The sequence below is a fragment of the Magnolia sinica genome, chromosome 19 (assembly GCF_029962835.1).
Source record: "Magnolia sinica isolate HGM2019 chromosome 19, MsV1, whole genome shotgun sequence".
Taxonomy (NCBI): Eukaryota; Viridiplantae; Streptophyta; class Magnoliopsida; order Magnoliales; family Magnoliaceae; genus Magnolia; species Magnolia sinica.
In genome coordinates, this window is record NC_080591.1 from 1723147 (window position 1) to 1795235 (window position 72089).

General features: G+C 40.4%; 4 protein-coding genes across 15 annotated transcripts; 2 read left to right on the forward strand and 2 right to left on the reverse strand.

Annotated features, from left to right (window-relative positions):
• The first annotated feature begins 1625 nt into the window (after window positions 1–1625).
• Window positions 1626–3925, forward strand: LOC131235305 (putative pentatricopeptide repeat-containing protein At1g64310). Its single transcript, XM_058232447.1, has one exon. The coding sequence runs from the start codon at window positions 1816–1818 to the stop codon at window positions 3481–3483; it is 1668 nt and encodes a 555-aa protein (XP_058088430.1). The 5' UTR covers window positions 1626–1815; the 3' UTR covers window positions 3484–3925.
• A 3778-nt stretch (window positions 3926–7703) lies between these two features.
• Window positions 7704–26335, forward strand: LOC131235104 (protein POOR HOMOLOGOUS SYNAPSIS 1-like). 4 transcript variants are annotated; one of them, XM_058232231.1, is made up of 8 exons: window positions 7704–7959; window positions 11817–11933; window positions 12043–12108; window positions 12878–12975; window positions 13081–13271; window positions 13702–13745; window positions 13845–13872; window positions 25559–26335. In XM_058232231.1, exons 1-8 carry the CDS (start codon window positions 7714–7716, stop codon window positions 25564–25566), a joined length of 798 nt encoding a protein of 265 aa, XP_058088214.1. In that variant the 5' UTR covers window positions 7704–7713; the 3' UTR covers window positions 25567–26335. The 4 variants fall into 4 exon arrangements, with proteins under 4 accessions (XP_058088214.1, XP_058088213.1, XP_058088211.1 ...); XM_058232230.1 differs by lacking the exon at window positions 25559–26335 and adding an exon at window positions 15493–15629; XM_058232228.1 differs by lacking the exon at window positions 25559–26335 and adding an exon at window positions 14496–14854.
• LOC131235103 (peroxidase 5-like) lies at window positions 15359–18162 on the reverse strand. Its single transcript, XM_058232227.1, has 2 exons — window positions 17876–18162; window positions 15359–16218 (listed from the first exon to the last, which is right to left on the reverse strand). Exons 1-2 carry the CDS (start codon window positions 18092–18094, stop codon window positions 15439–15441), a joined length of 999 nt encoding a protein of 332 aa, XP_058088210.1. The 5' UTR covers window positions 18095–18162; the 3' UTR covers window positions 15359–15438.
• LOC131235102 (mitogen-activated protein kinase kinase 3) lies at window positions 21134–48912 on the reverse strand. 9 transcript variants are annotated; one of them, XR_009165937.1, is made up of 11 exons: window positions 48783–48912; window positions 45390–45581; window positions 45059–45313; window positions 44683–44901; window positions 44403–44540; window positions 44092–44259; window positions 31444–31557; window positions 29971–30078; window positions 28062–28153; window positions 27036–27208; window positions 21134–21447 (listed from the first exon to the last, which is right to left on the reverse strand). XR_009165937.1 is itself a non-coding variant. In XM_058232220.1 (11 exons), the coding sequence occupies exons 2-10, from the start codon at window positions 45489–45491 to the stop codon at window positions 27062–27064; spliced, it is 1557 nt and encodes a 518-aa protein (XP_058088203.1). In that variant the 5' UTR covers window positions 45492–45581; window positions 48783–48912; the 3' UTR covers window positions 21134–21447; window positions 27036–27061. The 9 variants fall into 9 exon arrangements, 6 of the variants coding, with proteins under 6 accessions (XP_058088203.1, XP_058088206.1, XP_058088205.1 ...); XR_009165939.1 differs by having other exon boundaries at window positions 21134–21455; XR_009165938.1 differs by having other exon boundaries at window positions 21134–22204.
• Between the last annotated feature and the right edge of the window lie 23177 nt (window positions 48913–72089).

Genomic DNA, 72089 nt, shown 5'->3' on the forward strand with positions numbered 1-72089 from the left:
GAAGGACATGATCTCTAATACATAATTATGATGAACTAAAATGAGGTGAAGTCATTTTTAGGTGCCTACCAAACAGGCCTAACAGAGTTTTCTTTGATTGAAGTGCTCAAGGACTTGTTTGGATGTCTCACATGTAGATTTCTTGTTATTTGCAGCAATTTCTGGATCATAAGATTTTAGTTGGCTGGTTGATGGCAGGCTAGTCACTGACAAAACTAGTTCAAGTTTATATCAACCACTGATCTCATGGGGTCCACTGAGGGTGGACCAAATGTCCAATTGGAAATTATACACCATACAAATGGCCCTAAATGTACTTGAAACCACAAGTTTTGGTGATTTGGACTAAGATCTGATGGTCCCGATTATGGATGGGACAGGCCCAAAAATAGATCCCTTGTAGGAAGACTTTTTTATTTCCCCTCTAGTGAGGACTGTTGCTGCATGTTTTACTTAACCGTCTATTTGAAGATTGAAGGGTCAGGATGGTCCTGTATGAATTTTTGGGGGCTCTGTTGTCCCTCTGCAGTGAGCCCTCTGGTTGAATGGTCTTGATCATTAAGCCATGGGCCCCCTTTCTACAAACTCAGGACCTGAGAATAATATACATTTCCTTGGGACAGGGATCATATAATTCCTTGGAAATGTTTTCTGCAAGACATTGATAGGTTGGAAAGAATTCCAAATAGTTTCAGAAGCAATCTTATGGGAATGATCACGTGCTTTTAAGATGTGTCGGGCCCACCCATGATGTGTATGAAGAATCCAAACCGTGCATCGGGTTAGACTCCTTGTTCTAGCCATACATCCCAAGAATCATCCCTATCAAGAACTTAGTGGGACACCGCAGGGAGCAAAGTACAATCACGCCTACAGTCTATGTATTCACTCGCTGTGCCCCACCTAAAATTTGGAATGCTTATGAGTTTTGACGTCCTTTTAATCCTGGTGGGGCCCATCTAATGATTGGGTTGGATGGCATACTGACTGCGTGGTGGGCCCCATATTCCATCTGGAAGTTCCTATGGTAGGGATCTACTCCCTATGTCCACCATTGTTCCCATAGCACACCTAAGTTACGGTTTAGGCTGGATTATGGATCTTGCCATAACACTGGGGGACACATCTAATTGATGGGTCAGATGACATTCACGTTCATGGTGGGCCCCACATAGCTCGGTTCACATAATGCATGTGATTATTTCCCATGCATGTACTTGACTAACTATCACTGCCTTTTCTGTTGTGGCTACCAAACCCAGTAATTATGTTGAGGCACGTGACCATGGTACACAAGCCATACTTGTCAATCCAGACCATCCAAAATAAGGGCCCACCTTGGATGAAAAAAACCTGAAAATCACACTGATTGAGTAATCCTAACAATCCAATCAAAAGAATTTTACCCAATGAATATGGGCCGTGGCTAGAGATGGCCATCCATCAGACATGATTTTTCTACCCATGTGATTTTTGGCCTTTGTTCGCATCCACAGTCGTGCCCAAAATTTGTATGGCCTGGATTGATGTACAAGCCTGCCAACATTACGCGAGAGTACGATCCATTATACACTCGCAGAGCACCACGTACAGGCGGTGGCTTTTCTTTTCCCGAACGAACAACGAACGAAACGAACCCTTCAAAATGACCAAACCACCCTCATTTCATTTGATTTCTCCCAGTTCAGCACCCAAATTTCGAGAGCTTTTGGGCCAATTTCTGTAGAATCAGGGACACATTCGTACTTTTTGTCTCATAAAAGGACAGATTGGGAATTCCTGTTTCCCTCTCGAACTCAATTCCAAAACATTTTGATGGGCGTCGCCTTATTTCCATCCCTTCTCTCCGAACTTTCGCAGTCTCATCAGACCCTTCTCAAAACCAAACAATTACATTCCATCATTGTTAAATCCAACCTCTCCAATGACCCTTTTTTCGTAACAAAAATCCTGCGCTTTTATGCCATCAACAACAATCTCCTCTCTGCTCGCCGTCTGTTCGATAAAACTCCCCACAGAACAGTTTATCTATGGAATTCCATGATAAGAGCTTATGCCTGGGCCCATGAATTCGTCCGCTCATTCACTCTCTTTACTCACATGCGGAGTTCCGAAACAAAGCCTGATAACTTCACCTTTGCATGTATCTTGCGTGCGTCATCAGATCAATCTGATCGGGCAGGCATGAAAATGGTCCATGGATGCACAATCGTGTCTGGTTTAGAATCTGATTCTGTTATTGGCAGTGCCCTTGTGAGTGCGTATTCGAAACTTGGGCTCGTTGATGATGCTTGTTCGGTTTTTGAAGGGATGCTTGAACCCGATTTAGTCTTGTGGAATTCAATGGTGTCGGGGTATGGGCACAATGGGTTTTGGCACCAAGGCCTTAGATTGTTGAGTAGAATGCGGAATTTGGGTAAGATGCCAGACGGGTATACATTGGTTGGATTGATTTCGTGTTTTTATAATCCATGCTTGGTTGAAATAGGTCAAGGAATCCATGGCCTCTGTTTGAAAACTGGGTTCGATTCGAATGCACATGTGGGGAGTGCACTTGTAAGTATGTATGCAAGGTGTGATTGCTTGAATTCGGCTTATAGAGTTTTCAATAGATTAGCAAATCGTGATTTGGTTTCATGGTCTGCTCTGATAACTGGGTTTTCAAATTCGGGGAAGTGCGTAGAAGCCATGGTCTTGTTCACAGAGATGAATATTACTGGTCAAAGAGCGGATCCTATCTTAATTGCTAGTTTGCTATCTGCTTGTGCCTGGTTGGTGATGGTGGGGCCTGGTAAGGAGGTCCATGCTCATGTTTTCCGTCGTGGATTTGAGTTTGATGTCATGGTTTCATCTGCTCTCATAGACATGTATGCGAAGTGCGGCTTTCCTGATTTGGGCTTGCAGGTTTTTAAAATGGCACCAAAAAGGAATGTCGTTTCTTATAATTCAGTCATTACAGGTCTTGGGGCACATGGGTTTGGGCGACAGGCTATTGAAGTTTTTGAGGAGATGTTGCAGAAGGGGTTTAAGCCCGACCAATCAACGTTTTCAGCTCTTCTCTCTGCTTGCTGCCATGGTGGGCTTGTCAGGAATGGGAAGGAATTTTTCAGAAGAATGGAATGTGAGTTTGGTATTACACCAGGAAATGAGCACTATGTATATATGGTGAAGCTTCTTGGGACGGCAGGAGAGCTGGAAGATGCTTACAATCTTATCAGGCACATGCCCATATCGCCAGATTCAGGCGTTTTGGGTGCATTGCTATCAGGTTGCAGCATTCATGGCAACTCCAAGATGGGTGAAATCGTAGCTCATCAGCTTTTCAAGATCAAACCAGAAAAAGCCGCTTACAGAGTCATGCTCTCTAACATGTATGCTGTGGATGGGAGGTGGAATGATGTAAGGATTTTGAGAGATAAGATGTTAGAAGGAGGATTGAGGAAAATACCTGGGCTTAGCTGGATTGAAAAGAGCAATGTCTAAGGTAGTGTTTTGGAACTACCTACTATTCGACATTTTGTTCCAATACATAGGCATGGTGGCGAATTCATCTTGAAGTTACCGAGCATTTGGGACAGTGGCGAAGATGAACCCGAGCGGGCAGATTTATCAGTTCTTTTTCGGTTTTCTGGACCTAAAATGATTACTCATTTGTTTCAGTTCAAACTTGAATGAATGAAATTTTATCTAGGCGGAGAAGCATTCCACCAAACACAATCTCCCAAGGCACTTCTGAACTCTGTAATTCCGAAACTGCAATATCGGCATCAGAAATCTTGAAAATAGGAAAAGAAGGCTGCAGAAGGACGATTTTGAAACTAGTGTAAACTTGGATTGCTGTACTGATTGCTTGAAGATTTGGGTGGAAAACCATGTAATTATCAGATGGAATTCACTGTTTTGTATACTATCTATTACTGCTGGACGTCTTTTACTCAATTGAAAGAAAATCTTCCATACAAACTAGTACTGTTCTTTGTGCTAAGAGGAATGCTAAGCTGATTCACATGACTATGAGAATCTCGCATAGCTGCACGATGATTGATCAGGTGTCCAGGCTTGCGGTTTGGGGAAATGGGAATGTTAGAAATGGGCCTCAGGTGGGCATCGGACCGATCATGACATGACTGGGTGAGATTTTCCTAGGCGAGTAAATCAGCTTAGGGCCCGTTTAGGTGCCAGTTAAAAATGAGAAGAACTCATTTTAGCTAATCATAATTATGTATCAGAGATCATGAATTCATGATTGTAATTCATGAATTCATCACTTCTTTTGATTATTTTGGTAAGGATTAACGATAGTCTTGATAACCTACGATCATGAATTCTTGATCTCTAATACATAATTATGATTAAATAAAATGAGATAAAATCATATTTAAGTGGCACCCAAACATGCCCGTAGTATTCCTCTTGCGAAATTTATAGCAGAAGGGAAGAGCTAATTACTGAGCATTTGAGCCAAGTCATCACCTCTAGCATTGGGCGATCGGGGTTGTCCATCTAGAGCCCCTGCCATAGATGGACCACAATTCAGAAGCAACTCACGTTCCTAACCGTCTCTCTCCTCCTTCCCCCCTCTTGTTTTTGAGAATCATCTGAAGCAGGCCAATCAGACAAAGTCTAGCCATTTCATTATTTCTGCAATAAGAGAACACAGACTACCAACAATGTGGTACGTCTGTGTGAGATCTGATCAATCTTCAGGTGGGCCATGCGTACAGAGAAAATAGACAGTTACAGGGAACTGAAAAGATTATATTCAACTTGTGGCCCATGTTATGAACTGATGACCAGACTGACCTGGTTTTTGTTGTGACAGCATGTCGCAGTATGGCCCACTCAATGAACAGATTGGTGCTTGCACCAACGGCGAGACTATCATGCATGGAGTAGGATTCAAGAGAGAGAGAGAGAGAACAAAAATAAAATAAAATAAAATAAAATAAAATGCCGCTGGTCAGCTTAGCAGGCTACACAGCGATGCATGGATGATATCCTATAGGTCTTGTAACATATGGGCCATAGATTAAAAATCACAATGTGATGGCCGCTCCCTTTAATTGGCCGCATTCAAATGGACACCAAAAGGCAGGAATCCTATGCCCCAACAAGATCAAATAGAGTGAATTGTGCAGAGATTCCAGGGCAGGAAAAAGAGGAGCCCATCGTGAGTCCCGGGAATGTGAGGTGGGGCCCGCCAAAAACATGCCCTAGCGCGAAAGTAGTGTTGATCCACTATCAGGTGGCCCACTTGTGTATGAGAGAAATGAATGGTTAGAAAAAAAAAATCACCAATGATCCATATTCAAGGTGTACATGTGGCACACCTAATGGGAAGATTACCCTAATTTCTGGCCGGGGCATGTTAATGGGGGGCCCCCCCAGTTTGATGGCCTGATTTTTCAGTAAGTGTGATGCCTAGCACACATGCTGCAGTTTATCTTCTTCAGTCCTTTCAGTGAGTCTCTTCTCTATTGTTGATATCTTAAATCTGAAAAAATTCTAGTTGATTGCTAGACAATTTTAAAGTTATTACTCAATGGCATTAAAGGTAGCTTAGATGTCATTGACTAATCTTTGATGGCTGTCGATGCCACTGAAGGTCTAATCAAAAGCGCATACAAAATTGTGTAAGTGTGCGATTTGTTTCCTATTTTAGTTATGGTATTATATATATCAAGTGTAATCGAAATTAGGGTAAAGTTAGAGTTCTCTAAGACGTTTTTAAGGGTTTAAGATCATTACTATGGTTTTCAATGAAGTTTTTGGGGTTGTTCGGATCAGTAAATCTATCCGTCTCTTGTAATATTGCTTTCATAATAAATTACTTGTCATTTTATGTCGTGATTTTTTTCTCACGAGGGTTTTTACCATGTAAAACTTATGTGTTCTCTATATGTTTTGCTTTCGTCTGATTTTATTTTGTTAGTTTGAATTTTGGTTTGCTTCTGTGCGATCCCTAACAAGTGTTATCAGAGTTAACATTGGAGTTTCGAGTTCTAATTCGAAACACGTTGATGAAATGATTTAATGTAAAGTACGAAGCGGATCAGTTCATCTATAAAAATATTTTTGAACTATAGAAGATGAAGATGAGAAGCCTTTTAGTTCAACGAGAATTGCAGTATGTTCTCCTTGGCAACGTGAAGCGTCTTGCATATATGAATCATCAAGAGTGGTTTGAACTCGATGAGAGGACTATAACCTCAATTTAATTGTGTCTAGCGGACAATGTTCTCTATAATATCCTTGATCAAAAGGTTGTCGTAGAGGTATGGACAAAACTTGACAATTTATGCATGAATAAATTCATGGACAATCATTTATATTTTAAGAAACAATTCTATAATCTTAAGATGACAGAGGATTTTGATATCAACGAACACATGAGCGCTTTCAGTAAATTGCTTTGTAAACTAACGAATGTGTAGGTAAAGATCGAAGAGGATAATCAAGTATTGATTCTCTTGAATTTGCTTCTATCGTCTTTAAGAATTTGGTAGACACGCTGATCTATGATAGGGATATTATCGATGTTGAAATTGTCATCTCGATCCTTCATAAGAAGCAACTAACAAAGAAATACGGTAGCGATTGTACTTCCACATGTGTTGATTGCCATGGGAAAAATTTCTAATTGTGAGAAGGACAATTCTTGATTGCGGTCTAAATTGAAAGGGAATGGTAAGATTAAGTGTTGGAATTATGGGATGACAAAACACATAAACAAGGATTATCAGAATTCTAAGGTTACAGGGGAAAAAAGTTTGATAATGTGATGAAACAAGCCAATATATCACAATATAGTGAAGAAGTGGATGGTGGTGATGTCTTGACCATATCCAAATCTGGTTACCTCAGTAATGACTGAATTTTAGATTTAAGAGCCTCATACTACGTGACTTCTCGTAGCGATTGGTTCATTAATTATAACAATAACGATGGTTAACAGGTTTTTATGGGTAATGACATTGCCTATGATTAGTATAATTTCAACACTGAGGTCTTGGTATCGATTTCCTAGTGGGGGTGGCTAACAGTGAAGTGTGAACTGACGGTGGGTGTACTAACAAGCTAATATAAAAAAGTGATTAGTATCAGTTTGGTGCGCATTAGGATGTTTCATGGGATGGATGACCTCATGAATAATCTTATCTCTCTTGGGGCACTAGATGTGCTTGGGTGAAAATTCGCTGGTTTTGATTAGGTCTTTAAAGTTTCTAAATGAGCTCTTGTACTGATAAAATCACAATGGAATATCAATCTTTACAAGTTGATCAAGAATACTGTATTGAGTGGAGTTGCAACGTTTGTAGCGTAGTCCACGTCGGCACGTCTGTGGCTTGCTTGTCTGGGCCATATGAGCGAGCGCAGCATGAATATATTTTATAATCGTATCTTGATTCATGTTTTTAAAAGGGTTGATTTTTATATACATGAAAATTGTATATGAAAATAGTGAGGCTTATACATCCCACACGTGTTACATTGGGACACATGCTCCCGCACGTGGATGTGTACGGCTTTCCACACGCGCGTAGAATTATCAACTCCTCTAATTGCATTATTCGGACCAAAACGGCCATGCTGTTTATTAAATGACCAAAAAACCGTTACCGATCAAATTTCCTTCGCGTCTTCTCCTCACACCCAACTATAAATACCCCTTTGGAGCCAAAATCCCTCTTCATTTCATCGAAACAGAGAGAGATGGCGGGAGCTCTCACTGTCAAACTCGGCGGGAATCCTGACGCATCCCTCAAAGACCAATGGGAAGTGGATTTCTCTCGATTCTTCGAGAACCCTCGTATCTCGCTCTCCTTTTCTTCTCTCAATCTCAAACCTGGCAAGAACCGATCCGGCGGCACCTGGATCTCCTCGTCTTCCGCCGCTCTCCTCCATCTACTCCCCAAACCACCGGCTATTCTCACCGTCTCGATTCGTGGAAAGATCCCTGTGAGTTCGATCGAAAATTCGCATGCAGTTCCCCTCAGTTTATAGGAATTTTGCGGTGTTTGCTGTGATTATTTTTTAATTGTGTAGCGTATTCGATGAATTTTTAGATAGATTCCTCTTCCGGTTGCGTTTTTGGAGCTCTTGTGATCTTTTACTTGCCTGTTTCTGAATGATGTAATGCATGTGAGTTCGATTGAAAGATGTCATGTCAGTTTGTAGGAATTTCGATTTTCGATGGCGTCTTCCATGAAGGTTCGAATATATTCCTCTTCTGATAGCATTTGTGAAGTTATCGCGATCTTTTACTTCCCTGTTTTCAACTTTTAGAAATTTTTTTTTCCCCCTTTTCTGTGGGATTTCTCACTGTTGCATCTTTCTTCGGGAGTTGTGTGACGTTTTGGTCTATTTCTGATAGATTCTTCAATTGAAGATCTGAATACAGAATTCCAAAAGAATTTTCTCTGATCCCATTTTCGGAGTTCTTGTTATTGTTTTCTGCTGTTTGTCTTTGAACTTTTGGAGTTTCCGAGTTCTGGTTTTGATATTTCCAGTTTTGTGGCCTTTTCTTTAGGATATTGTAAAGGATATGGAGATTTTAGATTCTTATTATTGTTTGAATTTCTATGGATGCATTTGACTAAGATTTGAAGTGTTTGTTTGTTTGTTTTTTATTATTTTTTATTATTTTATTATTTTAATTTTCTGTCTAGGGAAAGATTTGCATGAGGTGAAATTTGAGGATTCGGTGGTATTTGTTTTGGATTCTGTTAGTTATCGTGATGATTTTAGATGTTCAAGTAGTTGTTTGAAGGAGGGATTTTCATACCTAACCTTCAGAAGCTTTGAGCTCTAGTTTGATATCTTTTTATTCAGAGTTCTTCTGATCCTTACATTGTTTTAGGAATTTTGTTGAAATTCTTTAAACTGGTAATCTTACAGAACAAAGCCCCAATATACGTTTTTGGTAGGTTAACCAAGGAGCATTATATTGCTACTTACTTGTTTGTAATGACACTTGACTTCGGGCCACTTGATTATGCAATATCATGCATGTAACATAATATTATGCATTCGGGATCTATAATAATTAACAATCATTATTTCATATATGAATTACATTGTCAATTCTTATATAAAACAATATTGCATTTACTTAGAGGGTGTTGCAAACACTCACTTGAACCCGGTGTGAAAATGCACCTACATTAATCACCCCCGGTGAGGAGTCTAGAACACGAGATCTCCTGCTCTGATACCACTTTGATGCAGGACAATTAACTACTTGCTCTAAAAGCTCGAATTGATAGGGCATGACGAATCAATCCCTTTATCTTATAGCCCAGCTCCCATATCACATGGGTTAGGACCTCGGCCGAACCTCTCTCGTGGACCCCACATCACATGGGTTTTGCCTCACACGAGCCACCCGCCTCACATGGGCCACCCACCCGAATGTGCCCCTGCATCCCACGGGCCACCCCATTGGAGCCCGGTGTGAAAATGCTCTTGCATTAGCTGATATTTGTGCATTCCCTTCATCTGTGTCTGTGTGACCTTATTAACAGGTTGGATGGTAGATACACATCCTTGTGGGCTCTAGGAAGGTTTCAGCTTTCAACGATGGGCGTCATTTTGCACCCTATTTCCTATTGTGTGGTCCACTTGAGCTTAGAAGCTGCCTCATTTTTGGGCTCATGCCCTAAATGAGCTGGTAAAATGGATGGACAGCGTGGATCAGATACATACATCATGTTAGGTCCCACAGAAGTGATGTGTACACAATACTTGTTAGATTTCTTGTATGCAATCAAGTTTTGCGAGGCATAATTACATGGGTATTTCACTCTCTACCAAACATGGGTACAATGTCATAATGGTTTATTTACTACCATTTACAGGTGGAAATGAAAAATAAAGCACCTCCTTAGTGTATGTACCAAAGTGATGCACATAATCCTACTCTTAGGGGTTGTTTTTTCAATTGCATATGTCAATACGGGTAAGCCGTTAATTAAGTTTGAAGAGTGTTTGTTTAAGAGGGAAATCCGTCGGTAATTATGCTTGGAAAATAGCGCTATAAAGCATGAAATCAAACATGGCTTCGGTATTGTCAAAATTTGTGGCTCCCACAGTGATGTATATATGTGATCTACACCGTCCATCCATTTTATCATCTCGTTATAGGGCATGAGCCCAAAAATGAGGCAGATTGGAAGCTCAAGTGGACCACACCACAGGAAACAAGGGGATTAATGATGTCCACCATTCAAAATTGAAACCTTCGTAAGGCCCATAGGAATGTGTATCTACCATTTAATCCGTTCATAAGATCACATTGACATGTATGAAGGGTATCCACAAATATCGACTTGATCCGAAGCTTCTGTGGCCCCCAAGAAGTTTTTAACATTAGGTGTTCAATTCCCCCCATTTCCTATGGTGTGGTTCACATTAGCTTCAGTTTTGCTTCATTTTTATGCTCATGCACTAAAATGAGCTGGCAGAACAGATGGACGGTGTGGATAAGATATGGACATCATGGTGGGCCCCATGATTTTTATGTGTGGAAATTGTACGAATTCAATGCTCTAGAATGGGAAGCTTTCAAACAAGCTCACTGTCAACGTCAACCTTGAGATTGATGCCGTAATTACATTGGTAAATAATCATTACCTATTTATCGGTAATTATGTGTAAATGAAAAAACAAACACCTCCTTAGTGTGCCACTCATTGGAGGTTGTAGGTTAACTGGTCTTGCATGATGTACCAGAGCTGCCCGTGATATTGACAAGGCATGGTCCTCCATAACAGAGCTGAGGGAGAACATCAAAAGCACACTAAAGCAATGGATTATACCCTAAACCCACACCTTTTAGAATAAATAAAACACCACAAAAAAGCACTCTAAAAAAACCCCTCACACTACACCCCACGTGAGACTTGTTACAAGATCAAGCTTTCCACTAAAGTTGAAAACTTGAAATACTACTTTCTCACATAAAGCAACCCGGAACATTTCTGGAAAGTTTGAAAAACAATGAATCTCTTTGAAACTCTCACAAAGTCTAATATTCACCTAATTAGGATAAAACTCCCACATTCCTACATAAGGGGATCAAAACCAAACATTTACCATATTTGTATTTTAAAAAAATCAGTTTTATTATCATTTCTAAACACTAGTTTAAGGAATTAGACAACCAGATATCCCTACCTTGAGATTCGAGGAAGTCCTGGAATATGGGTGTCCGATCCTTATGGTCTGATTGAAATCGTCAGAACACTTATACATCCATCTAAACCGACCGACTTGCGCAATTTTGCGCAATTGTGGGTTTTATTTCTTAATTCGGTTTTAATCCTATTTAAGAGTTTGTAATTGGGGATTAGGGTATTGGAAACGTGCTTAGGGCTTTTGGTGAGTGAAGGGAGATCAAAGCTAGGTTTTTTTGTATGGTTTTCAGAGTGTATTTTCAAATTGGTAAGCTCTTCCATCTTTTGTAACATTGATCATCATAGTGGATTTGCTGTCGCTTTGTGCCGTGGTTTTTTCTTGCGAGGGTTTTTCCACATAAAACCTTGTGTTCTCTGTGTGCTTGGCTTATTTGATCTCTTATTGTTTGATTCTAACTCAGATTGCTTCCACACGGCCCCCCAACAGTCTTATACTTAGGTCTTGTAATTTACATTCAGCTTTTTACTGCTTCTGGCTATATTTTGATCAAATTGATCATCTTTGGAGTAACAACATTATGGAGAAAACTCTTAAAGAAATGACTATATGGAGAAAGAACTGAAATCTCCAAATTGAGAATGTACTTACCATGTTTTTATCCCTCTAATTTTGTCATGCAGGAAGAACACTTTGTTTCCAATCTCCGTTTCTCCTGGCCACAGGTGTCATGTGGCGCTCATTGCCCTGTCCGGGGGAGCAGGGTTGTATTTGCCAGCTATAGAGATTGTGATAGCCAGGCAAGATTCCCAACTCTATCAGTGTTTCTGGTTTTCTGTCATAATATTTTTGGGTTTTGATATTTCTTTGGTGCTGCTACCATGGAAAATGCTTGTTGGGGAACTGCAGATCCAGAAATTTGCATTGAGGTTTTCTGTGCCTCGCGAAGCACAAACCTTCTTAGATGCTGTGAAGGTACAACCTTCACTTCAACTTAAAATCATACTAGAAGTTACATTCTTGTTATTGTTCAAAAAATTGTGGTGCTTGTTAACGAATGGGACCCTTGCATTCACTATAGAATTTCACTTGCAGAAAATATTGGTGGGTGTTTTGGTAGATGATCTGATAGCTAGCAAGAGTTCTCGGTCTTCTGACGATGAAGTTATTTTCATTAACTTCATTTCTCAGTCATCTGTTTATCTACTAAACTGTAAGAATATGATGCTTATTTTGAAATGGGATCATCTTATCTTTCACTCATTTTTTCCCTCCAAAAAGGAAAATTCGCTTCATTTTCTTGGACTCCTATGTCTATTCAAAATCCCAACAGTTCCCTATGTTCCATGAAATAATCATGTGATGGGTATCTCCAGCAAGTATCTAGAAATACTAAATCTTGTAAAAGTGTAGGATCTTATGTGCAATTGTCATATGTTATCATAACTCTGACATGGCTTACTGAAATAATGAATATGCAGCAGCGGGGCCTATATAACCATGAAAAGGGACTCTGTAAGTCCCTGTAAGCATATGACATGAGAAAAAGATTGTTCTGTTGACTAAAATTTTGAATAAGATGATGCTTATGTTTAATATTTGTATGTGGACCAACATGTCGAATTCGTTTGACAATATACCATGAAACAAAACCGATCCATCAACCAAACTGTAGTAGCAAAATATCTGTTTTTTTTTTTTTTCCCTCCCTTGTACTTGTCTTTCTAATGCTTTTCCATTTCAGGAAACTTCGAAGAACATATTGGAAATTGGATATCCAAGAGATGACACTGGATATGAAAATTCAACTCAATTAGAGTATATTGCCCTCCCCGAGTACAGGTGAAAAAGATATGCAATTGCTTTTCTAAAACATTCTGACTTATGTGAAGAGAGGGGGGGAGATGATACCTAAAGCATTGCCACACATGGATCTTATATTTGCAGAGCTGAGGAATTGGGCTTCACAAATGCGAATGCTAGTTATCACCCAGAGATGCCAGTTTTGAACTTTCAAGGCGAGCAACATATTTGTTCCCAGCAACCGGTACTCACCAACAACTTTGATTCTGTTCTCTCATCTTTACCTCCTAGCTTTGCCACACTATTGACAAGCTGTTCAGTGGAAAAATTGAAAGGTATCATATGCAAACAAGAAGTGTTGTAGTTCTGGCATATTGCTGTGTAGATTTTCTTTTGTACACTGTTCAAAAAATTTGTGGCCTGACAGAAAGCTTGACTGAGTTGACCTGTTCAAAAAGCTGGCAAAACATTCCAAGTTGATGATTTACTTGGAGTATTGGTAGTTTCAACCCAGCTAGCTTCTCGCTTGATGAAACTGAAGTGAAACTTTCAGTTTCTTCTGGGAATTGCTGGCATTTTGTTTGATATCATCTTTTTGTTGATTCCATTCCAACACAAGGAAAACCCAGTTGAAATTGGTGAACTTTTGGTTTGTTTTATTGGTTTTTGCTGGCTTGTAATTGAAAAGTCTCCTTCTTGGTTACACTTGTAATTTTCTCTCCTTCCCTACCAATTTATTCTGACTGAGGTGTACGAATGTTGCAGAGGCACCCGAACCAATGGAAACAGATTTCATGTCCCAAATCATGGTATTGTTTTTGTTCTTGACCCGTTCAATTTCTTTGATATGATGTTCCTGCTGCTCCAATATGTTTATTTATTTATTTATATTTTGTTTTTGGTTGCAGAGATACTTGTCGGATTCTTCATTTCATGGTATGTATCTTTGCTTTTCTAATTTATTTATTTATTTTCCTTTCGACATAGGTCAATCTTCTTTTCATGCACTAGCTTATTATATTAGGGATTTTGACATACAAACCCCTATCTTTGTATCCATTGCCATAAAAATTATTAGTATTCTCAAATAGCCCTATCTTTTATGCCATTGGCAGAAAAAGCCTCTACCGTCAGTTCACCACACCAACCATTACTGTATTTTGTACATGGACCCAAATGGCAGAATTAGTGTGGGTCCAATAAAAGCTCCGTGGAGTCCAGCACATCCTCGGTGTGACATTCACTTAGTCCATCGGTTTTGCCAACTCACCTTAGGTTGTGAACTGAAACATGAGGCAGATACAAGACTCAAGTGGGCTACACAATGGAAACAGTGGGCATGTAAATGCTTACCATTGAAACTTTCCTGGGGCCCACCATTGCGTTTGTATGAGATCCAACCTATTCACAAGGTTATTCCCACCAGATGAAGGAAAATATAAGGACTAGCCTGATCCAAAACTTCCATGGCCCCAATTACCCCTAGTTGCAAGGCTTAGTTGGACCCCAATTGGCACACTTCAATACAATGCATGTCATTCCCACTAACTAGTTCTCAGCTGTTCACGATTCATGTTCTTATCAGATATGGTGGCCAAGGTGGAGAAAGTTATCGGTGATTTGGGAGGCAATTTATTGCTGTAGCGCACCCCGGATTGCTTCTGGCACGTCACAGATCTCTCTGTCTCTCCCTTTCGGCATTGCACAGTCCTTGGCCTAAACATGGTCCCACCCTTGATTCTTTTTCAGTCTGGTGTAAAAGAGGATCCTTGAAGCCGATTTAGGCTGCTTCTTGCTGTCTGTACATTGGAATGCACAATGCATAGATCTGACGAATGATTGATATGACTTGGTCTAGTCTTTTAGTTGGGCCATCTGATGAATGGTGATGATGGTAAGGCACCCTGCTCGCTCTGTACTTTTTGGGGGGAATCATTTGGGGGTCCTGCTTCCCTTTACCTTAAGATCTTGATTGGACGCTGATAAGTGATTCACCCACTGGGTGCTCTCCAGTGGTACCAGTACTAGTACCATAATGAGCTTTCGTGGCATGGGGTAGATGTGGGGTCCATGTGATGTACGCAGCACATCTACCCATTCTATCTGATGCGCGGCCTCATGTTACCCCCAGGTCCCAAAAATCAGATTGATCCAAAACTCAGGGGGGCCGCTGCACGGGGAACAAGTTGGGAGGGAGCGGCCACCTTGATTTTCACCGAGGCCCATCTTAGTTGCAAATCATGCCAGATGAAGGGTCTGAATGCCCTGGAGTCCAGATAAAACAACAGTGCCCCCGGGGTTGTTAGTATGCTGGGACAGGTATTAATAGGTTTTCCAATTTTACGTTAGCTCACACCAGTTAAGAAGAATGTAATTACCAAAAAATGATGTAAATTCCATATAATGAAGAGATAGAGGGAAGGTAAAGCTACGAATTCAAAGGGCTTTATGTAAAAATGTTTTCTTCACCTCACGGTCCACACCAGACCTTAAATTCCCGGGCTAGTTGATGAACCGACAGTTCGTCCTCACCTCCCCTTTGTGTGAATCTGTCAGCACATCGAGGGTGCTGATCTTTGCCATCGCCTTCCCAAACTGATTCGCCCAGCTATGTGGATTCCTTGCGAAGTACTTCACCATCTTCCTTGTCCTTGAGTCGGTCATCAGTGCCTGGTCGCTCTGGAGCAGTCCCCGCCCCATCTGCACGCCCACATAGTAGGCATTGTCGAGTGTCATGCTGGTGATGGAGTCGAGTGGCATCGACCTGCTGCTGTTCGGGAGAGTTTCTGATGGCGTGCACATGAGCTTTAGGTAGTAGGCGTAGGTTGGGTCCAGGCTTGGGTCTGTCGGATTGTCAGCACTGAAATTAAGCATCCGGTGCTCAAAATTGCGGCACCCTGCCTTGCCAATGGAGTGTGCTCCGGAGAGTATGACCATCTCATTGGCACTGAAGCCCTTCTTACCAAACATGTCGATGAGCTGGGTTACGTTGTGGTAGGGCGAAGGGAGGTTGTCGCCTACTTCAGATGCGAGGGATGTGCGCCCATCGCGGCGGCCAGACTGGACTCTGTAGTGTGGGAGGCCTGCGAGGACGGCGGCATCACGGGCGGCAAATGCGAGGATGTCAGCGCAGGAGACTCTGCCAGGGCACTCGTCCTCAAGGCGTGCCTTGGCCTTGTCAATGACCTCGAGGCCTCGGAGGGTACCGGCATTGGCTGGACTGTCCTTCTCGATGGCCTCGTTCGTCGGTGTGGTGTCGAGCAAGATGGAAGCGTCGCAGCCCTGTTTCCATTACGGGGGAGAATTTTATTATGACGTAGCATTGCAGGTATGCCTCTGTGCGTGCATATGGGGTTCACTACTTCCCCAGTGCAAAGATTATGCTTAAAGACGGTTTCTGCATGGCGACATATCAAGAGGCAATTCGTGAAAGATATCTGGGTCATTTGCAGGGCCCATCATCAACTCACTCTGGCCTGGAATTCAGACAGGCTCACCCGCTCATCAGGTGGGGCCATGTGTATAACTTCGAACGTGACTGTTCTTTATCCTTTTCCTATCCGCCGGGTGTTCGCATGCACGTGGACCCACTTGATGAGTGGTCCTGCTGATATTTGGCTAGGGCAAGTTTGTATAAGGCCATCCTATGAATGCTCGGATCATGTTGGCATCGTTTTGGCACGTGTGCCAAAATGATTCGTGTTCTGCAAATCTCTTGAGCCTATCTACCAACCACATAAACAAGGAGTCGTTAGGCCCCCCTTGACTCTTAAAAGGAGTTCTGAATCTGTTTCTGGAGAATACATTTTCGGTGAAGGAGATTTTATCTTTGGTGTTGGGCTCTCAAAATTCAGTTTTTATATTTGTAGCCAGGTGACGGTGAGGAGAGGAGAACCCTTTCTCTATATCATTTTCAAAAAACACAATGGCAGAATCAAATCCATTTTTCAAAATTTTGCTTTTTTAAAGATGGCAATCATTAAAAGTGCAAATTTTAGAATTGAATTTTTATGAGAATTCATTTGCCACCCTTTCTCAAAACCCAAACACATGCAGCCGTATACAGAACTCAGGTGTGCCATACCATCTAAAACCAGGTGAAGACATGCCTAGAACATCTAAAACTACTTGGTGGGGCCCACCTAAGTTTTGGATGCAGCTGAAACTTGGTCTGACCCCTCATCCAAGTGGGACACACACAATAGACGTGCTAGATTTGTGAACCACATCTCGGTATGCCCAATAAACGATCGTGAAGGTAACCCTTCTCAACTGTTATCTGTGGTGTGGCCCACCTAAGTCAGGGATTGACCTGATATTTAATTCCGTGGCCTATCATGGAATGATGCATCTAAATAATGGTGTTTATGTCCTATCCACATCACAGTGGGGCCCAAACAGCCCCACCCAGCATCCTTGCGCAGGAACTCCATGCGAAAGGCTTTCGCAGGAAATCAGCTGCGCTGGAAACCTAGGTGGAGGCCAACTCGCTGTTTGTGAGAAATTTATCCATCCGTTTTTTTAGCTCATTTTAGGACTTGAGACAAAGATTGAAGAGGATCCAAGGCTAAAGTGGGCCGCACAAATGGAAAAGGTGGTTAGGGAAATTTCAACCGTTGAAACCTCCCTGGGCTCGACAGTGATTTATCGGCCATACCTACCGTTCATAACGTCATTCCTACTGTGATGAACTGAAAAAACAAATATTATCCTCATTCAAAGCTTATTTGTCCCCACAAAATATTTCATCTATGGACGTTCAATCCTCACGTTTTCGGATCACCTGAGTCTCGTATCAGGTTCTTTTTTGGTCCTATATCCTAAAATGAGCTTTAAAAATGAATGGACGAGGTAGATTTATCACAAACATCACGGTGGGCCCCACCTAAGTTTCCAGTGCAGGAAATCCGCGTCCAAAGAGAAGATGTGAAAATCATACTCGGACAAAACAGTCGTGGAAGGACAGCCGGATGAGGCCGGCGGGCAGGCCTGCATCTGCATGGACGGCAGCGCGGACGACATCGGCCACAATATGTTCGGCATTCGGGCAGGTAAAGTAGTAGAACCGGTGGCGGAGAGGATGAGCTGCGGCCGATTGGGCTAGGATAGAGGAGATGAGGAGGCCCCACACAAAGAGTGGGCCATTACCAATCTCCATGGTGTTGTATGCTGGATGCTTTCGTGAGGTCTTCTGGTGGGGGACGGACGCGCCTCAGCTAGGGAACCTTGGCGAGCCGCTTTTGGCATATAGGAAGAGTGCTTTTTATATATAGATATCTGGTGGTGGGGCACGCTTTGAAAGAGTCTTTGACGGTTTTGTTCGTTATTGTTAAGGCTTTGGCTCCGGGTCCATAGGGAGCTGTGCTGAAACGGGAAGCCTGCCCAGTGTAATTCAATCCATCCTTTTCATGTCGTGTGGAGTTAATTAATACTCTGCTATATTGTGATACTGTTTCCTGTGGTTGGGTCCACCGGATTTGCTTACCTTTTAGGATCATGACCTAAAATGAACTTTCAAAATGGATGGACGGTATGGATGTAAGGCACATACATCACAGTGTGCCTCACAGTTAGGAGCAGTGATCTTTCATTGAATACTAGATTGTAAGGGAGAACTTTTCATTAGTAGCATAAATTTCTTTTCAAATTGCCGAACCAAGGAAAACTTAAATTTAGAGCTTTGCTATCCATGTTACATATGCTTGATTGCCAATGAATGTTACTGTAAGTTTTTATTTTCATTTTAATTTAATACAATTGAATTCCTTTCACTCTTAAATGCTCGTACTTAATAAATGTGAGCATGACCTAAACACAAAAGAAAATAACAAAACCAAAATAAAAGATAAAATGCACGTAAATATACATGGTTTGTTAATATGCTACTACATGGGCAACAATACAGAGATTTCTTCTTCACTACAAATAGATAGATTGAAATACAAGATTTAACTTTCTATCACTCGTATAAGGAATCCCAAATCAAGAAATACCCCAGAAAATGAATATAGTGAAATTTTAGTACCTCTCTCTATCATGATCACCTATACGGACTACTACCTAAGAGAGCAAGTGGCAAAGTCCCACCTAAAACTACACCATATGTGGTTATTAAGGTTGTATGAGAGAGATGTGGTTATTAAGGTTGTATGAGAGAGAGAGATAGAGATAGAGAGAGAGCATCTCTCACCTCGGCTATTACAGTGAGAAAAAGTCTTTTCAACTGGAAGGTAAAAAGAATCGCAAATTACCTGATTTCATTTACAGGTGGCTGAATAGACAGCTGAATTGCCTCAATTTTCAATCATAAACGATAGCTCATAATCTCTCTATATATCTCAAAACCGAGGTGAGAGAGAGAGAGAGAGAGAGAGAGAGAGAGCATCTCTCACCTCGGCTATTATGGTGAGAAAAAGTCTTTTCGACTGGAAGGAAAAAAGAATCACAAATTACCTGATTTCACTCACAGGTGGCTGAATAAACAGCTGAATTGCCTCAATTTTCAATCATAAACGATAGCTCAAAATCTCTCTATATATCTCAATGCGTGGGGTTGTAGGTGTTTGGTTCAAATGGAGCTGTGAAATGCTTTGGCACATTTGATACCATTTGGTACCATACACATGAACCAACGACCAAAATTTGAACCAAACAATGCAACATGCCATTATCCATCTTTGAGTATATCACACGTGCCAGTGTACAACATGTGCTAATATTCAAAGTAGGTGTGTCTCCTTACATCTTCAAATAAAATATTCACAAAAACTTCACTTTTTTTTTTTACCAAATAACAAATTTTGATAATAAAGATATTTTTTTTTCAAGAAAATCTAATTGGAAGACAGCAAAGAGAACACCTTCAATCAGATATGACTTCTGCTATTTTTAATATGATGCTCCACCTGTTGGGTGGCGCAACTTGCTATAACTGCTCTACAAGCTGGATTGTGATGACCCAGATGAAGATGCCGGTGTGCTTAGACAGGCGGTTACAGTTTAACATATGGTGACATGCACACACCACAGTCAACCATTGATTCACTAAGGGTGCGTTTGGCTGCACCAAATATAATTAGGTTTCATGATTAATCAGTCTAATGTGAGGGAAAATATCATGAAATTTTATGATATTTGGTGCAACCAAACGCATGGAAAAATATAAATACTCCTCTATTTCGTGACTCAATACTGTGGGTCACCCCTTTGGGCCCACATGTAGATATAACATGGTAGATGGGAGACCGTCCACATTCTAGGTGCTGAGGTATTGCATCAACACATGACTCATTTCGATCCATTACCTTAGGAGTCCCGCTGCTTAAAAGTTGTATATGCCGTCATTTTGCAATGATCGAAACCGTTTATGTGATGGAAGGCTGCCGTATAGATGGTTTACATAATAATATAAAAAAAAGTTCTCTAAGATTGGAAGATCATATCAATGGCCTACAAAACAACAGTTAAAAGGAGAGCTCATCCTTGAAACAACCCTATCTAAGAGTTTTTTGAGCTTAGCCATCTATATATGACCCCTTTGGATCAATTGAGAATGACCCAAGATCCAACAGCTGCATCCTCACATGATATATCACACTCCCTAGCGATGGTTTTACCTCAAATGGGCCACAACAACAAAGTTAACTCTTGATGTGATTATACAGCTCCAGCGAACTGTACAGTGAGTTCAGTTTGTACATGTGGGGCCCATTATCGTGAACAATTCAAGTGATCCGAGGCGTTGATATGATGGTCCTCAATCCTTATTTGAAGATCCCAGCTATAGAATATTTTAGCTTTTAGAACGGTACCTGATATATGTAGCCATTTCTTTGTTGGCCACCCATTTCCATTAGGGGAATTTTCGGTGCTTTGGCCACTCACAGAGAGATCCAGGCCGTTGATCAGGCAGGACCACTCATTATGTGCTGCAGCTAGTCCTTGCAAGTGAATTAGAGAGAGAGAGAGAGAGAGAGAGAGAGAGAGAGAGAGAGAGAGAGAGAGATTGGATCACAGCAGATACCAATTTTCCTTACCTGCGGCTCACCTAATGAGCGGCCCAGCCTTACACATTGGACCACAGCAGATACAAATGGGCCCACCTGACGGACATCCTGAATCCAACACGTGCCAAGTAGCCTTACCAGGGTTCTCAGTTGAAGATCCAAATCCAATCTTAAGCTAGAAACAACTCCAATTACATGAAACAACAGTCGGCCATCTTTTCCTTATAAACAATTATCAGTTAGCTTTTCTAAATTCATATTAACTTGAAATCTCATAAATACAAGTTGAGCCCCGGGAAAAGAAAAATAAAAACACACTATGAATCCGACTTGAAAGAGGAGGCAACAGCTGACGGTTCTCTTGGCAGAGTTGCAAAGCCCTACGACGTGTATGGTCAACTGTTGATGCAGTGCCTTTTAATGTAAATTAGCAGCCAATCCATTAATGCTTCAAGGTCCAATCTCTACAACGTTTGTGGAATAAGCTTATTTAGGCCGATCCAACCTGAAAATCTCGATGACAATGGTAAAGGTTTGGAATATTTTATTAAGAAAAGACCGACAATACAAGACCATTGAACTGATTATATACAAGACTAGAGGTACAGAGAGATAAAATAAAATAAAGTAATATGCCTAATATAGCTACATGTACAACTTCTTTTTTTTTTTTTTTTAACACACTCACCCCACAATGGGTACACAAACCCATGACCTCTCTCTTGAAACTCTTGTGAGTCTACCACTGAGCCGTGAGTAAGGACCCGGCTACATGTACAACTAATATTTACTACATACATGAGATGTACTATAACATCCGTCCTCAAACTCAAGATGGTATAAAAGAAAACATCCGGAGTTTAGATAACAGGTAATGGAACGTCACAGAAGGATGAGTTTTGGTAAGGAGATCTGCAACTTGATGCTCTGAGGAAACAAATGGGAGAGTGATGGTTCCTTGAAGAAAATGATGATGAACAAAATGGCAATCAAATCTCAATGTGTTTTGTGTGCTCATGGAACACATGTGAGAAATTTGAATTTCGCTTTTATTATCACAAAAGAGTGGAGTCGGCTCAGTTGAGGAACACCCATGTCTTGAAGAAGCCATACAGGTTCAGATGAGGTCTGGGCAAGAGCATCATACTCTATTTCAGCACTCAAGTGAGCAACAATTGGTTATTTCTTACTCTGCCATGATATATGAGAATCACCCAAGAAAATACCAAAGCCAGTAGTAGATCGCGGATTAGTATCATCACCTGCCAGATCAGCATCTGGATAAGAATGAAGCTCAAGTGCAGAAGACGAGGAGAAGAGTAACCCCCTGAACTAGAGAACTTCGAATGTATCTTAATATCCAAAGAACAGCAGCACTGTAAACAGAGTGAGGTGCAGCCATGAACCAACTCACCACATGTACAGCACAATTGATGTCAGGACGAGTAATGGTGGGATAGTTCAGACTGCCAACAAGCTGGCGATATGAGGCAGGGTCAGAAAGAAGCTTTCCATCCATAGGATGAAGCTTGACATTCACATCAAGTGTAGTATCCACAGATTTGTTATTAGATAATCTGCCTCAGGTAAGAATATCAGATTCATACTTCACTTGAAACAAAATGTATTCATGGGAAGAAGAATAATCTCCTTCAATACCAACAAAATAAGTCTACCTAGATCTTTCATCTCAAAGCATTTGCTTAAATGGATCTGGGTGTCATGAATGCCAATGGAATCATTGCCAGTAAGTACCATGCCATCAACATAAAAGAGAAGCAGGACAAGAGCTCGATCTGCTCATTGAACAAACTGTGGGTACTCTGTATGAACCCAAGAGTACTCTCAGCAAAGCAAAACTTCTCAAACCATGCACAAGGTGCCTGCTTGAGCCTATAGAGATCTTGACAGAGCTTGCATACCTGATGTGGTTGATGTGCCAGACCAGGAGGCAGTTACAAATAAACCTTTTAATGGAGATCACGATGAAGGCAGGCAATCCTTACATCCATTTGAAGAACTGCCACTTACAAGCCGAGGCAATGACAATCAATGTGCAATCAAAATTCATGCGAGCAACAGGGGAGAAGGGCTCTTCATAGTAAATTCCATAGTCTTGAGTACCCTCAGCTACCAGCCTAGCTTTGTTCCATTCAATGGACCCACCTGATTGAGTTTTAACAATGTAAATCCATTGACACCCAATTAAATATTTTCCAGGAGGATGATCGACAAGATCTCGGGTATGTGTAGGCATCGAGTTCTTCAGCCATATCTTGTTGCCAATGGGGATCAGAAGATGCCTCTCTGTCTCTAGCAGGCATATATGGTACAGGATCAGTATGAACAGAGAGATCTGGTTGATGACTCCTCAGAATATCTACTCTTGGGACTCACAGGTGGATTGATGGATAAACAGAAATCAGTGCCAACAGAGTCAGAGAAAGAATGAAGAAACCGAAGTGCTTCATGGCTAGAAACAGACGTGGTATGAAATCAAGGAAGAGAATAGAATCATATCTGTTCCTGGAAGGTCACATGCCAAGCAATCTAAGTTTCTATGAAACCAGATTGTAACAACGACATCACCCCTTCCCCCCGAATTGTATCTGTTCCCGGAAGGTCACTTGGCATTTCCATAGCCCAAACATACACAAAGAACAAACTGATTGGACCAACTTACTTCATTCATGTTTATGCAAGAGAATAAAACAAGTACACCCACATAAGTTAAGTGTAGAATAGTCTGGAGATACAGAGTAACGATGCTCATAGGGTGAGATTGCCATTAATGACAGCAGAGGGGATATTGTTAATGCTACAAACAGAAGTATATGCAGCTTCTCCCCAAAATTCTTTTGTTACAGAAGAGAGGCAAGTAACAAAGTACATGTGGTCTCAAGTATGTGATGTTGTTTTCTTTCAGGAACACGAACACCATTTTCTTGTGGTGTTTCTGGACATGATAATCAGGCCAAAGTGCCATGAGAGACGATGATCTTTAAAGATTTAGACATGCTTCTCCACAAGAGTCAGAGAGAGATTTTAATAGCTTTGGAAAATTGAGTATTTATCATGGTGGAAAATTCAATCCAAACCTGATAAAAATCGGGTTTGGAATGCAGAAGATATATCAAATTATAATGAGAAAAATTGTCAAATAAGATAACATAATACTGAACAACACCCATAGATGTCACTAGAGCAGGACCCCACAAGTAAAAAATGAATGATGCCAAAGGAGATGAGGCAGTTTCACTAGTTGGAAATGGCAATGCTGTATGTAATGCCAGTTTGCAGTCAATGAAATTGATGATATTTTCAGTTGGGAACTTACCTAGCTTACCAGTTGAAGCCATATACTTAAATCTAGGCAAGGAAACATGACCTAATCTGTTGTAAAAGAGTAAAAAAGGGGCAACCACGATTACACAGACGATTAATCGTGAGCGTTGACCGAGCTGAACTAGCAAGGAATGGGGGTTGTAGTCCTAACCTTAGACCCTGTCCCAACCTACTTTCCAGTTAAGCCTTCTCAAACAAAACAACCAGAGAATGAGAAGACAACATCAAACCCTTGACCACATAATTGTCCCACAGATATAAGGCTCATGCTTAACTTAGGAACATAGTCAGTAAGGGATATTTTGGCATCCGAGGTTTCAACAGAGCTAATTCCTTTCACTGTCATAGGAGAACCATTTGATGTATGAATAACAGGAGGATTAGGGGGTGTTTGGCGCATGGTATTGGGAAGGATTAGGTGGGATCGGATTCAAAAAACAAAATTATTACCAATGGCAGGGATTGTTCCTAATATCATGGGATAAGCTTAATTACATGCTATGTTTGTAATATGGTGGTACATTGAATGGATATACCCACCATCGTTTGAAACTATTGAGAATAACACGTGTTATATCCAAACTGTTTATCTGTTTTGTGACCTCATTTTATGGCATGGGCCTAAAAATGAGGCAGATCCAAAACCTATGTGGCCCCAGAGAAGTTTTCAACGATAGGTATTCAATCCCCACTGCTTTCTGTGGTGAGGTCCACTTCAGCTTAGATCTACCAGATTTTTTAGCCCATGCTCTAAAATGATCTCGAAAAATGGGTGGACGGTGTGGATATAGTCCACACATCATGGTGGGACCTACACAACTTGCTAACATTGAGTGAAATTGGCACGGACCCGATGCAATTCCATCTCATATAATTCCAAGCTTTTCTAGTATACCCAAACATTGAATGGAATTGGCACGGGACCAAATGCAATCCCATCCCACCTAATCCCATCTAATACCATGCGCCAAACGCCCCCTTAGGGTCTGTTTGGTTTTCCAATTACAACGGTAAATGGCTGTAAATGGGTAACGATTATTTACTCTTGTAATTGAGTGGTGACATCACTTACATTTGACTGCAATGATGGTGTGGCTACATCGTTTGTTTCACCCAGAAATCACTGTAAAGATGGTAGTTTTATAGTGTGAAAATGTAAAGATTACAATTTACTTTACCTACTTCCTTCACAAGTGTATACGAGCTATAAATCCTATTTAAACAAACACCTAGAAATAATACTGATGACACATTTACTTTGCATTTCATAGGAAATTAGAAAACCAAACAAGCCCTTCGGGACAGATGCAATGGATTTAAAGGCTTCAGGATGAAATGTCATATGATGTGAAGCACCTGAATCAATAAACCAACAGGGAAATCTGAGATAATGGATAGGACTGGGCCAATGGATGAGTTGCAAATACGAAGAAGAACTTGATCGATCATCTCCCGGATTTCTCCTATAGTGAAATGTCTAAGAGATGCCATTGCAGATAAGGTACCTGACAACATTTTTGCAGATCTGTCGATGGTAAAAGAACCATTTGTGAAGATTTATGCTGGTTGATAGATACTGACCAGGAGCGATTCAGCATGGACGAAAAATGGCTCGTAGACCCTTTTTTTTTTTTTGGGTACCTTGGAGGAACCACCTCCGAGGGGTCTGTAAGGAACGTAGACAGGGGGGCTTGAAGCATGGACCCCTATTGGGGATGTCTCTACCAACTTGTAGATTTGACAAACAGAATATCAAAACATGTGCACCCATGGACTGCCAAAATGTGCATCTGTGGACCACCAAAACAAGTCAAGCCCCTTTCTTCTACAAATGGATTCCCCTTCCAAAAAGGAGGGTAGACAAACTGAGCAGTTCTGGCGAGCTGAGGTGAGATGAGGCGGAGCAGGACAACCTGGTGCTTGTCCAACAAAGTTGCGACAATGGAAGTGGACAATACAGCAACTGTTGGTGAATAAAACGGAGGTGGTAGTTGATTGGAGCAGATGGAACAGGTTTTAGGAGAATCTCTCAATTTCAGGTGATGGAGAAGGGGCTACTCCAGATGGCGGGTGGTGGTTGTGCTACAACAACCTAAAACAACGGCTGTGGGCAACTGTGGATGGCTGGTACTGGATCTAGGGAACTGATGGCCCAGACCTACGGCTGAAGAACCAGATAGCCTGGATCTGGGTAGAAATCCAGGTAGATATCAACAGTTCTTGAATGCGATTGCAGATGATTCTACTGATGGCAGACGAAGAACTGCAGCAGGATGGTGGGCATAGACAACAGCAGACCTTGCATATCAGATGAACGAACATGACCACTAAGACGGAACTTAGTACTGAAGATAGGAACCAAAGCCTGAGATTAAAGGCCCAAGAAGGGCTCTAATACCATGAAAATCTGGATAACAATTGTAAAGGTTTGCGATATTTTATTAAGAAAAGACCGACTATATAAAACCATTGAGTACTGCTTATATACAAGATTAGAGATAAAAATGGATAAACGTAACAACAATGCAGGTCACTACGAGTGAATTTCTAGGTTTTTTTGGTGTTTATCCACTGTTTTCTATGGTGTGACCTATTTAATGATTGGATCTCATCATCTCGCACATGCGCATGTGTGTAAAGGTGCATGCACAGTTATCTAGTCTACTTCACTAAAGTCAGCACATTTCAACAGGAGATGGACATGCTCAACTGAAAGAAAAGAAAAAGAATGATTTTAAATCTGCCGACCTAGATAGGTGGCCCATTGGTATCATCTATTTGTGAATATATAGCTCTTGCTTCACCACAAAGAAGCATCCAATAACACTCCCAGGTTCCATGATGAACTGTTCTTGGAAGGTTCCCATCCGTTTGCTGGTGAGATCAATCGAAAGATCTTGGAAGCTCGGCATGCCCTCTGCCTGCACACCATTTCCGCAAATGAGAAAATGGGTCCCAATTATGAATGACCCTGACACACGGATGGCGACTCCATCTTGCCCATGTGCACGGCACTGCAGTTTCTCCACGACATGCACAAGCTTCTCATGGGGCCGGTCACCTGCTAATGTTCTTCGTACATTTGACAGGGTCGTGAAGATGTCGTTTGGACCCACGGAAAGTTTCTCTGAGAAACTGGCACATGGAAGGAAGGTTGGTGTTACGGAATAAATGAAAACTGAGGAAGTATATACTTAAACGCCTTGAAATTATAGGTGTCTTTCTAGAAAGGGCGCGCTCCAGTGGTACTGGTACCACCGTAAGCCACAATGGTACTGTTCAGATTTGGGGTCCACATGATGTGTTCACAACATTCGGCTCGTTCATAAGATGCTTCGCCTCACAACCAGGGCCCAAAAATCATACCAAACAGAAACTCGAGTGCGCCACAACACGGGACATTGAGAGGGGAAGCCTATCCTCGACTTGCGTGGGTGCCCAAAATATTGTATATATGAAATCCAGGCCGTCCAGACCCTTCATCTGCAACTCAGGTGGGCTGCGGTGAAAATAAAGGTGGGCATCCCCTCTCACCTTCTTCCCTGTTCTTTGGCTCACTACAGTTTTGGATGGAGCTGATTTTCAGACCCCTGGGTAACCTGAGGGGATGCATCGGATGGATGGGTTGGATGTAATACATACTCCATGTGGGCCCCTCTTCTGCCTGATACCACCATAAGCTTATGATGGTGCTGGTACCACAGGTATGCACCTCTTCCAGAAAATTTGCAACCCAAAAGATTGAAAGGGGGACACGGATGAAATGCTGCATACCTGAAGGTTGAACCTTGATTATACAAGGTTTTTGCATGATGCCAAAGTTCATCAGGTCCATCAAAAAGCATGTAGTAGTGTACTGTGAGCATCTGTCAGGCCGATAGAGTAGAGTTTTAAAAATTCCATATTAAATCCATGTTAGTTTTTAATGCTAAGCCCATATCAATACAGAAAGAACAACACATTTCAGATTTCTAGCCTTTTACATACATATGGATATAAGCATGCATGTTGACACACTTGTGGGCAGCTCTGGCCCCCATTTTTCTTAAATTGTGAAAAAAGGGAGTGATTGGCGAAACAGCAGTTGCGAAGCTGACTCCACATGGCTGGGACGGTTCTATGATGATGGTGATGTAAAATGAACTTTCATAATTTATACGTATGACATTTTTCCTTCTAGTTTTAGAAAAACATGAGTGATGGCATATTTTGAAGCCTACGCCTGGGTTCCTAGTCTGATTTGGTTGACTTCACGAGAAACCACAATTTTTTTTGAAGAGGTTTGCTAAGCATGTGTGCATAATGCAACCCATCCACATGCCGCAAAAAGTGCCAGGCGGAACACAGCTTGCCCATCAGGTGGATCTGATCATGTTGATGTGCTAGCCCAAAAATCAGGCTAGTCGACCCATCAAGTGGGTCATAATAGTAGAAACAGGCAGATGCCTTAGAAAATGTTGGCCAAAATTTCTTTCAGCTGCCCGTTTGTTTCAGAAATCTTGGCTGAGATGATGTGTGGACAGGCTTGATTTTTTGGGCCTGGTTATTCCCACAAGGGATATCTTGATGGAATGCTTGGGTCTTACACCCATATACCATGCTGGCACATGTAATAGCAATTGGGTGGCTTTTGTTGTGATAAGAAAGAAGAGGCTTCCTTATGCATGTGGACCATGTTCAAAAAACCAGACCAGACCAAACGGTTGACCAGTTTGGACCAGAAACAGCCACAAACTGCCAGGTCAATAGACACCCAGGTCAACTGTAGGTCACCTATTTTCATTTGCAATTGTGTAGTTATCTAGGTCAATGTGAGTACCAAATTTCGAAAGGCCTTACCCACCAGAACTAAGTATTTTGCTAGCTTATTATTTTTACTTCTTCTTCTTCTTCTTCTTCTTCTTTTTTGAAAGGCTTCTTCTTCTTCTTCTGATTTTTTTTAAAAAAATTTTTTTTAAATTTTTTTTTTTTTGTTTAATAAAAAAAGAAAAAAAAAAAAGAATTCATTTATGGTAATAAGCAAGATGTCCCAAGTAGGAACAGTTTGACCCGGCTGGACTGGTGGTTGGACCAAACTGCCCAAAAAAACTGGGTTGGTGATCATCTCAGTTTTAAACCACTGGTGTGGCTTGGGAAAGGTCAATATAGAAAAAAAAAAAAAAGAAAAAAAAGAAGAAGGAAATAAACAAAAAAGAGAGAAAAAATAAGAATACAGATCAGGGAAGAAAGATCAATGGAGATCCGATAATGTTAGGGTTATTGAAAGAAGACGGTGTGAGCAGAGGTTATTCTTTTGACTTTGAAGGGATCAAGGCATGTTTTCTTATTTTGGGGAGGAGCTTAATTCAAATCTAACATTATAAACACGAACTGTCTAAAAAACGTTGGGAAAAAAAAAACCAGGCAAATAAAAGCAGAAAAAAAGAAACCCTGGTTTCCTCCGATAAACTCTGGTGAGTAAATTGGCAAATTGATCGTCAATGCATCAATTTAGTTGATTTACCGAAAATCAGCCCAGAAAAAATAAAATTAAATTAAAATCCGAGTTTTTGGGACTCAGCTCCCTCGTCCTGACCAAGCTGTTAACTCATGGAGTCAAGATTGCTTCCCAATACCATCAACCACAGGATGTTAGTGCACAATTTGATGGAAGGCTGACAACAAAGAAGTACCAGGAACTCACATCTGCTAAATCCTTCAACCTTTGAGTTGGATCGAAGATGCTCCTGACAAATGCTGGTAGGTCCACGCTTGTGTTATCATACTTTGTAATAAATGGGTGTGATAAAAGCTGCAATATGTTCATCAAAATCCATTATGAAAATACACTAGGCAAGTAAAAAAGAATACCATCACAAGAAACATCTTATCATTCCAATCAAAACAGTAATGCAACTAACAGAGAAGTTTCCAAATGGATGGCTAAAAGACTCCATGACAGACTCTAGTTGCAGTTTCCCATTTCATTTCACAGAGGAAGGAGGTACATTTTGTTTTCATAGTCATATTGATACGCAAGATATTTTCAATTTCACAAGGACAATGCATTCTTTTTTCCTTTTCCTTTTCCTTCTTCTTTTTCCCAAGTGTCATATTGCGCAATCTTGTTGGCACACGCAACCACATCCTTCCAGAAAAACCTTAACTTTTTCCTTATTATTCACAATCATTTCTTGCCTTGAGTGCCCAATACTACAATTGCATCACATGTTACTTGTTAGTAACTTAGTATATTATTCAAAATAATCACTATAATGGTTAAAAGCTGCATAGTGACTTAAGAGAGCAACAGTGGCACTCATGGTATTAAAAAATGGTTACGTTGTAGTCATTATGTAAAAGAAATGGTCACCCTTGTTACACGATATGAGGGTCAATCAGTCTGTTATGAAAAAAGTGGGCTGTATCAGCCAATATGGGACGATACACCATGTATCGGCACCATTATGGAGCTGCTACAACCATAAAGGGCCAATTTTGAGAAATTTCTTTTCAAAAATTTCTCTTGTTTTTCTACTTTTTATTGATTTCATCTATGAAGGAATTTTAGAAACTAAGTTTAAACTAGATGTAGGACTATTTTTAGGATCAAAACACACAATTTGAGTGGAATTCAATGAACCAAAGTGGACTGGACTATTTTGGGAGATATAAAAGGGTAAACTATCATTTTTCATTTTTCCATCTTTTTGTTGTACTTGTATGTAACAGGCCCTAATCCACCAGGTCATGCTTAATTTGTGTCTGATTAGGGCTTGCTTGGTGAATTTTCAGTAGGACAAGTTGCATTGCACAACAAACAACATTCTTAACAAAGAATCGCCCATTACACCATCAAATACATGTCCAAAAAAAAAACATATTTGGGATCCTAACTGAAAAAAAAAAAAAAAAAAAAAAAAAAAAAAATTTTGGGATCCTTGCTTAAAAAAAATAAAAGAATTTTAACAATAAATTTGACATGTTTTTCTCAAAGGAAAAAGTTCTGGCCAATATGGCCTGTATCACATCGGCCAGCAAGTCGGCCGATAAGCCGGTCATTACCTTTACCTAATACCTTGGTGATACTACCAAACTAAATAAATAGATAGATAGTTGAAAAAAGTGTGCAAACTTCTTTAATATGCAAGAGTTACAATGGCTAGGAATCTCCCACCTGCTCAGCCGTTGGCCGTGCATCTGCATCCTTCTGTAGGCAAGCATCTATAAACGAGCAGAACTCAGGGGAGAATGAGTTCTTTGAAGGTGAAGGAGATGGATCATACAGGATCTGTCATGAAGAATGCAAACTCGTTGTAAGTTGGAGTATGATGACATAAAAAATCAATGGAATGTGGAGGGAAGACAAAGAAGTTCCAAATATGAGTATGGGTACCAAAGTACAGATGATCAAGGCATGCTATAATGCAACCGAGAAATAAAACAAACCTCTAGAAAATTGACTTGGCAACTAGGGGTGCATATGGTAACAATTCTATGTCAGCAAACATCATATACAGATTGATTTTCTCACAAGCTTCTTTTGAAAAAGAATGGCTTTGAAAGAATAGTGTTTGACGTAAATACTTTGGAAGAACAAGGCTTGTTTCTAAATTGATTATGATAAAAGGTCCAGTTATCCTCTGGATCATGCATTTCAATCTGTATATGATGTTTACTGACATAGAATAGTGTTTGATGTAAATACTTTGGAAGAACAAGGCTTGTTTCTAAATTGATTATGATAAAAGGTCCAGTTATCGTCTGGATCATGTATTTCATGGGACATTTGATCGGTTGCTCATAACCCTTCTAGCTATTATTTTGAACCTAACCATTGATCAATGGATGGTGCAATTCATTTTTCACAAAAAATGATTCAATCATGGATTTGGATCATATAATGCATGTGTTCTGCCTTTGCTTCGTCATGTCTCTCAAGAATATCTGACTTGGTGATCCTATCTATACTATCTAAAGGTCACTTTGATTTAGTCATGCTAGCCACTGATTAGTGTACAATAAAACGGACGGTCCCAATCATTTATGAAAAAGGTTTAATCACAGATTTGGACCATCCACAAGGTGGACCCACCCCTTACTTTACATGCCTATAAAGAATCATTTCGATTGAATGATGCTAGCCACTGGTTAGCGGCCAATAAAATGGACGGTTCAAACCATTTATGATAAAAAAATAGAAGGTTAATCATGGATTTGGATCATCCATGTTGTGGGCCCAAGGTATTCCAAAATGGTTATGTAATAGCTATAAAGACCGTTACGTAACGGTTATGGTGACAACTAAAGACTGTTACGTAACGGAAAAAATGATCCGTAACAACTGTAACAGCTCCGTAACGGTCTGTTATGTGGCCAAATTATTATTATTATTATTTTAATAATTTGTAATGGCCATTACGGCCGATATGGTAACAGTAATGGTGGTGGGCTAATGCGGGGGCATTTTCACACTGGGCTCGAGTGGGGTTGCTTGTGGGATGCAGCGGCACACTCGGGGTGGGTGCGGCCCACGGAGGAGGTCTCGTGTTCGAGACTCCTCACCAGGGGTGATTAATGCGCATTTCACACCGAGATCAAGTGGGGTAGCCCGTGGGATGCGGGGACACACTTGGGGTGGGCGGCCCATGTGATTTGGGGCCCACAAAGGGGGTTCGGCCGAGGTCCTAAAACCCATGAGATGTGGGGCCTGGGCTATGAGATAAAGGGATTAATTCTCCATAATCTAATAGTTCGAGCTTTTAGAGCAAGTGGTTAATTGTCCTGCATCAAATTTGGCATCAAAACTTAGGGTTCTTATAGAGGAATACATTACATGTTTAGGGTTGGTTGGTTTGTTTGAGTCCATCATGCATTCAATTCATCATATGTAGCTTTGAGGAGTCCATAGTCCTTGATATTAGTTGCTAAAATTTCTGTTAGCAGGAAGTTAACAATTTACATTGCTGTAACTTTCTGTTATTCCTTTATTTTGACAACTATATTGCTTAATTTTAGTAGCACTGCGTAGTTTCCCTCATATAGAGTCCCATAGGATCATTTAGTCCCATATAGTCGTTGTAGGAAGTCCTTGGGTGGAGTTGCAAGTTGTATGCCCACACGTACGGGTTATGGTTTTGGCTAGCACCCTACACTAAACATGGAACAACTGCTAGAGTCACTAAACAAGTTGTCCCAGCAGATCGAGTCTTGGGGTAATGCTTGGAACAAGACATAGATCAACGCCTTGACCAAATAGAAGCCTCCCTCAGGACAAACCCCACCATTAGGGAAGATGACCAATCTCAAGCGGGTGGCCAGGAGGATAGACCAATAAATGGAGGTGGCCAAGGAATCAGTCATGGGCGTGCACCCGTACCCCCACCTCATGAGGGACATCAAGATCATTATTTTGAGGGGTACAACATGTGCGGCCTCGTGGCTCGTGGCTAGAGAGAGTGCACCAGAGGCTAGTGTATAGTTACCTACTGAGGTCATTCCAGTAGTGGATGAGTTTCATGATGTCTTTCCTGATGATCTACCGGAAGAGTTTTCCCCTAGGAGGGATATAGAGCACACTAGAACATGGGACACCGTAATACCTACAGCCGAGTTTGCGTTTAATAGTTCTGTTGATAATTCCACAGGTCTCAGTCTTTATGAAGTCGTTACTGGTAATAAACCTGAGAAACCTATTGATCTTGTCCCTATGTCACTGTCCCATAGGCCGTCAGAGCCTGCAGAGTCTTTTGTGCATCACATTCATTCATGGTATCAAGAAATCAGGCAGAAGATCACTACTAGTAATGAACATTACAAATTTTCTGCAGACCAGCATAAATGTTTTAAGGAATTCAATGTAAGAGACTCTGTAATAGTCCGCATCAGGCCCGAGCAGTCTCCTCCCGGGTTCGTTCGTAAGTTACACGCCTATAACGTTGGACCCGTCAAAATTATAAAACGAAACGGTCTCAATGCGTATGTGGCAAATCTTCCACCTTCCATGGGAATTAGTTCCACATTCAATGTGGAGGATCTAGTTGCATTTCAAGGGGCCATTGATGCATTGCTTAGCCTTTCGCCTAACCATCCTTATTCATCAGACCTTTCCCTTGATCCATGGCCCCCTCCCGACCCATTTTTCCAACCTCTACCTCACATACCTATCCGTCCCGACCCATCTTCCCAGCTACTACGTCCCATACTTACCCCTCCCGACCCATTTTTCCAACTTTTACCTCCCATACCTACCCGTCCCGACCCATTTTCCTAACCTCTACCTCCCATACCTACCTGTCTTGACCCATCTTCCCAGCTATTACGTCCTATACCTATCCTTTCCGACCCATTTTCTCAGCCTCTACCTCACATACTTACCCTTCTCATACCTAGAGAGGAAATAAAGGATATTCTGGACCATCAGATAATATCCACGTCGGACGGCGGGTTTCAGAAGTACCTGGTTAAATGCAAGTCACGCCCAGCTTCAGACAGCACATGACTTACTAAGGAGGAGCTTCAGAGACTTGATCCTGACATCCTCGATCGGTTTAGGAGTTTTATTTTGCCAGTGGCAAAATCTTCACAGCCGGATAGAATTGATGGGGACATCATGCCCCCCCTCCTCACGCACGTACGTATGCAGAAGCAGGGCCTTGCCATCTATCTGGCTCGATGACGACGTCCAGGGAGAGCTTCCTAGCTAGAAGACGAAGTTTTGGTTCAAAAGGGTGGGCCCGATAGTCAAGAAAAACCCATCATGGGATCTCATGATCGTGGCCCACTCGTCGAATTGATTTCATATTTTAAGTTTTGTTTATTGTTATTATTTAGAACATCGTGAACGTTTTAGATTTCTTTGTTTGATTTTTATTTTAGTTTACTTCATCGCCAAGTAATAGGTTGCGCACATGGTACGAGTTTTTGGGGTATAGGGTTTTCCCTATAAATAGACACCCCTTATAGTTCTTTTCATTCATTGAAAATTAATAAAAATTCTGCATTTTCCTACTCTCTGAGTTGTGAAGCCTAATTGGGTGCGAAGCCCTCCCTTCACTGAAGGGTTAACTACCGTGGTGCAAAGCCACATCTATCCCGATTCGCCCCCATCCATCGCCATCTCTACTACCCATCCTCTACCATCCCTTCTTCTCATCTCACCATATCATCTACACTTCGAATCAATCATCTATTGCAACAATTCTCCTCCCTACAGCAAAATTTCTGAATCTAGCCCTACAAGAGGGCTGAAACTTCGGCGAAGCACTATGCACAAATCGTACATTGGATCGAGCTGAGATTTGGGGGTTTTGGAGTCCATCCTTGACCGACCAGGGCCAAGGTGGCATTTTTTTGAATAGTGGGCCCCACACATGTGCGTCTGAGCCATTGTTGTTGTCCACGCGTGCGATACTTCTTTGGTTCGTCTCTCTTCTCTTTCACTCCGCTTTCACCCAAAATCCCTAAACCTAACCCTAAATTACTTAAATCTTCAATTTTATGCCCCCTTTTCTTACCCTAGGGTTCCCCAAATTGGAATTTCTGAATCCCTTGGATTAAGGACTGATTTTTATGCATGTAGTTGATTTCTATTTCCCTTTGACATCGTTTGGTTTATAATTTTTATTAGTCCAATTCTAGCCCGTGTCGGACTAGACCCGTATAGATTTCCCTTTTTAATTGAATGATTTGGATTATCATATGGGAAGTGGAATTTGTGTAACTGTTTCTGAATTGGTATGATCTAAGCCTGAATTCTTGCATCTCATACTTAAATTTCATGTCCTGCATCATGGGCTTAATACCTTATGGAATACCTTGTGTGGGCCCGACTTGTAGTACCTCTTTTTGCTAAGAAAGCATCTCGATCTAATGATCTTAACTATTTGATTAGTGAACAAGAAAATGGATGGGTCAAGATCATTTATGACAAAATACCATCCGATCATGGATCTAATTAAAACCATTCATCTTGTGGGCTCCACTTTTTCTTTCTTGTACCTCTCAAAAACTGCTTTAATAAGATAATCCTATCCATCTTGTCAATGGCCAATAAAATGAATGGTCCATATCATCTATGAAAAAAATTGTTTGAACATGGATCTAGGCCATTCATCTTGTGTGCCTCCCTCTGATATCCTCATTACTCTCAAGAATCACTTTGATATGATGATACGATCAATCATCATCATCTAAGCCTTATCCCAATAAATTGGGGTCGGCTACATGAATTTTGTTCTGTGGGACCCATGATGGAGGTTATGGCATGAGTTTGACAGCAGTTGCCAGCCTGACACAACCATCCTTTATTTGGGCTGAGGACCGGCAATGAGAGCACAAAACTCCCACCGACGCTACTTAATAGACTATTACATATGTTGATTTACAATCAAGCACCATCTAGCAGTCTATTACATGGGTTGATTACAATCAAGGAGCTGATTGCCATCCGATCCATGGCAACACAAATGGGTAGTCTACGTCATTTATGACAAGTATCTGATTATGGTCAGCCGACTATTGACTATGGAATCTATGGCCAACAAAATAGAGGGTCCCAATCTTTATGATAGAGGGTCCCAATTTGGAGAAACGGCATGGACAGTATGAGACAAAACAAAATCTAAAACAAGGCTAGGATAGGGGAGGAGGTGAGAAACAATCAAGGTATGATGAAAATGGTGAAAACGGTGGCGAGACGAGACACGGGATTTGGCGGAACTGATGAAAACGGTGGCGGCGGAGCTGATGACAACGGTGGCGAGGACGATATTAGTACGGACCAGGTCGAAGAAGCAGTGAATGGAAAAGCGGAAAGGGACGGAAAAGAAAAAAGCACTGAGACAGTAATAGTCGATAATCCTGATGGATGGACTGTGGTGGAAAAGAAAAAACAACAGCGGAAGTCTTTTCAACCTACGTAGCGCAAGAGAGATGTTTCCTCCTATCTGACTTTGTTCGTAAAAGGGTTCCCAGCTGGTTGGTTCCCCCTAAACTTCGAACGGGTGTTTCGACGAGCAAGCTCAGTCATGGAAGTTGTGCTGCCAAGGCACAAGGGCAATGGATCCCTTCGTGGATTCACTCTGGTTCGTATGAGTTCCGAGAGTGAGCTTCGTAGAGCGATTCAACTCCTAAATGGGGTCAGCTTCGGAGGCAAAAAAATGAGAGTGAGATTTGGACCGGAACGTAGAGTTCGAAACACCGGTCAGAAAACCATTCAACGTCAGCATCATCACCCTCCAGAGACGAGTAGATCATCTAAGTTTGACAGCCAGGTCGGTTCGTCCTCCTTCAAAGATGTGCTTTTAAACGGAAGAAATGACCAAAAGGGGGGGGGGGAACCCTCCGAGGTGCTAGAGGCCAACAGGAAACGGATCACAAAACAGAAAACCTTGAACCAGTGGAAGAGGCTTGCATTGTCGTCGATCCGATATCTATTGCGAATGCTAAAAAAGATCTCATAAATTCGGTAGTAGCTATTACCAGGGAGGGCGCTTCTATCTCTCAAGTCACTCGATGGCTTCAGGAATGCTGCAATATACCAGTTTCTGCATATACTATAAACCACTAGGCTTCAACGAGCTATGGATCAAGGCAAAATCTGACTATAATATCGAGCTATTAATCATGGCCGGAGTGTTATTTAAGGACGGGCCGATAGCCTCTATTCAGAGTTGGGAAGAGTTCTCCTTGTTCGGACATGAAGAGGTATGGATGTTGGTCTGTTCGATCCCCTTAGAGGTATGGAATGAAGGTTTTTTCCATGCTGTGGCTGCCCGGCTTGGAACCCTTGTTCAGATCGACCCCAAAACTTTGTCGGGCGAAGAGATGGGTGTCATGCGAGTGTTAGTTCGTAGGAAGAAGGGGATGGCAGTTCCCCCTACTATTAAGATCCAATCTGAGGATCGCTATTTCCACCTTCCAGTTCAAATGGAGCGCAAAAATGATCCGATCCCAAGATGGGGAGATTTATGGAGAGCCAGAGAAGGGATAACGGTATCGCCGCTTCTGGTGTGGTCGGTGAGTTGGAAGAAGGACGGCCTGCATGCTCCGCTGGAGTACCTATTCTGAAGAGCACCCAAGGCCGATGCCCCGCAGGACTACCATACCTTCGGACCGCCAGATGGCGTGAAGATCACACTCTAGAATCTGGCGTGGACGGCGCAAACTACCTTGGGCAGAACGCCTCTAAGACGGTCAGCAATCTCGACACGTATCGGGCACTTGTTTCAGAAGTAGCTGGAACCTCAACGTGGAGGGATGGGTCGTCTTTGGACCTCGCCCGCATGCCTGTGGTTAACACGTGCGAATTTCCTGATATTTCAGAAGAAGATGGAATTTCCATGTGGACGACATGGAAGCATGTGCCAAACACGTGCAAAACTCCCGATATTTTAGTCGAAAGCGCCGCTCTTCACGTGACAGATGGCACTCATCCGGAAGCTCCCCATGTTTTCCCGAGTCTTGCGGCCCCTGACCCAGGTAAACGGGGTGATTGGTCTCCTACAAAACAAGTTTCCCTCAATCTAAATCTACCTCTGTGGCCTTCTCCTTCGTCAAACAGGTGTGCAAAACCATCGGCTTCTCTTCCCGATCTCCTCAGGAATCTGGATCTTCAGATTCTGCGGTGAGAACTTGCTATGCCTCCACCTTCCTTGCTACCGGAGGATGTGGATCTCTCAGACTCTCTATCTGCTGTATCCATCCCCTTGACGGATTGCGACAGATCGATCATCGGTTCATCCCCGCGGTCCATTTCTGACCCGCAAACTGTGGATGATTCCGCTCTGATAGCTTTATTCCAGGAAGGTGAAGGAGATCCTATTATTGATGCCGAGCCGCTCCAAATTAGAATGGGGTCCCCCTCTCAAGATATGGTGACGAAGGCTGCGGCCGAGAGATCTGATCTCGTGGCCTCCATCGAGAAAAAACGATGGATTAGAGATGCCATAGACCATATCGGTAAAGCCTTGGGGCTCTCTTTCGGAGATCATCCTGAAGATTTTTTGGCCCTCTTCCATTGCATCGAAGCCCGCGGTACGCCTCTAAAATGCCATAAACCCCCAAGAAAATTTCACGCCAAGCCTATCAGGAATAGAGAGTTGCAGAATCTCCAGTTAAGCCCAGGTCTTTGTTTGGAACCCATTGAAGGTTCCATCCGTGGTGGTCGTAGGGGAAGTTCGGTGCCAAGATGAAAATTCTGTCGTGGAACGTTAGAGGTGTGGGGTCCAAGAAGAAGCGCTGCCTGATAAGAGACATCACAGGAAGAAGCAAAGCAGATATCATATGTCTTCAGGAAACTAAGGCCCATGTTTTTTCGAGTCAGCTCTTGCACTCACTTTGGAAAGTTAAAAATGTTAAGTGGGAGGTTTCCAACGCGGCTGACAGTGTGGGTGGAATTCTTATTGCCTGGAATTCGGAGGTTTGGTCGATGGAGCGCAGTCGGATTGGAGAGTTCTCGGTATCGGTCATCCTAAAGCGGTTTGGATCCAATGCTTCTTTCCTCATTTCTTCGGTCTATGGTCCCAACCAAGCTGATAGGAGAACCAATTTTTGGAAGGACCTTCATGCTGCTAGGGAGATTTTCAATGGCCCATGGTGTATCGGCGGTGATTTTAATATTACGCGTTATGCGGAGGAGCGCTCTCAACCTGGCAGAGTTTCTGCTGCGATGAGATGCTTCTCTCGTTGGATTGATGAGTATGAATTGATAGATATCTCGCTATCCGGATCCAGATTTACTTGGTCAAATTTACGCTCTCTGCCCACTTTTGCTAGGTTAGACCGATTCTTGATTTCGGTGGATTGGTCTGAGGCTTTTCCAAATGTTATGCAGACGTCCCTACCTCGGCCTACGTTTGATCACTTGCTGATTCTGCTCTCTATGGAAGAGGAAAATTAGGGCCCTAAGCCGTTTCGGTTTGATATCTCGTGGTTGAAGATTGAGGGATTCGACAATCTCATCTCGGATTGGTGGAAGGAGATGCACATCGATGGCTTTGCAGGTTACAGGTTATGTAAAAAGCTGGGCCTTCTAAAGATTAAACTCAAAGCTTGGAAATCGGATTTCCTGCTCAAATGGCAAGCCGAAACCGATGACATCTTGGAGCAGATCCACTCCATTGATGTTGCTAACGAAGATGCTCCGTTAGACAGTAATACGTGGTCCAAACGTGCTGATCTTATTAATTCGTACTCATCTAGAGTTCTAGAGGAGGAGATCTCTTGAAAGCAAAAGGCTAGGTGCAGATGGATAAAGGAAGGTGATAAAAACACCCGCTATTTTCATGCTATTGCAAGTGCTCGGGCAAGAGCTAATAGGATACACTATCTGTTGCTAAACAGGGAGCTTACTGAAGACAAGAAGTTGATATCAGATGAGGCCATCTCTTTCTTCTCCAATCTTCTCAAGTCAGACTCCCATCATAGGCCCAATCTGGACCTTCTGCCTATAAACGGGATCTCTGAGCATGATGTGCTACTCTGGAAGCTGGTTTTTCCCCCTGATGACGTTAAATTCGCAATTCAGTCGCTGGCGGGGGACAAAGCCCCGGGGCCAGATGGCTTTCCTATCTTATTCTTTCAGCATTTCTGGGAACTGTTACAAGGGGACATTCTCGATTTCGTTAACGAATTTCATGAAAGAGGCCACTTGTCGAATGCTCTTGGGGCTACACTCATCCCTCTCATCCCGAAGGTGCAGGGGGCAGATTCTGTGCATAATTTCAGGCCTATCAGTCTTCTCGGGAGTCCGTACAAAATCATTGCAAAAGTTCTCGCAAACCGCCTTCAGGGGGTAATGGACAAAATTATATCTCACCACCAAAGTGCTTTCAAGGGTAGGCAAATTATTGACAGTGCTCTTATGGCAGCTGAAATTTTGCATTCCAGTCATAAATCTGGGTCACAAGGAATCTTATGCAAACTTGAACTTGAGAAGGCCTACGACCACGTTGATTGGAATTTCCTTATGTATATGTTAAAGCGGATGGGTTTCGGCGCCAGATGGTTAAAGTGGATAAAAGCTTGTGTCGGCTCAGCTACTTTTTCGGTCCTCATCAATGGATCTCCAAAAGGTTTTTTCAGAAGTTCTAGAGGGCTTAGGCAGGGAGACCCCCTATCCCCTTTCCTTTTTCTCATCGTCATTGAGGCTTTCTCACGTATGTTATGTAAAGGGCAGGCGGAGGGCATTATTGGGGGTTTTCAGATCAAAGATATGGAACACCCCATTTCTCACATCCAATACGTTGATGACACACTCCTGTTCTGCGAAGCTGACTGGGACAAAGTGGGCAATCTTCGTACCACTATCCGTTGTTTTGAAGCGGTGTCAAGTCTTAAAGTTAATCTTACCAAGTCGACAATGATCGGTGTCAATATAACCGAGTTTGAGATTCGCCGTTTTGTTGATTTCTTCGGGTGTACCCCAGGGAGCCTCCCTACAACTTTCGTCGGCCTTCCCTTATGCATAGGCAAGCCCCCGATGGCGTTTTGGAACAAAATTATTGATCGGTTTGAATTTTATCTCGCCAGGTGGAAATGTAATTATCTCTCGCTTGGGGGTCACCTCACCTTGATTAAAGCGGCGCTCTCAAACCTCCCCTTATACTCCATGTCCCTTTATCGATGCCCGACAAAGATATTAAAGATCCTCGAGAAGCTCAGACAGAATTTCCTATGGAATGGCAGTGACAACAAAACGAAATTTCATTTGGTTGCTTAGAAAGATGTTTGTAAACATTTTCAAGATGGGGGAGCCGGAATTAGAGATCTCAAAGATATGAATCGTGCTCTTCTTGGTAAATGGTGGTGGAGACTTGGAGCAGAAGAAGGGACCCTATGGAATAGACTGATCAAATGTAAATATGGGAAGTTGGCTGAAAGCTGGTGGACAAAAGGCGTGCCAAACAGCAACGCTTCTACTGTTTGGAAAAGAATTAGTTCTTGCCATACAGAGGTGTAGAATCAATGCCGCTTCTCCATGGGGAAAGGGGACAGGATTCGTTTTTGGGAGCATATTTGGGCGGGTTCCCAGGCGCTGAAGGATGACTTTCCAGACATCTATGGGCTTGCCTCGAATCCGTTCCTCTCTGTGGCCGATTGCTATTCTTTCCAAGGAAATGTCGTTGTCTAGACTCCTCCCTACAGGAGAAATCTTTTTGACTGGGAAGTCGATTCTTATATTCACCTTCTTCAGCAGTTAAGAAATTGTCACCCTAATCCAGATCAGCAAGATAAGCTCGTGTGGCCCCTTGACAACAAAGGTTTGTTCTCGGTTAAATCTTTGTACCATTTTCTTCATAAGAAGACAGAAAGTCCAGCGGAGGCGAATTCTGCGAAGGTCTGAAAGTACAAGGTTCCTCCAAAGATTGTTGTCTTTGGGTGGTTGGTTGGTAAGAGAAAAGTGCTCACTATAGACAATCTGAGGAAAAGAGGAATGCTATTAACGAATATTTGCATCTGCTGCCTGTCAAATGAGGAAACGACGGACCAACTGTTTGTTCATTGTCCTTACTTCAAAATGGTCTGGTCAACCATCCTGTCCAATTTTAACATTTCCTGATCCTTCCCTAATACTACAAACAGCGTCCTTGCGGCGTGGCATGGTGCCTCCCTGGGAAAGAACAGATCTGAGGCCTGGAGAAGTTCTCTTCTTGCTGCTTGGTGGGCTATCTGGGAAGAGAGTAATTGCCGCTGTTTTAGAGACGAGTCCCATTCTGTCGTCTACGTGATCATGCGAATTCAGCATTTGCTCTCTAAGTGGGCCTGCTTTTCACCAAACTTCAGCTACCCTTCCCTTCTCACCGGCATCCATCTCAGCGCCAAGTAGATGCGTTTTTTATTCCTCCTTTTCTGCTGGGCTTTCTTCTGTTTTTGTGATTTGTTTTTCTTTTCCTGTATTTGCTATGTGTTTTCCTTCTTTTTTGGTTTCTTTTTGTTTCTTTGGTTGTTCTCAGTCCGCTATCTCAACGGTCTGTTTTCTTCCTTTTTTAATGAATTTTCATTACCTTTCAAAAAAAAAAATAATCTTTATGACAGAAGGTTTTATTCACAAACTAGACCAACCATTTTGTAGTTGTAGGCCCACCTATGATTATGACCAAAGGTGGAGAGAGAGAGAGAGAGAGAGAGAGAGAGAGAGAGAGAGTCCTCTATTTCTATTGGGAAGCAATTACAGCCTATTTTGGGGTCTTAATAGAAATGTTTATCATAAGGACATGTCCCCAAAACACCTTTACACTTACAAATAGCTCCTTTGTGAAATAAAAGCTGCCAGAATAGCTTTTGGCGATGCTACCAAAACTACCCTGGATGCATAATAGTTTAGCTATTTAAGAAATCCCTGTATATGTTGCTCTCCCAACGCAGGCACAAAACTGGTCAGCTTTAAACTTTGCTTTCAAAGACAGTGTCAGTTTTTAAAGCTTTAATCACAGAAGTGAATTATATTCTTCTGTTCTGTAGCTGAGCATGCATTTGCTTTAGCCATAGATTCTTCTTTTCTATAAAAATTACGTATGCTCCCACTTGGCACAAAGCCTTTTTTCAATTTTACCGCCCAATATTACCAAGAGATGCAAATAGCCTAATGGCTGTCTAGAGACTGTTCGAGAAAGTCGCATACGGTATAATTACATTGTCTGAAACTTTCAAGTTACCATTCAAAAAAGGAAAAGGAAAAAAAATCATCTTAGAAAAAGGATCTTGCAAGAATCTCAATCAAATATGCATTTGCTGAAGTCAACATCAACTAAGAAGTCCTGTGAAAAAATTCATGTAAAGAAGTTAACGAAAGGAACTTGGGAAGCTAATTGCACACGATTACCTGTAACATAAGATTAACAGGCCCTTCATTTGCTGTATATGGAAATTCGCCTGTACCACACTCAAATAAAGCTAGTCCAAGACTCCAAATGTCAGCTGGGTAGGAATAGCTCTCATTTCGAATTCTCTCAGGTGACATGTATGTAACAGTACCAACAAAAGTAGCACACTGGAAGAACATTAATGCATATGTTAGGCACATCTCCTAGATATTACCTCAATGTTGTGTAACTAGCAATGAAAATCTCAAACTTGCAGATATTAAGTAGAGGAGCACAGGCAGTCATTAATAGAGTCCCAGGAATCACATACCATTGCCACTGAATTTTCTAATCCAGCACTTATACCGAAATCGGTGATCTTTGGCTCTCCCTTAAGATTTATTAGCAAATTCGCAGGCTTAATGTCTCTATGAACCAAATGCCTTACTCCATGTAAGTAGCTTAGTCCCTTGAAGAATGGTATAAGAGATGTATATTCAGCTCCAGGATTAAAAGAAGAAGAAGTTATAATAAAAAGAAAGAAAAAGAAGGACATGCTGGGAATCCATGCTGCTCTGATGAGCAAATAGCTAGAAGAGAGAGATCCTTACATTCAAAAGTTTCTGGACCATACATGAAAGGACTGGCTCTGGTATAAACTTTCGCACTCGTAAAACATCTGCAAGGGATCCTCCATCCATGTACTCCAGAGCAATGCTGATTTGCCCTGAATCGGGGGTGTAAAATGCTCCATGGAATTCCACCAAACCCTGATAACAGGGTGCCTCACAGAGTGTCCTTATCTCATTGAGAAGCTGTTGCCTTTTCTCCTTAGAAATGCAAAAAAATAAATATAAAAATAAAATTTTTAGATTGCATGAAAGAAGGCTCAACTTGATGAAAGCATTGAGAAACCACAATTTATTTATTTATTTTACTGTAAAATGCAACTTCACACTAATAAATGTCAGAAAAAGAAATATGCACCTTCTCAAAGATGTTAATCTTTTTCAGGGCTAATATTCGATGGACAGATATATGGATAGCCCTCTGAACAACACTGCTTGCACCGCAACCTATCGCTCCAAAAATATGCATCTCATGAGAAGCACAACGGTATGTCCTTTCGCTAGCATCCGTTTCATCTATCAGCCCAGATGTGCGCTTTTGCAAACCAAGCTCATTGATATTATACACTCCACATGATCTGCTCAAAAGATTGACCGTTCCACCATCTGATACCTTCAGGAAAAACCAGTGGTGTAAAAGAAAGAACCTGACTTCCTATAAGTCAGAAGCTTTAACTGTGACAGCTTACCATATACGATGCGGAAGGGTCCATGAATGTGCCATCTGAGATGCCTTTGTCAGCATCAAACAAGGGACCTAGCTTCTTTTTCAGCTCCTCCAACCCAGCCATGACGACTTACTGTTCCGCTCCTCTCGACATCAGACATCAGCATCTTCTACATGTCCAGAGCGGTCCACAGCAAAAATTCATGGTTACTCCCTGATAACAGAAAGCCCAAACAATGGTTTCAGTTAAAGAAGTTATTTTAACATAACACAAAACAGTTCAATTTGAAGTTTGAAATATACGCATGATAGAGAAGATTTTTCTATTTCTGGTGAGCTAAAGGGTTTGCTAAAATAAATAACAGTGCAAGGGACATCTAGCGTTGCTAGTACAAAGGCCGAACATGGTTGACATGAATGCAGAATAAACAAAAGCATAGCCATGAAAACACCAAGGCAAACAACCAAGTCTAAGAAACCAAGTTCATCCAAAATAAGGTTTTCCATTACTTATGGGCGTAAATTTCCTTTGTTCCGAACCATGGGAATTAGGGATTGGAAAGCGGACCATATGGTGGTAGAGCTATGATGCCCGGTTATGGGTACAGGCATGGACAAGGATACTGGGATAGGAAATAGAACTTTGCATTTCCCAAACACAGACATCGATACAAAAGCAGACATTCCATATGACCAGTGTTGTCAAAATCCTACAATTTACGATACACGATATATGATTTTAGTCGAATATTAAGCAAAACAATTTGAATCCCAACCTCCCTTTTCATATGAATCCTACAATTCATGATTTGAATCCTATGATTTACAATTCAAATCCCAATTTACGATTCAAGTTATACTTGTTCTTTTCTATTTTAAGCTTCACTTGGTTTTCATTTTAAGTTTTTAAATTGGTGGGGGCTTTAAGAATTGTTTAGAAAAGGTAAATTATTTTATTTGTTCTTTAGAAGAGATTAAATGATATAATTCTCTTCAACGTTAAATCATGTAGCTCTTTTTTTTTTTTTTTTTTTTTTTTTGTGATTTCTTACTTTTTAACTGGTCAAAACACCAAATTGATGTATGAGTTATCTGTAATGTTTTTATGGATGGTTACGATCATGCTGACTTATATGTATTATGGAAAGATGTTTAGAAATCAAAATAATATCAAAGGCCACTTTTCCACTGTGATTCTACATTCAAGAAAGGTAAGAAGAACGTAACTTATTAAAGGTCCCTTGTATCGGTGTTGTCAAAATCCTACAATTCATGATTTACGATACATGATTTTAGTCGAATATTAAGCAAAACGATTTGAATCTCAACCTTGATTCCCTTTTTATATGAATCCTATGATTCTATTATTTGAATCCTATGATTTACGATTCAAATCTTGATTTATGATTCAAATTATACTTGTTCTCTGCTATTTTAAGCTTTACTTAGCTTTCATTTTATGTTTTTAAATTGGTGGGGGCTTTAAGAATTGTTTTGAAAAAGTAAATTATTTTTACATTCTTTATAAGAGATTAAATGATATATATTCTTTTTCAATGTTAAATCATATAGTTTTTTTTTATTTTTTGGTGTGTTTGTGTTGTGGGGGGGTGGTAATTTCTTACTTCTTAACTGGTCGAAACACCAAATTGATGTATGATTTACCTGTCATGTTTTTATGGATGATTACGATCATGCTAACTTACATGTATTATGGAATGATATTTAGAAATCAAAATATATTTTTTCATTGTCTACAGTATCAAAGGCCGCTTTTCCACCGTGATTCTACATTCAAGAAAGGTAACAAGAACATAAATTATTAAAGGACCCTTGTATGTTTTTTAGGGAGAATTTCATGGAAGACAAAAAATAAAGGAATAAGAATCCTTTAACACTATCATGACATGGTAGTAATTGGTGCACATTGATGGCAAAAGGAAGTTAGGTGAGTTCTAAAAAAAAAAAAATCTGATTTATTTACATTTTTCATATATATATATATATATATATATAATTTTTAAGAAAATTGTAAAAAATCTTACAATTTGTGATCTGATACAATTCAACACCTACTATGATTTGCGATACATTAATGATTTTGACAACATTGCCTTGTATGTTTTTTAAGGGAAATTTCTTGGAAGACAAAAATAAATAAAGGAATAAGAATCCTTTAACACTATCATGACATGGTATTACTTGGTGCACATTGATAGCAAAAGGAAGATTGATATATATTATAATATAAAAAAATCTGATTTATTTATATTTCTCATTTTTTTTCTCGATTTTTAAAGAAAATTGTAAAAAATCTTATGATTCAACGATACGATTTTGACAACATTGCATATGACACATTGATAATGTGAGACTAAAAGTTAAACAATGTATCAACGTATTTCAATCCAATTGAAGAAAAAAATTACCATGTGATGCACACAAGGAGAGATTGAAGAAGTGGAATTAGACACATGTGAGCAAGATCAGTGCCAATCATCAGCTGGAATCAACTACAAATATGCCCTGTCCTAAATGAGGTCAATCTAGTCATTAGATGGGCACACGCTTGGGTGAGGAAAACACATGGTTAGAAAGAAAATCACCAATGATCTACATTTTAATGCATGTGTCGCCCAACTAATGAGTGGATTGGCCTGGCTTTTGTTACAGCCTTACAGGGCACATTCTTGTTGTGTGGACCCTCACCTGGTACACGGCCCAGATCTAGCACACGTGTGCCCAGCTGGCATGATAAAAAATGAAGTGAATCCTCACTCATTGAATAAATTTTAAACCACTATCTACGTCAGGGCTGGGGTACATTGGGTGAGGAGATGAGCTGAAAGGATGCTTTTGACCCAAATCACGAGCAGTCAGGAATCGGTGCTGATCATGATTTGTGAAAGGAATGTGCTTCCACCGTTTTCAAATTCAAGAAAACCGCACTGCCCAAACAGTTTCTCTTCTCTAATTTTAATCCAACAAAAGCACTGGATTTGCCAAAATCATGATTTGGGCGATCACCCAAATGTGCCCTCCAAAAGTTCATAAAAGACCTAGAAAAATCATATAAAAAAAACCCTAGTTCTCCTTCTGACCTATCATGAATTCACATGAAAATATACAGGGATCCAAATTCACAAAAATTCAGGGGAAAAAAAAGAAAAAAAAGAAATAAAAATACAACTCAAATTAGAAACAAAAATGCACAAGATTGCAGATTTACAACGATATCGAAACATTAATTTGGATAGAAACTGATAAGAAATTCTGCAGCAATTCAAAGTAGAAATCACAAAAAAAATAAAAAATAAAATAAAATCAATATGATAAAGAGTTTCGTTCCAGAATTCGAATCTAACACAATAAAAATGCATTAATGGATTATAATAAAGTGGAGAAGATCGCTTACCTCAGAAAAAAAAAAGGTATAAAACATGCTAGAGAGAAAACCCTAGAAATCGCTTTTCGTTGGATATGGGTTTTGTTTTCGTTCTTGCGTTTGAAGCATTTCGCAGCAGAGAGAGAGGTTGGACTGGAGTTTCTGCTCGCCACGTGGCGCTCCACGGTGCCGACGTGTCAGGCCATAGTGGATTGGGTGAGACCCGGATCCACCGAGGTGAGTGGGACCCCTGACTGTTGGGCCCACTGTGATGTATGTGACTACATCCACGCCGTCCATCCGTATTTAAAACTCATTTTCGGGCATGAACCAAAAAAATAAGCAGATCCAAACTCAGATGCACCATAATATAGGAAACGATGTTAAACGACCATTAAAAACTTTTCGTGTGCAGCAATAGTCTTGGATCAAGCTGATATTTGTGTGGTCTGTTCATCCGTATCTTTGCCACCTTATCAACAGTTAGGATGGCAAATAAACATTCCGGTAGCCCATGATGGTTTTTAATTGTGGGGATTCAATCACTACGTCAATCACTACGGTTTCCTGTGATATAGTCCACATAAGATTTAGATCTACTTCATTTTTAAGATAAAGATATAAAATAGGCTTTTAAAATGTTTGGACGGTGTGGATTTAAGGTACATACATCAAAGCAGGAACAACAGTAGGGGGTCACATCCACGACGGTGGATCCGGTGTCTCACTTAATCCGCTCCCGCCGTATTATCCGAATATGCTGGACGCGGATTAGATACTTACAGGGTCAGTAGCCAAATGGCTATTGAAGTGACGTCGCCCAGCTCTGTGAACCCTACCATGATGCATGTGTTGTATCAATATCGTCCATGCATTTTGAGAGATCGGTTTATATCACGAGAAAAACAATGAGATAGATATAAAGTTCAAGTGGACCCCACCGTAGAAAACAGTGGGCACAGTGATATCAACCGTTCAAAAATTTTGGGGGCTACAGTAGTTTCCGATCAAGCTGATATATTTTTTTTCACTTCATCTATCTATATGTTAACTTATGAGTAGTTTGGATCTCAAAAATACATCAGGGTGGGTTCTATAAATGTTTCAATGGTAGGTGTGGCTGCTCCCACAGTTTTCTGTGGTGGGTCCACTTGAACCTTAGATCTATCCCATTCCTTTTCTAATGCCATTAAATAATCTCTAAAAATGGTTGGACAGTATGGATACGACACGTGCATCATATTGTGGTCCACATAGCTTGATGACGTCACTTCAGTAGCGATTTGGCTTCTGACATTGTCAGTATCTAATCCGCATCCGAATATGCTGTCTTCATTCGGACGCGGATTGGGTACAACCCTCCCTGCCTGTCCCGGACGGAGGGCCGCACCATCTCGGGTGTGTCCGGTCTCTCCTAATCCACCCCCCGTAGTCGCAGGCACGCTCAAAATTTATACACGTGCCATATAGTAATTCAAACAAAACTCATTAAATTAAAATGTGCATCTGCGGCCAAATCACATATCAGATTAGTTGAACAATCCTCGCCTCTGATTCGTGGACTCTTGCTTGTGGAAATAGGATCATTTGATAGTTTTCATTTTTAACCGTCCGATATATGTGCACCAATCTAACTAATTAGATAATGAAATAAACTTCATTTTGCTTCATCATACATGCGCCCTAAGCAATATAAGTTAGACGGTTTAATTTAACTACTTGTGTACGATCCATATAATTTTTAAGTAATTAAGTGCCCGTGTATCATCCATCACACTCTAATAGAGTGTCAAAATACCAACCTGGTGTTGATAAACTCATTCATTACGGTGGGCCATTAGAATACCAACCTGTTCCGAGCTCGGGACAGGCGGAAACGGATCGGCTACTCACCCTCCCACTAGCCAATGGCTAGTGGTCGGTGCTCCGTGGGCCACACCATAATGTGTGTGTTTCATCCATTCCGTCCACCCATTCTTCCATATCATTTTATGGTATGAGCCCAAAAATGAGATTGATCCAAACGTCAAGTGGACCGCACAGTGTTGATTGAACGCTCACCATTAAAAACTTCTCAAGGGCCACAGAAGTTTTGGATCAAGCTGATATATATTTTTTACCCTTCATCCAAGTCTGTATGACTTAATCAACTGGTTAGATGTTAAATAACCATTACAATGGACCCTAGGAGGTTTTTAATGGTGGACATTCAATCACAACTATTTTCCCATGGTGTGGTCCACCTGAGATTTAGATCTACCTATTTTTTAGGATCAAGCCCTAAAATTATCTTTTAAAATGGATGGACAGGGTGAATAAAACACATACGTTATGGTTGGGTCCACATATAACCGACCACTAGCCACCTAGCTAGCCACATCCCCTCACCCAAGATGGTGCGGCTATAGGTGTACACGAACCGAGCCAGCTCGGTTAGCTCGCTCGGCTCAACTCGAAAAAGCTCAATTCAAAGTTGAGTTTGAGCTAAGTCGAGTTGATTTTTTGAGCTCGAAAATGCGTTTGAGCCAAGTTTGAGCTGGCCCCAGCTTGACTCTACTCAAATCGAACCCGACTCGAATTGAAGTCAGATTGAACTAGTTCGATGACTCGGTTACCTTGCTATTGCTGTTGCTCACTAAATGTTTGATGAAATGACTCAAAGAAGTGTGGTGGGTGGCAAGGAAGGTATGTATATGAAACCAACACCATTTGTTTCTTGATTTTTATGTTGCTTACAAGGTGTATATGAAACTAACACCCTTTTCTTTTCTTTTTTTTCTTGATTTTTATGTTGCTTAGAAGGTGTTTGATAAAATACCTGTAAAACCATTGATGTTGTCTCAAATATGGTGAGATTTTGAAGATGCAACAAGGTATTTGTGAAAATGTTGCAATGGCGAACTTGGCTCGAACTAGCTTGAGCTGCTGACCAAATCAAGCTGAGCTGGCCAGTCAGGCTCGAGGCCCAAGCCGAGCCGAGCCGAGTTCGAGCTAAAGTCAGCTAGTGGTTGAGTCAAGTCGAGTTGAGGCCTGCTCGACTTGGTTCAACTCGATGTACACCCCTAAGTGCGGCCCTTACTGTGGGGACCACTTTGATGTATGTATTGTGTATCCACATTGTTCATCCATTTTTCTAGATTATTTTAGGGCATTATCTAAAAAATGAAGCAGATCCAATTATCAAGTGGACCATACCGGAGGAGGCATTGGTAATTGAATATTAATGGGCCATAAAAAATTTGGATCAAGCTTATGTTTGTTTGTTTTTTTTTTTTTTCCCTCTTCATCCAGGCTTATTAATCTTATCAACATATTGGATGAAAAATAAACACTACGGAAATATTAAATTACACCCTTAGAAAATTTTAATGATAGGGCATTCAATCACCAATGTTTCCTATGGTATGGTTCACCTGATAATTGAATCTACTTCATTTTTGAGATTATACTGTAAAATGATTTGAAAAGAATTGATGAACAGCAAAGATATAGAAAGCATGCATCAAGGTAGGCTCCACAAGTAGGGTCGCATCTCTAATAATTAGAGTTGTACGCAAGTCGAACTAAGTTGAACTTGGCACAGCTAGGCTTAGCTTTGCCATTAGCTAACTCTAGCTCAGCTTGGCTTGGTCCTCAAGCTTGACTGGCTAGCTCAGTTGGGTTCAGTTAGCAGCTCGAGCCGAGTTCAAGCTTGCGCAACATTTTCCCAAACATACCGCATCTTCAATTTCTTACGGAATACAAAACAGTAACATTACTTTACAAGTACTTCATCAAACACATGATGAGCATCATTAAAATTAAGATTGATGGTAGTCTTATAATATAAAGTTTTTTTGTAGTGATTTTTTCATATTTATTCCTTCCTCGCCATCAGTCAGTCTTGTGGAGAATGTATGCATGCGAAACAACACTTCGTTGAGTTATTTCATCAAACACTCAACAAGCAACATCAATGTCAAAATAACCGAGTTATTGAGCTGATTCGATTCAAATTGAGATTCAATTCGAGTCAAGTCGAGCACAAGCAAGCTTGGACTCGACTCGAAATTTTTTTGAGCTCCAAAAACCAGCTCAACTTGATCTGAATCCAATTTTGAGTTGAGCGAGCTCACCAAGCTAACTTGACATGTGTACAACTCTAACAGTCTTAGGTGCGGCTTATGGAGCTGAGTGTCATGTAACTGAACATGAAATCACATACTGACACTGCCAGTACCGACCTCGCTACTGGATGGTGCCCTGTGGGCCCTACAATGATGTGTATGTTTTATCCACATCATCTATCCATTTTGGATCGTTATTTTAGGGCATTTAAAAAATGAGGCAAATCCTAATCTTAGGTAGACCACTCCATAGGATAATGGTGGTAATTGAACAACCACCATTAAAAACTTCATAAGGCCACTGTAATATTTATTTGGTATATAACTTATTAATTAGGTCACAAAGATCTATATGAAGGGAAAACACAAATATTAGCTTGATCTAAAACTTTTGTGGCCCATAAGAAGTTTTTAATGATATGTGTTCGTCACCATTGTTTCGTGTGGTGTGGTCCACCTGAGACTTGGATCTACCTTATTTTGATCTCATGCCTTGAAATGAGCCGAAAAAATGGATAAACAGAACAGATAAATAACATACATCATGGTGGGCCCACAGAGAACCGTCTAGTAACACTATTAGTAGGGGTGTACACGAACTGAGCTACCTCGGTTAGCTCGCTCGACTCAACTCAACTCAAAAAAGCTCAATTCGACTCGATTTGAAGCTGCGTTCGAGTCAAGTCAAGCTGATTTTTTGAGCTAAAAAATGAGTTCGAGTAGGCCCCAGCTCGACTCGACTTAGATCGAATCCAGCTCGAATCGAACTCGGATCGAACCAGTTTGGTGACTCGGTTACTTTGTCATTGATGTTGCTCACCAACTGTTTGATAAAATGACTCAACGAAATGTGGCTGGTGGCAAGGAAGGTTTGGCTGGTGGCAAGGAAGGTATGTACATCAGCATCGATAATAACAACTACAACAACCACTACAACAATAGCAATTCTAGTTGATTGCCCCCAATGCTCCCCCACAAAATCAATTTATGATATGAAGAGCCGTTTTTAGGGCAACTGCAACGTGAAGCAATGCAATAGCTACCCACACTAGCTTCTTAGCCATAGCAATTGATACAGGCACTCGTGGAAGTAGTATTGATAGCAAAAATAGTCCCATACCCAATTTAAAGGTGACGAGAACCACGAATGCATAAGCTTTCAAGAGAAATTCGTGATGTGGGTTTTCATAAACCCTAATGGAAATACCTTTTTTCTCTTTGTTTTTTGTTTTTTTTTTTTTGTTTTTGTTTTTGTTTTTTTTGTTTTTTTTTTGTTTTTTTGTTTTTTTTTGGTTTTTATGTTACTTAGAAGATATTTGATAAAATACTTATAAAACCATTGCCTCTGTTTGTAAAACAATGAGATTTTGAAGTTGCAGTTCAGGCATTTGTGGAAATGCCTCAATGGCGAACTCAGCTCGATCTTGGCTCGAACTCGGCCCGAGCTGCTGATTGAATCAAGCTGAGCTGACCAATCAGGCTCGATGACCGAGCTGAGCCGAGTTCAAACTGAGGTCAACCAGTGTTCGAGCCAAGTCAAGCTGAGGCTAGCTCGACTCGGTTAGACTCGATGTACATCCCTAATTGTTAGTATTCAATACGCAATCTACGTCCCATGCAATTACAGGATGAGGATTAGTACTGAAATGTAGAGCTGGGCAGGATCCGACCCGAACCGATAGGTTTAACCTGATTGAACCGGTCGGATCCGATCCGATCCGACCCGAACCAAAGGCTAAGATTGGTCGGATCGAGTAGGCCCACTTAGATCCAACTACACAACGAGTTGAGTTCGGGTCAATAGCCAATCCGATCCAAGATTCGATCCGATCCGCACAACGTTCATTTAACACTGTTTCCTGTAATGTTGTCCACTTGAGATTGGGATATACCTTATTTTTGGTTTAATACAACAAAATGATCTAGAAAAATAGATGGACGACATGGAATGAAATAAACACATCATGGTGGGGTCCATAAAGCATCGACCACCAGCCATTGGCTGGTGGCAGGAGGAGTAGCCAATCCATCCCCTCAACTCATGACTCAAGGTGCATCGAGCATCGAGTTCTGACACAAGAAAACAAAGAAGATAAGGAAGCAGATTGGCAGGTGTATCACACACTAGGCCAACTGGTGTATTGACATCAACAAGTTCTGTGGGTCCCATCACGAGGTATGTGTTATATCCAAATCGTCCATCCATTTGCCGGGCTCGTCGTAATGCTTGAGCCAAAAAAAGATAGATTTAAAGATCAAGTGGACCACACTGCAAAAAGTAGTTTTTTTTTTTTTGGGGGGGTGGTGGAGAAGTTTCGGATCAATATGAAATTTGTTTTTCCTCTTCATCCATGTAGTTGTGACCTTATTAATAGATTGGATGGAAAATAAACGTTATGGTGGGCCCTACGAATTTTTTAATGGTGAAAATCATACATATATATATATATATATATAAATTTCAATAAAAATAAAAATAAAATAGAAGTGTTGATCCGAACTGTACTCAACCCGATCCAACTCGGTTTCTTAACTGAGTCAGACTCGGTTTGGGTCAGGCCAGTGGTGTAACGAATTGGATCGAGTCAGATGACCTGGAATCGGTCCTGGATCAGATTGAGTTCTGGCCAATTTATTGAAAATTTCGGACCGAGTCGAGTTGGACCCAATCCGGTCCGCCTCGACTCTATGCCCAGCTCTAAACGCATGTAGCAACTATTTACTGAATGGTGTTGTGGGCCTCACAATAATATATGCGTTTTATCCACTTGGTCAATCCATTTTGGATCATTATTCTAGGACATGATAAAAGAAATGAAATAAATCCAAATCTTTGGTGATTGAACGCTCACCATTAAAAAGTTCCTGGTGCTCATTATAATGTTTATTTGCCATCCAAACTGTTTATTAGGTCATAAAAATCTAGATTAAGGGAAAATAAAAATATCAGCTTGATCCAAAACTTTCCTTGACCTGACTAAGTTTTTAATGGTGGGCGTTCAATCACCACTGTTTCCTGTGGTGTGCTCCACCTTAGATTTTAATCTGCCTCATTTTTCGCAAAATGAGCTGGCAAATTGATGGACGACATTGTTAAAACACACGTCATAGTGGGACCCACAGAGGACTGTCCAGCAGCGAGTCTTGCTACTGACAATGTCAGTAGCCAATCTGCATCCCTACACCAAAGGATTGGACGGTTACAAAGATTTGACTACTGTTCTACAGTAGACAACTTGTGTGGGCCACAAATGAGAGTGAAACCTGCCCGATCAACGGCTTGGATTAGCATGCTATCCCTTGGGATTGTGGGTAGAGGTGCACTTGCACTCAATGGCGTGGATCGCGTGTGAGTTGAAGCAGAGTGTGGCTACTCGCGAGAGTAACCGTCTGTACCTACTCCCATTGCAAGTGCGGGGTATGGCAGTGTGCAAGGCAGTTCAGCAGGTGAGGGCTGTCAATCGGCCGTTCTGGGCCGTGAAAAATTAAAAAAATTGAAGAGGCCCAGCCCATTAGGCAAGACCCGAACGGTTCAAAAGCCATTGCCCCTTAAAAACCCTGGTTGTGCTCCACAGCCTATGTACGTACGAAAATCAGACAACGTCCGCTGGTCAGGTTGTCTTACACATGTGGTGAATGTGGACAGCTATTGGATATTTTGAGCCGTCCATTCCCAAAATAAGACCATGAGTTTGCAGGAAGAGGTCCGATGTCAAGTGGTCTCACGCATGTGGTGAATGTGGACAGCTGTTCGATATTTTAAGCCGTCCACTCCTTATCTTAATAAAATGATGAGTTTAAGGTTCGATTATATCCAACCTTAGAATATGAGACAAGGTCCAGTTGTCAGGTGAATACATCCAACCTTTGAAAATCAGTCAAGGTTCAGTTGTCAGGTGGCCTTACACATCTAGTGATGGGGACGGCTATTTGATATTTTAAGCCGTCCACTCTTTATACTAATAAGATGATGAGTTTGCCAGAAGTTTGTTCTAATACATTCCGATTACGGTACGTCAGCACTTTAGCCTTTGAATTTGGGTTATCATCAAATGATCCAAGCCGTTGGACAAGTGTCAATTTGAATAGTTGAAGGATAACAAATAAAAATTTTTAATTGAATAGTTAGGGGAAAATGGAATGACTCATGACAAGGAATCGAACCAACAGCTAGCACAGATCAATGGCTCAAGCTTGACAAGGATCGAAAGGCCCTCTTAGATCGGAAGGTTAAGGACTGTGTCGACCAAGCCCAAGCTACTCGGAAAATAACCACGGGCGAGAAATGCCGACATAATATAGATCAGGACGACCATAGGTCAATATGAGCATAGGACGGCACGACCTCCGATGAACTTCAGAGCTAATGGGGCCGACCGCCATAATGACATTACAAGCTTGCTTAGTCGGCTTAGTCATCAGATGATGCCGACCCTTTAATAGTTCGGCCAACTTATCTCTTAGGGGCCGCCGCCTCCCGTTCCGACCTACTCTATAGGTCGGGCAAGTTTATCTGAACCTAATCAACGATCAGGCTTATTCAACGGAAAGGTCCGAGATCCCCTCCGATAATCTCGGAGGGATAAAACCAAGATCCTGAGGATCACGTGGAGATCCCGGTCCCTTAGGGACTTCAGCTCAATTTGCATCTACCAGAACGACGAAGAAAAATCCAACGGTGTAATCTTTTTTTGGTATGATCTTCCCTCTCGTATAAATATGAAAACCCCTAGACAGTAAAAGATACACAACCTATGAACCCGAAAAGGCCGGAGACTCTTTTTTCCTTGAATCATTTTTCACAAAGACATAGATCCCTGACTTTGCCATTGAGAGTTTCCAACGTCAACTAGGGTCTTCATTTTTTTCTTATTTCTTGTGTGCAGGTGTTTAAGGGTCTAAGGAGAGTTCATCGGAAAACTACATCAACATGAATTATTTTAAACTATTTAATAACAGTCAATGAATTAAATTATTCAATTTATAAGTTTTTTTTGGACATCCGCCCCATCCGAGGGTAGTCCTGTAAAATAAATGGTTTGTGTTGTCCCCGACCTATCTTATTGTAATAGGTGGGGATGTAATCGAGCAGAACTCTTGTTAGAATACATTCCTAGGGACATATATCAAGGTATAACAGCCGTTGGCTTTTTGCACTTGGACTGGCTGCTGAACGGCAAGATTTGCATATTGAAACATTTTGATACCTTGACCCTCTAAATTCTCTTCTTTTAATGATGGACCATTATCTTAACTATGATTTATAAGTATTGATTGAATGGTTAAGATCTTTTTATCTCGACAGTTTTTTGAATTAGCAACCTTCAATTTTTTTTTTTTTTAATCCCTCTCCCCACTCACACCAGAAGGGGATTGCGGGGTGTGCCACACACCACCACCTGAAGTATGCATTATATCCACACCGTCCATCCATTTTGTGAGATCATTTTATGGATTGGACCAAAAGATGATTCAGACCCAAAGCTCAAGTGGACCACACCAGAGAAAACAGGGATTGAACACGCCACAAAAGTTTTGGATCATGCTAGCGTTTATGTTTTCCCTTCATTCGAAGTCCATGTGGCATTATGGACAAGTACTTGGATGGAAAATAAACACCATGGTGGGCTCTAAGAATATTTAGATGGCCTTGTCATTATCCTCACTGCCTTCTTTGGTGTAGTCCACTTGAGATTTGGTTCTACCTCATTTTTGGGCTCATGCCCTAAATGATCTGGCAAAATGGATGGATGGCGTGGATATAACACATATATCATGGTGGGGTCCAAAAATCTTGATGACCTCAACACACTACTAAGGTCGCGAGCACCATGGAACATGAACCCACACAACTGTTGTGACTTGTCCTGCACCATATGTTGGGACTCTACCCATTTCAATGACCAAAACACTTCAATGATGGGCCTCACCTTAGATGGGGAATAAGCAAAACAGCCTCCAAGACTAAAATATTTCAATTGTTCAATTATTCCGAGGTCAATGAGATTATCCATATAAGAAGGGAAAGAGTTGAATGGTTAAAAATTCAATCTGAATGTTTATTATCAGTATTACCATTTTGCTATGACAAGGCTTAATTCTATCAACAGTTTAGATCATTGAAAGATGGCCACATATTCAACAGCTAAAGCCTGTGTTCTATTGTAATACATGATGGAATTTAGTAGCTGGATGGGTCCTTTCCTATGACCTGAATCGTTTATATGTGGGCAATTTGTCCAAAGGGTATATCATGGTTCCACTCTAAGCCTCAAGGGTAGAGGTTGGAGTTTAACTTTGAGACTATCCTTGGAAAATTTCAGATTTTCATTGAGCAGCCTTCGATGACATTGAAACCGTCATCGGCATACCTGTTGATTTACAAATTTAAGACATCAATTAACAAAATTTATATTTGATGTGTCTTGGTCTAATCTTGATTTGATGATACCTATTTTTCCGAGTCCACAAGGGTGTTGAATCTTTTAAACTACAAAATGTGACCAATTGCGAGCCAATTCGCTGGTCGCGAACTGTTTGTTGCTACTTTTTTTCAGTTGTCTCTTGGTCTTAGCAAACCAAGTAACCACCACTAGCAGCTCTAGCATAGTTTATTGCACTACATCAAACTCTACCTTAGTGATTGGTTGATTCTACATAACATCGTCCGTAGATATATTACTGTCAAATTCGCTATCAGAAGCCATATCCCAAGGAAAAATTTTGCTTCGATACTACGTAATATAGCACGTGTGTGGATAAAAAAGAAAGGCTTGTTGTCTTCTTCTCAAGAATAGTCATGAGATGCACAAGTAAAGCAAAAATCTTTAAAAATGAGAAATAAAAATATTATTATGGATGAAAGTATTGATCACAAAGTATTCAATGTACTTTGATAAAATCTTAAAAATATCAAAGATGAAATTTACTAAAAAAATTTGTTTTAACTTAAAACATCAATTTTGACTCCTAAAACAATTGAATTTTGCAATGCCTTTCAAGGTTCAATGAATCGTAGGCCCTTGCTTAGGGCGAAAAGATATTGTTAGCTTTTCAATCATACATTACATGTGCTAAACAGATAAACAATCATAAAGTTATGGTCATTAGGAACTATAATATTACACATTTCAACTATTTTTTACTCTAGTTCGAAGTCATCTCTGCATTTGTTCTACACCAACATGCAATCAATAGAACCACAAAAATATTAAGCACGTTGTAAATGGGTTATATCTAAAAAGTTGGATTAATTTGATGAAAATTAAAATCAGATTAGTGGAGATTCATTTATTGAAGTTGGACTATTGACCATTTTCACTTTAAGCATTCATGAGATGTCCATTAGTCAAGAACTTTGTACTATTCTAGTTTAGGTTTTCTTTATATATAATTCATATAAAATGCCCTATAAAGTGGGCCACACCATTTTGGACGCTTAAACTTTTGATGGGTGTATGCCACATGTTCAATTCTTAAATCCACATGCAGGTAATTAGAATTTGTACACATCGAAATCGTAACTCAAATTAAACCATCCATGATGTGGGGCTTATAATGAATTAAACCATCCATGATGTGGGGCTTATAATGACTAGGTCATCTTTCCAAAGAGGTTTGCCTGAATACATCTCTAAGTACGCTCTGACATTAGCCTTTGAGTCCGGGTCATCTTCCGATGATCCAGACCATTTATATACGATGGGTCTCACTTTATACGGTGGAAAGTCAACAAATAAAAGTCTCAATTTAATTATTTTAACCCTTTGATAATTTGGCTCCTATTCTTCGGAACATGCGTAATCATCATACTTTTTATATAATCAATGGGTTGAAAATTCAATCTAGGAGTATTTTTAGGCATCCCCATGCAAGGGGAGCCCTAGGATCAACTGAATGGTTTGTGTCATAAAAAAAGAAGTCCAAATCCAACCGTTCTGATGTATCTTATCATTATCATTATATCTTCGGATGTATTCGAGAAAATCTCCATTCTAAAGTCAGATGATTGAATGCTATTAGCCTTTGATGAGTGGATATTTGTTAGGCCATTGACTACTTTCATTTCAATAATCAATTAAATGTCCACAAATTGGCCTTTCTAAGAATGAAATCAAATACTAATTAATTTTCTTTTTTATGATCTATCCAATTACTGGCCCACAATTTGGATGGTTTAATTTGAGTTACCTACTAAGGTGCATTTTCGTGCATGTGTATCAACCATCATGCTCTGCAAGAGCATGAAAATATTCTTTAGATCTGACCATGATAGAGGGTTCCTCCCAAACCACCAAAAGCAATTTCAAAAATTTCAAAATCTAGAAAAAGAAATCTCTACCATCGATGATCTATGATGACCTTATATAAAATACTCTCATGTGTGATGACAAAGGGTTTGTCATGATGCCACCATATGAATCCATTACCAGAAGATATATGTTATAGTTATGCTAATCCCAGCTTCCACGGTTTTGTTTCAAGGGATATGATTTGTATGATCCCCAGTTTTTCATTTTGCTCAAGTGGGGCCCATCGTTCAGTGATCTGAACAGTTGGTCTGGTGGGCCCCACCACGGATAGACCATGCCCCAAAAATCCCCTCCATAATATTGGGCTTTTTCTAGTTGAACGTGGACTATTGCTGCATTTATCTTTTAACCATCTATTTGCTGGCCCTCGAACAACGGGTCAGGGGTTCAACGGTTGAGATCTGTAAACCGTGGACCCCACTTTTACAAATAGAAAATCAGGCGATACAGTGCACATCTGCAGGTTGAGGATCATAGAATTCATACTCACGCATGTACCCAATTATTCTTTTAGAGGGAGTGGGGCCTAGTTTGTAAAAGTCAAGGCCCCACAGATTTTCAAACTATATATGATTAAAAGATTCCATAAATAGAGGTATGATCCAGCACACGGTCTTAATACCTTATTTTGATGCGTTTATATGTGGGGTCCATATGGCCACCTGTGATCACTGTGGGCCATTGGGTAGAATGGGTCCACCATAGATTGCACATCGGTCCAATATCTCCTGGATTGGATGATCTGAGCCATTGACGTAAGTGGCTGCAAATGGTTATAGAAAGACCAGTTTTACTCTTTGAGGGTAATTCCACGCGTGTAAACTTCCACATGTGGGGGTATGAGTCACAATATGACAATTGTGCGAGATTTCGGCTTTCCATAAGATCTTCTAGCATAGAAATCAGGCCATTTCACACCGCACATCAGATTAAAGCAAATGAATGGCTAGGAAAAAAAAGAAAAACTCTAACCCTTAATTTACTTTGTGTGTGTTATGGCCCACCTGAGGAGAGAAATTATCTAAATTTTCTAAGGATTAATTATTTCCAACCTTATGGAGAGCTTGGATATCATACACGTGTTTCAGTGTCAGTGTGTGGATGTGTACTGTCCTAATCGCACGTGAAATTAGCAAAACCTCTTTCACTTATCGTGCATAGGAAAGGCAATATCATACACGTGTTTCAGTGTCAGTGTGTGGATGTGTACTGTCCTACACGCACGTGAAATTGGCAAAACCTCTTTCACTCATCGTGCATAGGAAAGGCAATGGGTTGGGTCGACCCATGGGTCAATTGGCTTTGACCTACTTCGAAGCCGGGTTCAAGCCATGTCAGGTCGGGCTTGGACCAAAAAGTAACCCAGTTAGATCAATGGGTGGAGCCAGTTTAGGCCAACTGGACCTGGCTTACCCTGCCCATATATTGAATCCATGAGCCAAGCCAAATGATCGATCTGACCCAGCTAGACCCGTAACCTAAAATAGATTATCCTGATAATACACGTGGGTTTACTTTTTTGCAAGTTTGGAAATGAGATGAATATAAAAATGTTACTAGAAATTCCAATCCCATAAGCATATAATAGTCAGTTCCATGCAAATGAAAACTCCAAGGCAGCGTTTGATGCAGGATATTAGATAAGATTAGGTGGGATAGAATTGCAATAGAATTGCTTTTGGTCCGCAGAATTGCAATTGGTCCTATGCAAGATTTCCAAGGATTTTGAAATCCATTACACATGTGGGCCCCACGTTGATGCCGGCATTTATCCTTGCTGTCCATCCCTATACACTTTTTACCCGTTGACATTCTAGTTATATATGTGTACAAGTGAACGATATCTGTTATGAACTTGGCCTATTGATTATAATTCCATGATCCATCAAATGAGATTTTACTTAATCCAGTGTTTTCTCATAGCAAAAATTTTATCCGAAACATGAGATTGAATGGCTAAAATACCATGGTATTTTCAGACATGCAATCGTTATGCAATAACATTGTTAATCCCATATAATACAATTCAATACCATTTTATTCCATGCACAAAACACGCCCCAAGAGTAATGAAGAAGCCTAATATAAAAGACTATCGTTAAAATATGAGCCAAGTTAGGTGTTGAGCTTGACCTTATTGCAAATAAATGAGTTGGGTTAGGGCTTTAGAAATTTTATGTAGGTTGGGTCGAGTTTAAGTTACCATGTAATGGGTAGTGGATTGGGTTAAGGCTAGATTTCTTGACTTGTTTATAAAATGAGTTGGGCTTTGGAAGACCTCAACCCTAGCCTAACCTAACCCAACCCATGTAAGGGCTCTAATTGTGCATTTTGCATGCCCTTAATTGTATGGCTGTGATTATCCAATCATGGCTTTCTTTTGGACATATCATTCCTCTCATCAAAGGTCTTTGTTATATATATATATATATATATATATATATATATATATATATATATATATATATATATATATATATATATATATATATTGTCGGTCTACCTTATCCAAAGCTGCTAACTTACTGCAACCCAGCTTTCTCATCCAGGTAAAAGTACCAGGGGAAATACACTCGGAAGTGCTAGGATATATTGAATAGTCAATTCACTGCACACGTGCCAAAGTGTGTGGGATCCTGCTCCACTCATCATGTGGGGACTGCCTTGAACATCCCTTGGAGGAAAATCGGGCCACTGTCGCCACTGTTTTACTTGGAAAACAGGCCATTAGAAATAAGACAATCAATGGTCTATGTCTTACAACCGTGTGTGGCTCACCTGATGACCCCGACCTCATTGATTTTTGACCCACATGACATCTACGGTCTACCCATTCGATGAATGGCCTGGATCTCATACAAGTACACCAAGATGTTACGTGTAGTGTGAATAGCCAGTTCAATCTCTCCTCCCCGAAAATCGCCTCAGAATTTCCAAAAACTACTGTATGAAAAAACAAAACAAAAAGACAGCCATTCGTTCTTTCCTGTTTGGACAGTTGGATGACCGGCTAGAGATGACCTTACACTGCAAGGTATCTAAAAATCCTAGTGAAAGACATAGGCTAAGGTAGAAAACTAGTGCGATGTTGCCAGCGTCCGGAATCAGAATCCAATGATCTTGATCAGGTGGGCCACCTAGCCCATAATAGCTTACTCCCAACAAACGTGCTATTTGCACGTACCCAAAGGGACACATTTCCATTTTTAGTGCACTGATAGTAGTGGAACTGTGTAGCCTGTCAAGCTCCACACACTCTCCACATGCACCATTAATGCAGAAACGTGCCATGCATGAGGTGGACCCCACGGACCGGGTAGCCTGCCTGACCCGACAGCCCTACCCGCTTGGACATACTAGCTTCCCCATGGTCCGGGCTTGGGCCTGGCATGCATGGTGCAATTAATTTTCCGGTCGAGCTTCGGCTCAAGTCATTTTAGCCCGACGCTGGTCCGGCCCAGTACGGTCGGACCCAAATTTATAGATACATACATGTGTTATATTCCACAAACTATGCCATTCCAATCTTCAGATGATCCATTCATCTTGAATATAGACGGTTGATTGCATACCTGCGCATGTATGGCCCACTTGATCAATACATAGATTAGGAACATTCAAGTGGTAAATAGGGATTTTATCAAATTTGAAGTCGGCTCGATTGGTTGGGTCAGGACTGGGCTCAACCAATAGGCCCATGCATCTTCGCCCATGCTCCAAACCCAGCCCATTGCCTTCCCTGGTTGATTATGGATCTTTCGTAGTTTTTTGAACCGTCTATTCTTTTTTATTTTATTTTATTTTTTATATAGGTGTCTCTCTCGGTAAGTGGAACCGTCCGAATTTTACGCCAGGTTTACCATCATGGCTTGGGCTGATTCATGAACTGTTCAGATATCCCAGACACACGTGCCATGTTGGAAACATAGACTTACAAAGAAGAATGATTTTACACGTGTCGCTTGTGTTTGTTCTTACATCAGCTCTTGAATTTTGAATGTATTTTATGTAAAGGGTACCGCATTCACCGAACCACTAAAGAATGAGGTTTCTCACTTCAACCGGATGGACCACAAGGTCCGGTCAATATAGTGGATTACTTCCATTTTATTAAGTGCATGTGACATCCAACCCTTTCAGTACTTTAGCCCAACCTTGAAGATCATATATTACAAAAAGGAGGCATATCTACTCATCAGATAGACCACACCATAGAAAACAATACAGCCATTGATAAATAGCAAAATAAAAGGGTGGCCATCTAGTGAGTGTGGGGTTGATTTTTGCACAAGGTGTTCCTCATGATAAGGTCGACCTATTGAACGGGTTGGATTTTGTACACACATGAAAGGCTGGAAGTTATTTGCTGGTGGACCGTCCACCCTGTTGGACTGGATAGCTTCTCATCAAGAATAACCTTGTTATAGCCTGCAATCATGTGGGGAGAGAGAGAGAGAGGTGAATGTGACCATATAACTTTAAGATGGAATTTATCAAAATAAAAATAGAGAGAGAGAGAGAAGTGAATGTGACTAAAGAACTTTAAGATGGAATTTCTCAACATAAAAATAGAAAAAGGCTACATGCATCTCAGTGTAGGGTTGATGGATTAGGTTTCTGCGTCAGATTCTTATGGACGGGTGGAAAGAATGATGTAGGTGTCCTTAGGTTTTCCTTTGTGGGTCCCACACCACTTGTCTCAGAGGTACCTTTGATGTGAAAGAAAAAACCCCAGAATACTACTTCCATCATTTGCATATGTTTGGAACGAACGATTCCATGACTTTTTTCTTCTTGCAAGAGTATAATCTTTCACTGTATTGTATCTTTATACATACAATCCGACAGACTTGACATTTGGAATTCTTCCATCTCTTCACTGCCTCGCTGACGACCAAAAGTTCGGTGTATACACTACCACCCACAGTTAAAAGATGGTTTGCAGGAACTTTTTTAATCAATTAATTAATTTATTTTTTATTAACAAAGTTCAAACTGCCAAATTTTACTGTCCATTTTGAATGCTTGTTAAGATTCCAGTACAACATTATTGAATGGTGGGAAATGTATGCATTTTGAATGCTTGTTAGGATTCTAGTACATCAGTAATTTTATCTTTTTCTTTTTTAATAACAAAAGTCCTTGCTTTTAGGTATGTATAACTTTAGTAGTTTTGGACAATTTCGTTGGGAGCCACAAGTTTTGGATTTTAGAAGTACATTGAAAATGATTTTCAATATAAGAAGAGTATGGAGGAAATTTGGATGTTTCTATTTCTTTCACTAAAGCATGTTATACATTTTTATGCAAGTATCCGGGACACATCCTCTGTGTGTGTGTATAGCATGCACTTGTCCTCTCTTTGCATGTATTGGTCCCACACCTCTACACCGTCCATCTCTTTCTAATATATATACTTTGCATGTATCCCCCCCCCCGCCCCCAATGTAATATACAGGTAGAGGAAGTCACACGGGAGACTCTTTCTTCTGCTCTCCTTTGGCCTTTTCGACTACTTTTTCTTACCGTTCTACTTCTTTTCATTACTCATCTACTTTTCCTTTTCTCTCTTGGCCTCTACTTCTTGTTGTAAAATTCTATAAATAAATTTGTTAAGTGAAGGTCACATGATTTGTGTGAATACCTCAATAAGATTGTGCGAACACCTATTGACGCAAGGAATGACATGAAGGGGTCGATCATCGTCTACCTTAGTGATAAGCACTTCGAATTCATGGAGCTCTCTAGATTCCTCGAATCGACGAAGGATGAAAATAGAAATAATTTCTAATAAATTCAGTATAAATTGATTGATGATAAAAAAATGAATTTACAATCCTTTAAATAATGAGTTCAAACCTAGGATGAAGTTTTAGACTCAAACTTCCTAAAAATGTGACTTACTATAAATAGTAGACTTACTATTTATAAATGGTCATGATTCCTACTAGACTTCATGGTTTTTGGCCAAAAATAATAAGTATCCAATTTGGCCTAACCACATTATTCTTCTAATTTTTCTAAGCCCCTTTCATGTTGGGCATGACTCCTACAACTCAAAGGATTAGAAGTTATGATCGAACTAAAGCTTACTATTTATAGTAAAAATGAAAATAAAATAGACTTTTAACCATCAATTTGATTGAATCTTGCAAATACGACATGGGAAACCCAATGTAGCAGGGTTGGTTGGCTAAAGTAGCTTCTCTTACCCCAAAATCATATATGATATGTCAAAAAACTCATCCCGGTTTGCGAGATATGACCATTTTAAGGTTCTAACGGTCCTGATCACTTCCACCTTCGATCGGGCCTTCTCTGGTCCATCTTTGCCATGAAAGTGTTCACGACCCACTCTACATCACATATATCTTTTCTATTCTCTAAATTTCTTCATAATATTAATTTGAGCTCAGATTTGGTGACCACCGTTAATTCCGATGACCCCTTAATCCCCTCTCTTAAAAAAAAACCCAAGCATCAAACCATCTTGAATCTCCAAAACTCTTCCCAATTAAAATCCCTAATAGATCCCAAACCCTTCTTGCTATTGTTATTTTTTCAAAGGAAGAAAGTAAAAAACTGCTTGCTATTCTCTTTGCCATTCTCTAAATTTCTTTACTTTTGCCTTGAATCTCTCTCTCTCTCTCTCTCTCTCTCTCTCTCTCTCTCTTTGTGTGTGTGTGTGGCCCACACACGTCCTCTCTTTGCATGTATCCCACACCTTGAATTTTTTTTTTGCATGTATCTTGCACCCTTTCACTTATAACTCTCTCTACCTGTGTCATAAATGTTATGCCTGGGCTATCGATGGGTTAGGTTCAGGTCAAGTCCTATAATAATTGTTGTGGTAGTGAAAGATGACGTCTACCAGTATGGCTATGCCGTTTAGAGACGTCTCTGCTTTTCCTTATTTCTCTCTCTCTCTCTCTCTCTCTCTCTCTTGTGTACGCTTATACGTCCGTATGGCTATGCCGTGAAGCCTATTTCTCTAGTTTTTGCTGCAACTATTTCTTATGGGTGTGGTCTATATAAGGAGAACACTTTGTAAAGAAACCGTTAACTCATCTTATAAGGCATTTCTTGTATGGGTGAGAGAGAAGTGTCGTATATTTTCGTTTCCATTGTTTTTAGTAAAGAAGAAAGTTCTGTGTTGCTATCCCATGTAAGAGGCATATTGTTGAACCACGTGAACCCTTGTGCCTCTTGTCTTTTATTTTTTATTTGATCATTTTTCTTTTATGTTTTAATTTCACCTACATTAATCGCATACATGCATTTTTTTAAATAATTGGTATTAGAGCCAAAGGTTGAGAAACCTGTTAGCACAAGATTGGTGTTTGTATTGGTTTTACAATTGTGTTTCAAATGGCTGGATTGAGTTCTAATAGATTCAAGGCGTCGAAGTTCGATGGATCCAATTACATGTTGTGGAAACTAAAGATAGACACGGTGTTGGAGAAGGAATGATGTGTAATTGTGATTCAGGGAGAAAAAAAGAAGCTTGAAAAGATAAAAGATGAGATATTTGAGGAGAAAAATCAATCAGTCATGATAAACCTTCTTCTTGCACTGGATGATTCGGTTTTATTCAACATGCCTGATCAAACCATTACAAAAGGTTTACGGGACAAATTGCAAAACCTATATGAAAGAAAATTGATGTTGCATAGGATATTTCTTTGAAGGTAATATAACTTGAAGGTGAAGGCAATGTCTTCTTTGCAAGAACACTTTAATGGGTTTTATACCCTTACTGACAAATTGACGACGATCGATGTGAAGATTGATGATGAAGAACAGGTCGCACTTTTGTTCTGTTCGATACCAGATTCATGGAATAGTTTGATAATGAATCTTAGTAATGGTCTAGATTTTAATATGGAGTCAGTTTTGTCCATATTGCTTACCTAAAGTCTCGAAGAAAAGTGCATGGAGAATTTGCAAGTGATGCTATAATGGTTAGAGGAAGATATATTGAAAAATGGTATTAGTAGGAGAGATCAAATGGGAACCAAGTCGAAAGAGCACAAAATAGGTAAGTACTGGAATTGTAGAAAGAAATGTCACTTACGTACATAAAAAATTATAGACTTAAGAAAGAAAATCAGAAAAATTATAAACCTAATTCGTATGATCAAGCATCAGATTCAAAGGGTTTTCAAAGAAATCTAGTTAAGAAATATAATTCATTCTAGGACGAGAAAGTGTTGTCTGTAGTGATTTTACAAGAGAATCTGAGCCATCAATATATCTTATTTTTGGACACTTCATTCCATATGACTCCACATAGAGATTGTTTCTACGCATATCAGTTATGTGATGACAATACAATTTACATGGGTGATGACAATACATGTAACATTATAGGGATTGGAGATGTTAGAATTACTATGTTTGATGGTATTATACATACAATTTTTAGTGTGCGACACATACCAAACCTGTGGAAGAGTCTTTTGTTACTGAGAAAGTTCGATGAAAATGGCTATAAATTTTCTAGTGAAAAGAGTCAATTGAAAATTGTAAAGGGGAGAAGATCAAGCACATCGATGTTCAATATCATTTTATTCATAATGTGGTAGAAGATGATTACATCTCATTACAGAAGATTCACACCAACGACAACGTAGTAGACATGTTGATGAAACCTATTGCAATGGAGAAGTTTGTTCGGTGCAAGACTCTCATGGTCTTATTGTTACTTAGCTATTGGTGACGTTTGGATATGCTATTAGGAATGTTTTTTGCACCATTAGAGAAACTCGTTTTCAAGTGAGAGAATATTATGATGTTGGAAGATTACATCTCACGGTGGGAGACATCTCTGCCTTTCCTTGTCTCTCTCTAACTTGTTTCTCTCTATCTATCTCTCGTGTACGTTCGTATGTTTGTACGACTATGATGTGAAGCTTGTTTCTCTAGTTTTTACTTCGACTCTTTTTTGTGGGTCTGGTCCATATAATGAGAGCACTTTGTAAAGAGGTATTTTGTTAATTCATCTTATAGGGTATTTCTTGTAAAGGTGAAAGAGAGATAAGTCTTGTATTTTTATTTTTCTTATTTGTACTAAAGAAGAAAAGTCTGTGTTATTGTCCTGTGGAGTAGATATATTGCCGAACCATGTAACTTTTTGTGCCTTTTATATCTTGTTTTTATTTGATTATTTTTCTTTTGTGTTTTGGCTTTGCACACATTAATCACGTATGGACATTTTTCCACAATAGTAATTGTACCCGGGCTATAATCACATGATCGGGTTTTACCAGGTCTGAGTCTAGTTCTTATATACCTAGGCCTGGATCCAATCGGATTCGGGTGCTTCTCAGTACTCACTAGGCCTTTGAATGTAGGTTTTGAATTGAGTTGAGGACAAATAAGAGCATTTACATGGTTAAGCTCACACTCCCCTCTCTCCATGGTTGGATTAGATTGGACAAACCTACCACTTTATCATGTGCGTGGTGTGTAAAAGAGCTCTCTTGCACTTATGTCTTAGAAAACAATTTTTAGTAAAAAACCTTATTTCATATGCTAGAATAATCTATATATATATATATATATATATATATATATATATATATATATATATATATATATATATATATATAATTTTACTATTAAAACGAACTCCAACAGATCCGAGACCAACTTTAACCAGGTCCATCACTTGGACCCAACCCAAACCGGACTAAACTTTTTAATTAACCAGGTCTAAAAGGTGAGACTCAAACTTGACTATAGCTTTCCTAACAGGTCCAAAAAAATGGGAACAGGAAGTGTTAAGATCGTACCAGTAGGGTACCCGTCGGTCCAGGTAGCCATTGATAACCCTAGCCGTGCCCACTAGCATGGAGGAAAAAAGTCACTCACTCACATAATGATGTGAAGTTATGTACTATGCTAGTAAGTTTTGCACCATTTTAAAAAGTGTTGGCAATTCGATCTCCTCACATATGGCGCTGATGTACAACTATCTGGACCATCCAACCTGTCGGTCTTATAGAAGATGGAGCGTATATCTAAAACAACATTGACTAAGCAATTCTAACCACCCAAATAATGGGCAATCAAATGGATGTATTAAAAGTAAAACAGTGAGCAGTCCGAATTGGAGAAGAAAAATCACATAGCTAATGTTATCATCTTAGAGCAAATTTATTTATTTATTTATTATTATTATTTTTGTTATGCTCTATCATCAAATGCATTCACAATTTAGACAATCTAGATTTCCTCATAATTACTGGCACGCGTATGTTTGAATAATCGTCACCATTTTGAATAGTTTAGGAGCCTAGTTGGTGAAATGATAATTATTTATTTTTTATTATTTTTACAAACACCCATTTAGACGCCCACATTAGCTACTTGAACCCATGATCTCAGCGTTGGAATGTTGTGTCTGTAATGGAGCTATGCACTTAGACCCAAAAATGATAATAGTTTAGGGGTTGTTGGACAGTGCAAATTTGGATTCTGATTTAACAATTCAACATCTGAAAATTTCAAACCTAAAATTTGCTTTCTTTTGGTTGTGTTTGCAAGGCTAAATTTTCATCCCTGCCGAGTTCATAAATTATGGTTAGCAGAAGAGAGTAGTTATAACAATTGTAAAGGATTAAAAAATCAAGATTTTGCACTCACATTCTCTTGGATTTCAAAAGGAGCGCTTTTGAGGATTTTCAATCCAACTTAGATTCAAAATCCAGATTTTGGGTGGTGACAAACATGATTTAGATTAAAAATCCTAAACTCTAATTTTTAACTTTCCAAAATTCATGCTGCGAAATGATCCTTTCATGTAAATTATGAAATTAAAAATTTTAGGCACACATTTTTATTTTTATTTTGTCTTTTTCTACATTATGTGGTGCAAATGCATCTGTACTAGTGTATTGCCAAATGTAGATAAAGGG

Excerpts from the sequence above, each read along its gene's own strand:
- LOC131235103 (XM_058232227.1), bottom strand. The coding sequence starts at position 18,094 with ATGGAGATTGGTAATGGCCCACTCTTTGTGTGGGGCCTCCTCATCTCC. Across the intron at positions 16,219-17,875 it reads TCCACGACTGTTTTGTCCGA|GGCTGCGACGCTTCCATCTT; the intron begins GTATGATTTTCA and ends TAATGGAAACAG.
- LOC131235102 (XM_058232220.1), bottom strand. The coding sequence starts at position 45,491 with ATGGCTGGGTTGGAGGAGCTGAAAAAGAAGCTAGGTCCCTTGTTTGAT. Across the intron at positions 45,314-45,389 it reads ACCCTTCCGCATCGTATATG|GTATCAGATGGTGGAACGGT; the intron begins GTAAGCTGTCAC and ends TTTTTCCTGAAG. Across the intron at positions 28,154-29,970 it reads GGTTGAAGGATTTAGCAGAT|ATGCTCACAGTACACTACTA; the intron begins GTGAGTTCCTGG and ends TCGGCCTGACAG.
- LOC131235305 (XM_058232447.1), top strand. The coding sequence starts at position 1,816 with ATGGGCGTCGCCTTATTTCCATCCCTTCTCTCCGAACTTTCGCAGTCT.
- LOC131235104 (XM_058232228.1), top strand. The coding sequence starts at position 7,714 with ATGGCGGGAGCTCTCACTGTCAAACTCGGCGGGAATCCTGACGCATCC. Across the intron at positions 12,109-12,877 it reads CCTTCTTAGATGCTGTGAAG|GAAACTTCGAAGAACATATT; the intron begins GTACAACCTTCA and ends TTTCCATTTCAG. Across the intron at positions 13,873-14,495 it reads GTCGGATTCTTCATTTCATG|CTGTTCACGATTCATGTTCT; the intron begins GTATGTATCTTT and ends ACTAGTTCTCAG.